Below are 55527 nucleotides of genomic sequence, written 5' to 3'. Positions count from 1 at the left end.
CTTCCTCAGGGATATAAATGAGCGCCCGGCCCTCCAGTGGGCAGGCCGTGGTCCATGCCCAAACTACCCGCCAGCTGAAGCCGCACACGGGAATAATGGAGCACCGGGCCTTCGCGCTTGCGTTCTGCGGAAGCCGCTCTTTCTCTTGACCCCCCTCCGAATCCCTAGGTTCCAGCCGCTTCGTGATGGCGAAGCACGCTTGCGCGGACTGTGTAACCCTACCCACGGGCGTTGATTGGCTGCCGCGCGGCTGAGGTACGGCAGTATTCGCGTCGCTGTCGCGCGTCCCCGACCGTAAAGCGCGGGCGGGAAAACAAGGAAGGGAAGGGAGAAGGTCGCGCTCAAGTGGGGAAGCGGTGCAGGTGAGACGGCCTCTGAGCTGTTCCCGGGCTCGCCTCCCTCCTTTTGCCCTCTGCCGCTGGAGGCGGGCCGATGCATGCAAATGAGCCCCGGGTGGGTGGGGCGAGGCATGCAGATGAGGGTCCTGGAGGCGGGGCCTTTGTGTGCAAATTTGGACCCTGGGCGGGGTTAAGGCATATGTGCCCCAACGTGAGCAAAGTTCCTGCCCCCTTGCACGAGGATTCCTCTCGCGCTCCCACACAACCTGGAATAATCCAGGCCTACCTTGCAGGATTGTTGTTCCTGGACATAACTGGAGAGCTTGTAGTGCTCATAAATCCCTCTTTGAAGGTAAAGTTGGGATTTTGTTTTTAACTGTTAGATGTTTCAGTGTCCTGGTGGTGGACTAAGACTGGGGAAAGACCCTGGTTCAAATCTCCCCTGCTGTGAAGCCCACTTTGGGCCACTCATGATCCCTCAGCCACAGGGACCACAGGGAAGTTGTGAGAATAAAAGGGGAGGAGGTCCATGTATTGTTGTTGTCTTGTGAGTAACAGTCTTGAACTCTTTTGAGGAAAGGTGGGACATTGAGCTTGTCTTCCAGTTACTGTATAGAATTGTAGAGTAGGAACCAACCTCAAAGATCATCTAGTCCAACCTGCATGCTGATGCAGGAAATCTGTTGCTATAAGCATCACTGATAGGCAGGCACCCATCCAGACTTTGCTTAAAATATCTCTTATCTTCCCAGGCAGTTTGTTCAACTGTTAAACATCTTGTGCTGCCAGAAAGTTCTTCCTAGTAATTAGCTGAAATCCCCTATCTTGTAATTCAAACTTGTTGGTTGGTCTGGAAATACAGCAGATATAATTTTGCTTCATCACATATGTCACAGTCCGTCAAACATTTGAAGATGCCTGGCCTATTACCTCATTATCATCCCTTCTCCAGGCTAAACATACCCAGCTCCTCCAGCCTTTCCTCATACGATCTTGAACATCTTTGTTCCCCTTCCTCTGAAGATGTTCTTTATATTCATTTATTGTTTTTGGTTGCTCTACTCTGAATCTTTTCCAGCTGATCAGCAGTCCGCTTTGTGCTCTGGATGTGGTCACAGCAGTAGTGGAAAGAGGGGGTAAGTTTATTTCTTGGACCCAAGTGAATGACACTCCCAGTGGCATAACCTGACGTGAAATTGTGTCAGAGCACAATGGCTTGCTGTGATGTGACGTGTGTGGTCTGTGGTGTAATTTCTTACGTGGAGCAGAAAGAGTCAGTTTGTGTAAGATGATACTGGGCTGGCTGGCTGTTGCTTGTCAAGCTGCCTTCTGCTCCTTTGATGGGCTGCAGTCTCCTGCTGTCTTTTATGTTCCTCATTTTGGTAGAGTTGCAGTTTTGCTCTAACTCAGTGGATCTCAATCTTTTTCCCCCAGGGACCACTTGAAAATATAAGTCATATAGTAAGTGGTCTTCACAGACATGCCACAGACCACCTGAATGAAGTTTGCAGACCACAGTTTGAGAATCCATGCTGTAGCTAGTTCTCCCCATTCCCTTTTTTAACAATACATACAGTGCTTTTGCCTTTCAGATATTGTAGAATATGTTGCTTATTTCAGTTTATGACTTCCTGATAGCCTAGTTAAGTTTTAAGTAAGCACAAGTAGTTTTTTATTCACTTGTGCAATGAAAAATAATTTTCATATTAAAGACTTATATTGTTATTTGTCAGAATTTTCTTATTATCCTTTACTGTTCAAGTGCTGGGTAATAATGGTTTGGTATTTTCAGTATTATTTATTTATTTATATCCCACTTTTCCTCCCAGTAGGAGTCCAGGGTAGCAGGAGCCCTTGTGCTATTAAAAAGCACAAGTACTATACTGTGATGTAGCCAGTTAATTCATGGACCATAGCAACACATAATTTCCCCCGTCTCCCAGCACCACCAAAAAACCTGACATTTTGTTTGCGTGCTATTGGTGTAAAATTCATATTCAGTTTTTGATGTTGGACAATTCTGCATTTGAGCAGAGTTGGGACTCACTGCTAGTTATTCTGTTAATTAGGGAATTGCAAAAAACAGTAATAATATTCCATCCACCACTGGTTTTTTTCTCTCTGTTTTTCAGTGATTTTTAATATTTGAGAGAATGTCCTTTGCAATTTAATTCAATCTTTTGTAGCAGGCAGGACCTGAAAACATATCTGTCTAAGGCTAGAGTAGGGACGGGATCTGTTGGCTGGTGCCAGTTTGAAAGCATTTTATTGACCCAACTGGCTGGCATCAATTCAAGTTTGTTCTTTATCGGCTAGCCGCTGCTTTTCCCAATCTTTGGGTTTTTTTGTTTGGAAAAATAGTGATATTAATATCAATATTTTTAAAGGAAATATCAATATTTGTAAAGAAAATCTCAATAAATTATCATTCTGAAAATCAATGTTTTAGAGGTGTTTTTTTTAAAGTAAGGTTTCAAAAATATCCATAGAAATTCACTACATTAAAATCTGATCCTCAACAATTGAAAATAAATTACTTAATAGAAAATTTGGTACCAAATCCAAGTTGGGCAGAATTCTTACACATCCCAAGGTTAGGGACAGCTTTTGTCTGTCAAGGTTCACAGAACCTGGCTAGAGGAACTTTTGGTCAATGTAAGTTATCTCCTTATAGGTCAATGCTGGCTGATGTAATTTTAGTCCACTATGTGTTTTCCAAGACTGATTGTGGATAATAATGTTTTTTTCCAGAAGCAGCAGCTGTGAGGATTCATCTGTGGGGCCTGGGGGAGAGCTGAAGGACTCTCATCAAGATGTTCCTCCGGCTGCTGTCAGATGTCCGGTGGCAAAGAGCCAGGCCAAGATGGAGGAGCATGACCAGCTCCCGGCACAGTAGTACAGGTGGAGCAGAACCTCACCTGACCCCTCTGCCAGCACACGCCCAGGTGGTTATCTGTGGGGGTGGAATCATGGGTACATCAGTGGCATATCACCTCTCCAAACTAGGGTGGAAGGACATCGTCTTACTGGAGCAGGGCAGGTAAATACATTTTTTTAGTTGCAACAGAAAATGGTAAAGTGTTTGACATAGCAAATAACACTGTGTTGGTCTTCGGGAACTGGACAAAAACCTCTTGTTCCAGAAAGTCTTGTAACAAATGTAAAGTGTCCGCACACCTGCCAGCTGACTAACTGTGGGACCCAAGCTGAGAACTGAGCTACACGTTCAGAAAGAAGCATTTGTGTTTTCTAGAACTGTACCACTTCAGGTTCGGATCAATATTCAGATCTTTCCTCTACTTAAGAAAAGAACAAAAAATCCCTCCTGCAGGTAGGAACCTGGCATGGGGAGGAGACCTTTGGGCTTAGCTAGAACCTTTTTCTGACGTGCTCATTTTCCACAGTGGTTCTTGCACCATTATTTCTGCTGTATACCTGACAGTTTTCTGGTGTGACATCTTATTGTTGGTATTTGCTTCAGACTGCCTCATCTCTCCCTTTCAGGGGAAAGGGAAATTTGTGGCCATCCCGTTGTTGTTGGACTCCATTTCCCATCAGCCCCAGGCAGCACGGCCAACGGTTGGGATGATGTGAGGGGCACTCCCAATAACATCGGGAGGGCCACAGGTTTCATTTAAAACTTTATTTTTCTCTTTTCCTTGTTCCCCTTTGCCTTGACATCTTATCTCTTGTTTTCAGTTTCCTTTACCTTTTGCTTCTCTCTGTAATGAGGCTATCTTAGAAAACTGCTTGGAAACTGCAGTTAATTGAAAATGCAGCCGCTAGGCTATTAATGGGGACCAAATGTTGGGAACGCGTTAGGCTGGCCATTAAGGAGTAGCATTGGCTTCTGTTCTGTTTTTGAGCACAATTCAACATGGTGCTGGTGCTTTCCTTTAAAGCCCTTCATGGCTTGGGACCTGTGTACCTGAAGGAGCACCAGTTCTTGCATAAACCGGCCCCTGTGTTGGTGGCATGTGGGGAGGCTGCTCCTCTGGGTGCCCCACCTTGAGGTGGGGCAGGTGGTGACCCTGGGAGAGAGCCTTCTTGGCAGTTGCATTCTACTTATAGAATCTCCCCACTCTCCAGGGAGGCTCACTTGGTGCCCACTTTGCTGTCTTTAGGGGGCAAAGTGAAGACCTTTTCATACTCTTGGGCTTTTCCGGTTCTGTTTGAACTTGGTTTAATGGCTGTTTCTTAATTGTGATAAAGTTATTCTACTTTATTCTACTGATTTATATACTGATTTACAGTTTTTATGCTTTGCTTGCAAACTGACTTGGGAACCACATGCCAACAGCAATGGGTGATATAGAAATGCTCCAAATAAATACGAATAAATTGGAGGTTGAGCCAAATAAATGCCTTACAGAAAAGGTGGGTTTTGAGGAGGGATTTGAAGGGAGCATTGTGGAGGGATTCTGGGAAGAGGTCATAGGCATAAGGTGTAGAAAAAGAAAAAAAAGGAGTCACTTGAGGGAGCAGATGGCTGAAGGTAGTGAAGCTTATTCCAGCCCTAGCCAAACCTTCAACATACCCTTCTCGCTCAGAAGCTGGAGTGCTGACATTCCTGAGTTTTGTTCCTGAGCAGTTGGAATGTTTATAAAATTCCATACCATTACACCAGCTTATACTCATATAAGAGGTTTCACCGCCACAAGCACAGTACAATATTGATTGTGAGTCAGGATTTCTATAGAATTTCCCCATATTTAGTCATAACATCATAGAATGTGGACTCATTAACCTCTATATTTTTGCATTTGTAATCAGGGTAGTTAAACATACTTATGAATGCAGTGGAAGCTATAATCTCTGTTGGTTTCATACATGGATTCCTGGGGTGGCAGTTATTCCAGATTGATTAACTTTGAGTACATTGGTGTGATCTAGCCTCTGTGACAACAGAATACCCAAGGGTGATCTAAACCAAGTACTAGAGCTATGTCTTAAAAGTACCCCCAATAGTTGCCTGCTCAGTGTTTCTTTTAAAGCCCCTGAGGAAGGGCAATTGACAGCCATGGCTATTTTTATTTCTGTTTTGGAGCAGGAGGTGCTTGATTCTATTATTATTATTATTATTATTATTATTATTATTATTTGATTTATATCCCGCCCTTCCTCCCAGCAGGAACCCAGGGCGGCAAACAAAAGCACCAAAAACATTAAAACATTATAAAAACAAACTTTAAAACACATTAAAACAAAACATCTTCAAAAATGTTACTTTAAAAAAGCTTTCGAAACATCTAAGATTAAAAACATTTTAAAAAGGTATTAAAAAGCAATTCTAACACAGACGCAGACTGGGATAGGCCTCAACTTAAAAGGCTTGTTGAAAGAGGAAGGTCTTCAATAGGTGCCGAAAAGATAGCAGAAATGGCGCCTGCCTAGTATTCAAGGGGAGGGAATTCCACAGGGTAGGTGCCGCCATAGTAGAGGAAAAAGCACGAGCATTTCTTGTTTGGTAAATAACTCCTGGCAGAGCATGATGGGCATTAGAGGACAGCATTGTGTCTGAGTTTAGTATTTGGAGCTATCAGGAATGAGAAAAGCCCTGCCAGAAACCAGCTGCTTGCTTTAGGTTTCCATTGCAAAGTCATGCTGTACGGAACCTGGGTGTTGGCACTGCCTGTCAGTGGCATGCAAGGGCAAGTGCTTGCCCTTCGCTTGGCTCTCGCTGCTCTGGTGTTCCTTGGTGGCGGAATGGCCTCCTTGTGACATATGGAAAGGAAGGGAACGTGTGCCTCTCGTCAGCGTACAGCTAAAAATATTCCCTGCAGCAGGACAGCTTGGTGGCACACTCGGCTGTGTTGGCTCACCATTCAAATTCTTTTTCTCAGACCCCACCCTCTGTGAAAGTAACACAGGTGTGCACACATTTGCTGCGTCTGGGTTACTCCTTCTGAGGTGCAAATTTTGATTTTGCCGTGTGCTGGGAATAGCATGGTGGAAGGCAAGCATGGGGCTGGGACCAGAGGGAATGGGGGTCCACTGAATGACATGCTGCTGCACTTGAAATAAATTTAGCACTTCACATGGAATTAGAAAAGAAGCCCCCCCTTTAAGACTCCCAACCTAAATAAGCATGCAATGTTCCTGGCCGTCTCCAAATTATTAGCTGTGAGAGTAGATGATTGTTTTCCATGTTTTGATATGTTTCTAGTTAACGCTTCTATTTTATTTTTTTTACTGTATTGTTCTATCACTGATGTATTTGCCACCTGGACTCTTTTGAGGGAGGAAAGTGGGTTATAAATTTAATAAAGAGGTCGGGTTGGGAGGACTTGAGAGGACGATTATCCCACATATCCAAATGCAGAGTTATAAAGGTTGGTGCCTTCCTAAAAGGGAATAACGGTGGCAAGTTTCCCAACAGAAGCCAACCTGAAGAAGCAAAGCCTTTCCATTGTCTCTTCTGACCCTGGCAGTTGATGTATTCAGGTCCAGGCTCCTCCCTCTAGGAGAAGGGCTAGAAATGTTGGGATCACATACACTGGTGTGGTCATGTGATCCAGGCAGGTAGCATGCCTTGGCTTGTCCAGGCCTTGCTGGTCCATGACCCCTTCCAAAAGCCCAGTATGCAGGCCGTGCCTTCTGCATAATACTTCCTGGGGTGAAGTGAGGGTGGGGTTCTCCTAGAGGAAAAGGACTTGGCTTTCTCCAGGATGCCTCTCTTAATCCCCACTGAGTGCTGCAAGTGTCCTAACCAGGGGGACAAGAAAACGCCCTTCCGGGTGCGCTTATGGAGACTTAGAGAGGACAGGACGCTGCAAGTTACAAAATGGCACACTCTTGACCAGTAGAAAGCCCTGCCTGGCTCTTCTCTTTTCTGCCTCCCATCCCTACCCAGCTCCCTAGCACTTTTTCTAACCAGAGACGTGAGGAATTGGATCTGGGGCCACCTGCACATAAAGGTCCCAAGTTCACTCTCTGGCTTCTTTGGAAAGAGTTGGGAGAAAAGCCCGTCTGAGACCCTGGAGCACCACTGCTGGTCAGTGTTGACAAGAGAGATGGGCCAATTGGTCTGTCCTCTGACCCGTGACCCCTCCCCTGGTGTCAGCTGTGCTAGGGTGTTTCCAGAGTTTTCACAGCCTTCCTGGGTTTTCGTCTTTCAGGCTAGCAGCTGGCTCCACAAGATTTTGCGCAGGCGTTGTCAGCACAGTGCGGCACCTGTCCATCGAGCTGAAGATGGCCGACTACTCAAACAAGCTGTATCAGCAACTCGAGCAAGAGACTGGGATAAAGACTGGTAAGGAGGGGAGGATCCGACGCCTGCCGGGACTTGGGCTGCTTGGAGTAAAGGTGATCCGATGCAGAAAGCGTCTTGGTCTGAGTGCAGCTGATTTTCTTGACTATTTACACTCTCGTGAAGGGTCCCTGCATGTTTTGCATACGTTTAAGCTTTAATTGTAGTGACGGTGTGAAGATGATTGTGTTATTACCATTTACCTTTGTTGTGAAGGGTCTTTTTTGCATTTAAGCTCTAATTGAATTGCCACAGATTATACTTTTTGCATTCCATCGCCATTTAACTCCAACCTTTACATTTCCCCCCTTTATATATGTATATACCTGAAAATTGAGGAATGCATCCATGCGTCTGCTGAAAAGTGCTCTAGTCAACAAAAGCTTGTGTCATCATAAATTTGATAGTCTTTAAGTTGCCACAAGACTCTCTGTAGCTTTTGCTGCAACAGTCTAACATGGCTACCCCTCTGGAAACTGTGACTCGTAGTGACAGGCCTCCAGGATTTGGGGAGTCCATCAGCAAGGCACCCACAGCTGAACAGTTCATGTTCTCAGGGATGCCTCTTCTTGGTAATGCCTAAACAGCTTCCTCTCCCACATGGAGAATCAAGGTCTGCAAGTACTGAAGCCGGCTTTCTCTTAGAATTGCCAGTATTTGTTACTACAGTCGAATCCTACCCTCCTCCAGGGAGTACAGGGCATTTTCCAGTACCGTTTCCCCCCCAGTTTATCTCTGCCATATCGTTGTGAGGCTGAGGACTGATTGGCTGAAGGTCACTCCTCCGACCTTCACAGCCAGGATGGGAAGCCAGACCTTCCAGAGTAGGTTGAACACACTGTCCCATGACTAAGCACTCTGCCATTCTGGCCTTCCCCAGAAGGGTTGCAGATACTAACTGTAGCTTTTAGTTATCTGAAATGAGCCCTTTCTGGCTTCTGGACTGAATGCTTGTTCTTCTTCTAGGATATGTGAGGACTGGCTCTATCTCATTAGCTCAGACTCAGGACCGGCTGATTTCCCTGAAGCGCATAGCCTCGCGGCTCAAGTAAGTGTACGAGGGAGGAGGGGTGTTTTGATGTTTATTATTATTATTATTATTAATTCAATTTCTATCCTTCCCTTCCAAAAGGAGCCCAGAGCAGGAAACACATCATTAAAAACCATTTGGAAAACAGTGCATGGGCCAGGCTTTCTGGAGCAACTTATGACTGGCCTCTGCTGTGTACTCTCTGACAGGGTCATGGGGATCCCATGTGAGCTCATCTCGCCAAAGAGAGTGGCAGAGCTCCACCCGCTTATCAACATCCATGACTTGGTGGGGGCCATGTACGTCCCAGAGGATGCTGTCGTGTCATCTGCTGACGTGAGCCTCGCTTTGGCCAGTGCTGCATCTTTGAATGGTACGGCCCTGCCACTTCTTTTTACCAAATGCACCGCTTGGGAAAAGCTAGTCGGAGAGGCACTAGCAGGCAGGGAGAGATGCTGTCTTGTGTTCTGCTCTTGTTGCACTTTTAATTTATAAAGTACTGCATGGCCTTTAGTGTGTGCAGCCTTCCCAAACCTGGTGCCCTCCAGATATTTTAGACTACAGCCATGCTGGATGCAGCTGATAGGAGTTCTAGTCAAAAACATCTGGAGGGCACCAGGTTGGGGGAAATTGCTGTGTGAAGTAGGTCTCTGTTCCCATTTTTCAGATGGGGGAACTGAGAATGAGGGCAGAGCTACATGTTGTTGGGAATGCAGGCTGCTGCAAAAAGCGGCCGCTCCATGTCAAGATCTTCCCTGTAACCTCTTAAGTGGAGGGGCCATACATGAGAGGCAGAGCGCATATTTTGCACGCAGAAGGTCCCAGGTCCAGTTCCTGGCACCTCCAGTTAAACGGATCAGATCGTTGGTGTTGGGGAAAGTGCTTTCTTTGCCCAGCATCTTTAGAGCAACTGCCAGCCAGAGTAGACAGTGCTGCAACTGGATGGGCAAAGATCCTGGTATAAGGCAGCCCCCTACATCCCTGTGTCCAGTCCAAGTGTCCCCTGTGTCCTGATGTCCTTCCCTACCCCTCCTCTATATCAGTGGCTGCTGTTGGTGAGGGGAAGCGATTTAGCTCAGCGCCAGAGCACCTGCTTTGCATGCAGAAGGTCCCAGGTTCAGTTCCTGCCAGCATCTCCGAGTAGGGCTGGGAGACGCCCTTGCCTGAACCCTGGAGAGCCACTGCTAGGACTGAGCTAGATGGAACAAAACCTTCCCTCGGTGTAAGGCAGCTTCCTGTGTTCCTGGAAAATGCCCATCATAATGGCCTCAGGTCAGGCTGAGCTAGGCACCAAAGAGGGTGAGGGGAGAGCTCAACCTGGCACTCCTCTTTTGGGTAGTATCACTCTGCTCTTTGTAACATGTGAGTCTGCTTTAAAGCCACAGCGCTACGCAACCCTTACTTGGCGTGTCAGTCTCACTGAATTCAGCAAGGCTGCTGAGTAGATTCATAGAAACCATTTGCAAGAAAGAATGATTGACCCCAAACCATGCAGTGAATCCATGGCAGAGTTCTCCAAGTGTACTTTTAAATCCACTGCGCAACACTCAGTCTCAGTTTACTAGAATGATCTTGCACGGTCTAGTTCTTTTTACTTACTTGTTTGTGTGTTAGCTAGATTTATATCCCACCCTTCCTCCCAGTAGGATTTTTACCAGAACCCTTGTGGTCCATTGATGGGTCTTAAATGTACAAAGCAACGCTGTATACTTTGGACCTCTTAACTGTTAAGATGGTGCTGACCTGTGCTCCGTTAGCCTTGGAACACGCGCCTGAAGCTGCCTTAATCCCAAGTTGGGCCACTGCTCCGTGAAGCCCGGTGTTGCCCCTTTCCATGGGAAGGGGCAACCTGGTGCCCCCTAGATGGGTTGGAACGCAACAGCTCTCAGCTTCCTTGACAATGATCATAGTCAATTCATTTATACACCACAGTTTCCACAAATACTTCCGTGCTCAAAGTGGTTCACATAAAAAAAAGACAATACATTATAACAAGTACAATAACACTGCAAACAGCACATACCAAAACCCCCCCAACAATTACAGTTCATTTAACATACATCAACATTTAAATGAGCATGAAGCTCACCAGTAGGTCAAGTAAAAATGCCCAGTAACTCCATATCCAGAAGTATCCCCAAAGCTGATGACGTTAGTACCTAGTTTACCCCCCCCCCCAATTTTTAAATCTCCATCCAAAAGGCCAGAAGCTCCCCTTGGAGTTAACCTGGAAGCAATTGGCCTTGCTGGGTGGGGCAGGTGGGAGTGGAACTTCTGACATGCCTGCAGTGCAGTGGGCTGCCTGTCCTTGGCCTGTTCTGACAAGTAGCTGCTCTCTAGGGCAGCTGGATATTTTTGAACTGGAAGATGCCAGAGCTTGAACCCATGCACAAAATGTGTGCTTGCACACCGAGCCACGGCTGCTTCCCAAGTGAAAACGCTTGAGGACGTAAGTAGTTGGTTTTTCTGAGTCAGAGAAAGGTAGACTTAGTCCAGCATTCTTTACAAGCACCCCATCAGAAACGGGGCAGTGTCCCACTGTCAGCATCCCACTCTGCCTTCTGTCCACCCCTGCTTTAAGGCCATTTGTCTTACATTGGTTTCTTCTGGGGTGCAGCTCTTAGCTTGGTCATTGAGCATGTTGGCACAGTCGTGACTCTAATTTGTGCTCCTTGTGGTGAGTCGTAGAACAGAGTTGGAGGGGGCCTAAAGGTTCCACTTTGGCCAGGGCCAGGCAGGGTCCAGGAGAGGTACCAGATCCAATGGATCTACTCTGCAAGCAGGTTTTCTTTGGAGGGGGCAGCTTCTGACTCCCTTTTCCACCTTCTCTGCCCAGGTGTCCAGATCCACGAGCGAACAAGCGTTATCCATGTCTTAGGCCAGAAGGGCTGTGTGGCTGGAGTGGAGACCGACAGAGGACTGATTGAGTGCCAGTATTTTGTGAACTGTGCTGGGCAGGTCAGGCGCCAATGGTTTTGCGTGGGTGCTGTTGCCAGGGGGTGCTGTGGGTCAGCGAAGGCTGTGAATGAACTCAGATGATGTTTCTCCTTGACGAGGTTCTGGGGAAGACCTTCCAAATTAGCCAACAGTTGTTCTCTTGAGCAGCCATGTCTCCGTGTTGTGTTGGAGAAGGGCAGGAAGCTATAAGGCCCTCATGCAGCCTTTGCCAACCTGGTGCCCTTCAGATGGATTGCGTTTGGAGGGCACGCAGTTGGCAAAGGCTGCATTAGGGCCCCTTGACCCTTCTCAGCTGGCCATCTTGCTTGCCTATCCCCTTTCCTGCAGCTTATCCGGCGCACGATCCTGTTGAGCAAGGCTGTGGTGCAACCTGCCCTCTGCTCAAGTGCTAACTTCCTTGCCTTGGTTTCAGTGGGCTTACGAGCTGGGTCTTTCCAACGAGCAGCCGGTCAGCATCCCGCTGCATGCGTGTGAGCACTTCTACCTCCTGACCCGTCCCTTGAAGACGCCGCTGGAGAGCAGCACACCAAGTGAGGACCCTCCTTCTGCACACGCAGGCTCCTTCCTCGAGTCTGCGTGGGACCTTTTGGCTTCTGTGCCGGTGCTTGGAGCCACAGCTCAGTCGCAGAGCAGGCGCTCTGGGCGCAGAAGTCTCCCGCTGAATGGCAGGGGAGGCCTTTGGCTGTGAGGGAGAGAGCTGGTGCCAGTCGGTCAGGCGACAGTATTAGGCCAGACTGGCCCATGGATGTCAGGCTCATTGTCAGGAAGACGGGGAGGGAGAGAACGAATGAATGAAGAAGTGCCAGGTGGAAAAGTTGTGCTCTGTAGTTCTCTCTCAGCACCTGTGGAGTGGCTTGCTGGGTGATTCTGAAGTAGTCTCTGTAAGCCAGGGGTGGGGAAACCCTTTTATTTTCAGCGTGAGGGCCGCATTCTCTTCTGGGAGCCGCATACTGATGGTGAGAGTGGCCAAAGTGGCCATGGCCAGACACATACCATCCAGGTAAGTGAGAGGTATCCATATAGTTCAAGGATACATTCCAGCTAAGGAATACAACTAGAGGGGGGCACATCAGTGAGGGGTGTGACCTGGGCAGGCCGTGACCTGGGCAGGCCTGAGGGCCAGATGCAGAGGGCTGGAGGGCTGTGTTTCGCCCCCAGGCCTGAGGTTCCCCGCCCTTGTTGTAAGCAGAGGATGGTGAATGCCTTTGGGAGCAGCAGCAGACAGCGGAGGAAGTATCAGGGCTGGCCAATGTCCTGCTCAGATGCCGCATTCTCTCAGCGTTCAAAATGAAGCATTTTGCCAGTCGCTTGCAAACAGCCCCCCTTCCCTCGTCTTACCCTCTCCCCCATGGCAAGCTATGCCTCCCCAAAACAGCCAGGAGCTGGGCTGGCCCCTCCCCTCCCCCAGAGTTTTCAGGCATTGTTCCCTGACTTTGAGCTTGCAGGGAGCCTTCCGCATGTATCCAAATGATAGTTTCTTCCCCTTCCTCTCCCCCCCCCCGCCATAGCCATCGTGGACCCCGATGGGAGGATCTACATTCGCAGCTGGCAGGGGGGCATACTTTCAGGTGGCTTTGAGAAGAATCCCAAGCCGATCTTCACGGAGGGCCGGAACCAGCTGGAGATCCAGAACTTGCAGGAGGACTGGGATCACTTTGGTACGCTGGTTGGTGGTGGGCCTCTCGGGACTGTCCAGGAAAGGAGGATCCCCAACGTCTCCAGATGCTCCTTTCTTACAGGAGATGTCTGTATGTTGGCGTGAGCAAAGCATTTGTGAGAACAGGTGGGTGGGTGGGTGAGGCCTGTGCTTCCTTGTTGCTTTTGCATTTAGTTCAGGCACGGGGACCCTTTTGCCCTCCAGATGCTGCGGCACTAACACTTCCATCTGCCCCAGCCAGGATGGCTAATGGCCAGGGACGATGGGAATTGTAGTTCAGCAACATCTAGTGGACGAAAGGTTCCCCACATCTCAGTTAGCATACAAAATTCTGCTCCCTTTCTTTGGCTTGCTTCTCCCACTCTGCTTAATAACTGTGGCACATTATTGGTTGGAGCTATGAGCAGAAAGCACAATGGGCTCTGAACAAGCCCTTTCAAGCCACAGGGTAAAAGCTGCTCGCTGCTCTTTTTAGAAGCTTGGGGCTTTCTTGAAAAGGTGGGGAAGGGGCAATGACGGTTTGGAAGTCAGGAACTCCGCATGCTGCCCATCCCTGCAAATTGTTGTTTGCTCTCTCTTCTCTTGGGGAGCAGAGCCACTTCTCAGTGCCCTTCTGCGGAGGATGCCAAACCTGGAGGCCCTGGAGATCGTGCAGCTGGTGAATTGCCCAGAGTCCTTCACTCCAGACTTGCGGTGTATCATGGGAGAGTCCCCGACTATACAGGGCTACTTTGTCTTGGTGGGAATGAACTCGGCTGGCACGTCTTTTGGTGGGGGAGCAGGCAAGTAAGTGGCTCTCACACACCCCTTTCTCTCTGCATGGGAGAGGGAAGGGCAGGGGTAGGGGCATCACAGGTCCCTCTCTCTGCTCTTCATAGTTGTGTGTGTGTGTGTGAGAGAGAGAGAAATTCTGCTTTTAAGTAGACGCTTTGCTGAAGCTAAGGAGGTCTGGGTCTGGGCAGTGTCTCGAGGGGAGACCATCCTTGAACCCCTGCGTATTTTGTCTTGAGTTTCATCATGGAAGAAAGGCAGGATTTAGATGTAATAAAAGAAGCATATGGTAAGTAGGTAAAGGGGCACTAAATGTCCTCTGTAGCTAATTGTAGAAGAATGTGTTGGCCTCCTCCAGGTGTCTTCCTTTAAAGTCTGGCTGGTGTTTCTCTCAGGCGAGGGAGGGGGAGAGGGGGGGAGGGAGAGGGGGAGGGGGAGGGGGAGGGAGAGGGGGGGAGCCTACTGGAATAGGCCAAGAACCCATCTAATCCAGCATCCTGTTCTCACGGTAGCCAACCACATGCCCATGGGAAGGCTGCAAGGAGGACCTAAGTGCAAGAGCACTCTCCCCTCCTGCGTCTTTGAGCAACTGGTATCCAGAAACATACTCCCTTCAACACTGGAAGTGGAACAGAGCCATTGTGACTGGTGTTGATAGCCTGTCATTATATCGACAGAGAATTTGGATTGCCTGGGAGCAGAACTTAACTTTACTTTTTGTTTAGCACAAGATGCACACAGTCATGCCTACCGCTTTGACCAAATACCTTTAAAACCCCTTTTATTTTATTGCTGTTATTTATTTAAGTTATTTCTAGCCCACTATTCAGTGATGAGGCCTTTCTCTGGTGGTGGCGGCAGTCATCTCACGGGGTCACTTCTCTGAGGGAGGGGGGGAAGGTAGTGTGCCAGGAGCAGCGTAGAGAGCCCATGTGCTTGAGGTTCACGCTCCATCTCTCTGACCTCAGCCTCTGTTTTTCCTTGCGGTGCTCCAGCTGTGTGTCTGTGTGTGTGTGCCCAACAGCATAAGGAAGCAGCGGTGTGGGTAGCATCCATAAGCAGCAGATGCAGGGGGCCAAGGGGGTAGCCCATGGGGCAGCAGGGCAGAGGACACGCTGTCCACTCCACAGCATAACGGAGCAACAACTTGTATTCCCCTATTTGTCTTTTTTTTTTTTTAACTTTCTGGTCCTCCCTTGATTTGGGACACTGAATGAGCAAAGAGCTCATTTTCCACACTTTCATGCTGCAGGGGTAACCAATGACTCCAGCTCCCATCAACCCCAGCCAGCATGGCCAAAGGTCTGGGACGATAGGCGTTGGAGTCAGGCCCCTGCAGCAGGGGTGAGACTGTGCTGGGACCATCAAGGGGCAAGTTTTTCCACCTGCTTTGCCCCCTCACCCTTCTTAGTGACATTTTTCTGGGGACTTTCCTTTACCAGGAAGATGAATACTTTTGGTTTTTAGCTGTTGTTGCTTTTGAGAAATGCTAGGATTTTGTTGGCTTGCATTTTTGCACATTGTATTGTTTTTTGTGTCTGTGTTTTTCTATTTGTGTGTAAGCCTCCTTGGCGCCCTAGAAATAAAACATAATATAACATCTGGAGGGCCACACATTTTCTTTCCTGGCCCTGTTTAATAGGTAACTTCCTGCAACTGGCAAAGCTGCAGTAGAAGACCTTTACAACGGCAAAACCTTTCTTCAGCGCGTGAAACAAATACCTTTTCTCCAGCTGATGCAGGGCTGGGGAACCCAGGGGTGGGCAGGGCCAGAGGCAAACGCAGGCAGAGCAATGACTGTCAACATTGCCTTTGTCAAGTAGGCTACTTTCTACACACACTCGCTTGTCTGTCTTTGGTGTTCCATCTGGGCAAGCAGGAGCCATTGTCGGAGTTCAAGGACCCATCCCAGCCAGGCAAAAACATCCGGTGGGGGAGGGGTCCTAAGCAGTCCAGTGAGGGGTGTGCTCAGGGCAGAGTCTTGGGGGCTAAGTGGGTGGAGTTGGTAGGCCTGAGGGTCCCTCCCCATCCCTGGGCTTTTTGAGAGTACCCAAGCTGCCTTCCCTTTCTCCCTGGTTTCTGTAACTAAGGCTTGCGTTTTGCCCCCGTTGGCGCAAGGAGGCATTGCTGGCAACAGTTATCGACTGTCAAAAGGGTTGTGTACAAAGTGTGCCCCACTGTAATGTCGTGTTGTCTCTAGATGTGATTTTTAAAAGAAGTCCCCATTGGCGCAGTCTGTTACACAGTTACCGGTGCCATTCCTCAGGGTTCCTCCTGGATCTGACTCTCCTGCACCATTTAATTTTCTGGCCTTGCTTGTCTCCCTCTTTGGACAGGTACCTGGCGGAGTGGATGGTGAATGGCTACCCCTCTGATAACGTCTGGCCCCTGGACCTGAAGCGCTTTGGAGCTCTACAGAGCAGCCGCACGTTCCTCCGTCATCGCGTCATGGAAGTGATGCGTAGGTAGCCTGCTGCTGAACTTGTACACACACACACACACAGAGTCAAGGTGCACAGTACCTTAGGCAAGGCAAAATTTTTTGGCACCTGAGGCAGAAAAATCACACAAGTCCCTCTCCTATGCTGTAAGAAGAATAAATTATTTCAGGACACCCCAAATCTGCTGCCCGAGGCAACCACCTCACTTTGGTCTAATGGGAGGGCCGGCTGTCTGTCCCCTTCATGCTCAGTTGGGGTTCCGTGGATGACGAGGGCGGGAGAGGGTGTTGGCAAGCCATCTTGGGTTGGGTTCATTGGATTTCATGGCCCTTCCCCTGGCAAAAAAATGAACACAGAAAAGTTAATGGCTGACGGTAATTCTATGCTATGCTTGCTTGGGTTCTACTGAGGAGAGCATTTGGGTGGGACAGACACCACTAAAGGATATAGGCTATTGGGAAGGAGTGGTTCCCTCTTTCTAAGCGGGTTGGTGGTCTTAGCTGACTAGTGGAAAGGACTGAAGTATACTCAATACAAGAGTATTGAAGGAACTGGCTGAAGAACTCTCAGAACCGCTCTCTATTATCTTTGTGAAATCATGGAGGACTGGTGAAATGCCGGATGACTGGAGGAGATAGTGTCACTATCTTCAAAAAAGGCAAAAAGGAGGAACCGGGGAACTACAGACCACTCAGCCTAACATCAATCCCTGGAAAAACTCTGGAGCAGATTATAAAGCAGGCAATCTGTAAGCACCTTGAAAACAATGCAGTGATTACTAGGAGCCAACATGGATTTATGAAGAACAAATCCTGCCAAACTAATCTTATCTCATTTTGTGATCGGGTAACCTCCCTTGTAGACTGTGGGAATGCTGTGGACATAATATATCTTGACTTCAGCAAAGCTTTTAAGTGCCCCATGATACTGTATTCTGATTAGCAAGCTAGCTAAATGTGGACTGGATGGAACAGCTATCAGGTGGATCCACAGTTGGCTCCAGAATCGTACTCAGAGAGTGCTTACCAATGGTTCCTTCTCAAACTAGGCAGAAGTAACAAGTGGGGTACCACAGGTCTCGGTCCTGGGCCCAGTGCTCTTCAACATTTTTATTAATGACTTGGACGAGAAGGTACAGAGCATGCTTATCAAATATGCAGATGATACAAAATTGGGGGATACCTAATACCATGGAAGACAGAAATAAAATTCAAAGGGACCTTGATAGGCTGGAGCATTGGGCTGAAAACAACAGAATGAAATTCAACAGGGATAAATGCAAAGTTCTACACTTAGGAAAAAGAAACCAAATGCACAGTTATAAGATAGGAGATACTTGGCTCAGCAATACGACATGTGAGAAGGATCTTGGAATTGTTGATCACAAGCTGAATATGAGTCAACAGTGTGATGTGGCTGCAAAAAAGGCAAATGCTATATTAGGCTGCATTAACAGAAGTATAGTTTCCAAATCGCGTGAAGTATTAGTTCCCCTCTATTCAGCACTGGTTAGGCCTTATCTTGAGTCCAATTCTGGTCTTCGCACTTCAAGAAGGATGCAGACAAACTGGAATTGGTTCAGAGGAAGGTAACAAGGATGATCAGGGGACTGGAAACAAAGTCCTATGATGAGAGATTGAAAGAACTGGGCATGTTTCACCTGGAGAAGAGAAGACTGAGGGGAGATATGATAGCACTCTTCAAGTACATGAAAGGTGGTCACACAGAGGAAGGCTGGGATCTCTTCTCGATCGTCCCAGAGTGCAGGACACGGAATAATGGGCTCAAGTTGTAGGAAGCCAGATTTTGACTGGACATCAGAAAAACTTCCTGTTAGAGCCATACGACAATGGCACCAATTACCTAAAGAGGTAGTGGGCTCTCCGACACCAGAGGCGTTCAAGAGGCAGCTGGACAGCCATCTGTCGGGAATGCTTTGATTTGGATTCCTGCATCGAGCAGGGGGTTGGGCTTGATGGCCTTATAGGCCCGTTCCAACTCTACTGTTCTATGATTCTATGATGCAAAAAGATGATTACTTTGGAAACTCAGCTTGTGAGGACAGGGAGTCAAACTAGACCAATCACTTTTTAAATGTGGGTGTGCCCCAAGTCAAGTTTCAAGCAGGGAGAAGAGTCCAATATAAATGGCAAAAAGAATGTTTCGATGGGCTCGCTGTGGCCTGCTTCCCTGGAGGACCCTCCCTGTCAGCTGTATATATGCAATTGGATAGTCTCTCACCTAAAGGGGTCTGCTACCATCATATCCGGTTTGGCCAAGAGGTGAAGGAAGAGGGTTGATTTCCAGTCCTTAGGAAAAAAGGAGTTACCGGTGTAGCTCAGGCATTAGAGAAGGTCCTTGGTTCAATATCTGGCATCTTCAGGTAAAAGAACCCTGGACCACTGAGGTGGGGAAATGCTTGGTGAGCTGCTGCCAACGAGAGCAGGCAGAGCTGGGACAGAGGGATAAATGAGATTTGGGTAGGATTTGGGCTCAGGTGTCCCATGTGGGGAACAGGTTTTTGTTTTATTTCCTAAGAAATGACAAGGTGCAGATGCCAGAGTAACTTTTCCGCATCTCATAACCGTAGTTAAGGAGTTGAGATTACTCTGTGTGGGGGTCATACCCTCCCTTCCCTTCTTCAGTGACAACCATGGTGTAGGAGGCTTGTTGCTGTTAATGTTTTTGTTCCGCTTTTCAGACAACCAGCGTCTCCCAAAGCAGCTCACATCAATAGAAAAAAGGGAGGGAGAGGTCTTGCTGTTAGGGTTACAAATGGGGGGGATAAACACCCTGAGGCACAACAGAAGGGGAGGGGAGGGGAGGGAGATCCGTGAGTTGAAAACAGGCCAGGCTGACCTTCCCTTGCTGGTGCCTTGCTTGGATAGAGGTGGGGCAGCAGCAGAAGCAAGAGTGTGTATCCCTTCACTTCTGCAGTCCGGTGGCAAGTTGCTTCTGTCTGCGGTAAGAACACTAGCAATGGCTAGCTTTCAGCCAGAGTTAAAACCTGCTTCCGTACTGCTTAAAGCTAACCGTGGCTAGTGTTGGCATAGAGGTAGTGGCATATGCTGTGTCAAATGCTGCAGTGGGGAAGGAAGCAGATGAAACTGCTGGGTGCTTCCAGTCCTTGTAAGATCAGGAAAAGTTGTGTCTGAACCAGGCTAGGGTGGCAGATTTGGATTAAACGTAAGGAACAACTCCAAATCCCAAAAGTAATTACGGAGTTTCCTTCCATCCGTGGAGATTTTTCTGTTAAAGGTTAAGGCAGGGCTGTACAGGATGTCCTGCTTGGACTAGATAGAAAGATGATGGATTTGTGTCCCTTCCAGCGCTTTGATTCTGTGATTCTGTGGCCCCTCCAGCCCTGATCTATGACCTGAAAGTTCCCCGCTGGGATTTCCAGACCGGCAGGCAACTACGCACATCACCCCTCTATGACCGGCTCGACGCACAAGGAGCTAGGTGGATGGAGAAGCATGGTTTTGAGAGGGCGAAGTACTTTGTGCCGCCTGGGAAAGGTGAGAGCGCTTTCCTGCTGTATGCAGCCCTGGGAGCTGAGTGGCAGCATCTAGTTGCTCTGTTCTAAGTCTTGTACTTCCTCTCCTTTAGACTTGCTGGACCTAGATCAGAGCAAGACCTTCTACAAGCCAGACTGGTTTGACATTGTGGGGGCAGAGGTCAAGTGCTGCAAGGAGGCGGTGTGTGTCATCGACATGTCTTCGTTCACCAAGTTTGAAATAAGTGTAAGTGCGGCGTGGGACAGAAGGAGGACTGGCACCGCCTGCCTGATCTCTGCTTCTGTAGCTTGCTGGGTGTCCAAGGCGGTTCAGTCGATAGAGAGCCAGGCGGGATGTAAATGTAAGAAATAAATAACTTCAGCACTCTTGGACAATAGTAGACCAAGGCCTTAAAGCAGGGATGGGGCAACTGCGCCACTCCATTTGTTGTTGGGCTACAACTCCCATCATCGCCATCCCTGCCTGTTGGCTATACTGATGGGCGCTGGAGTCCAGCAATATCTGGAGGGTCATGGGAATCAATAGAAGCCTTGGTGAAAGGCACCAAGAGAGACCCTGGAGGGACCATTCCAAAGGGTGATGCTGATGTGGGAAAGGGCTTGCTCCATGAACTAGCCAAAAGCTGCAAGACAGACATTTTGTGAACTTCAAGACATTGGGCTCTTTCTCTTTGCTTCTGAGCCTTTATGATTCAAGCGTTGTCGCTCCAGGCAGCTGAGCTTCTTCAGTAAGTGCTAGAATGAATCTTACAGAGAGAAGAAATGCACCTTGGTATGGAGAAGGTTCAAGTTGTCAGCAAGCAAAGGATAACCCACATATAATGTTCACAGCCATAAGGGCTAGAAACTTGCTTTTTATTTTGTGCATTTTTAAATGAAACCTGAGGTTTTCAGGAAGCTGAATTTTGTGGCAATACTGTTCTTGGCTTAAACATAACAAAACGGTTAAGAATGTGTATTTTAAGATGAAATACAGTTAGAAGCATGGGCATCTCGAGTTGTTTGCCATGTCAGGAGCTGAAAGCTATTTCAAGGGATGGAGGAGTCTGGTGCTGGGTCTGATTTCTCTCTCTGCCCCCCCCTTCCCAATGCTGCAGTCCACGGGGGATCAGGCGCTGGAAGTCCTGCAGTATCTGTTCTCCAATGACCTGGACGTTCCAGTGGGGCACATTGTGCACACAGGGATGCTCAATCACAACGGAGGCTACGAGAACGACTGCAGCATAGTCCGCTTAAACAAACGCAGGTAAGGTTGTGCAGATGCGTCCCTTGCCTGCTTGCTTCTGCCTCCCTGCTCTGGGCCCTTTGATGACTCGCCTTCCACATTGCGCACGGCCTAAGGTAGCTCTGTGTCTGGAAGAAGATATGGGGACAACAGGTACAGTCAGATGTAACGGGCCAAGGAACACCCTCCTCCATTCCATGGTACATGAAGGAGGACTTTTTTCTGTCCTGAATCTGCAGCTAATCAGGTTCACAATGGACCCAAGAAATTGCTGCTTTATATGACACGTGATTAATTTGTATAACTGGCCATTCCACAAGATGGAGTGATGTCTGGTGCCTTGGATGGCTCTGGAAGGGGATTACACAAACAGGGAGAGGGAAAGGGTGGCTACTGTCTCCAGTCTCAGATGTTGGGAGACAAGCCATGGGGGGGGGGCTGCAACTTTCACGCCCTGCTGCCTGTGGGCTCCCCATTGGGGGCATCTGGCTGGCTGCTGTGGGCTGAGCTAGACAGCCTCTTGGTCTGATCCAGCAGGGTGGCCCTTTTTGTTCTGCAGTGCAGCCTGAGGCCAAGCTTCCCCCTCTGCTTTGGGGCTCTGGGGGTTCTACTTCCCTCCAGGATGGAGATCTAACCAGCTTGATTTAAGAAAACATTGCTGATCCCTGGGGGTTGTTGCTAGGCAGTTGGCTCCAGCTGGTCGTTGTCACGTGCTCTGGGAATCCCCAGCTAAGGCTAGGAACTGCTTGCCATGTGCGTCACCCAACTCCATATGCCTGATGCACTGACTCGGTGAAGTGAAAGGAGTGGCAAGGGAAAAGCTCATGATCCTCTAGAGCAGGGCTGGCTGGGGGAGGAACCTGTGGCCTTCCTTCCTGCTACAAGCAATCGGGTGTTTGTGCTTTGTTTCAAATGCCTGCTTAAGACCCTTCTGTCCACACAGCCTTTTCTGATATACAGCAGGTTCTGTTCTGTTCAGATGGCAGGTTCTGTTCCGGACCGCTGCCGCAAAGCGAAATCCGCCGTAAAGCGGAACGCATTGACTAACATTGTCTAAAATGGTGCCCGATGCCCAAAAAACGCTGTAAAAGTGGAACAAATGCCGTAGGAGCGGGGCCTTTCTGCAATTGACAACTGCCGTATCGGTGGAACGCTGCAAGGCGGAGCGCCGCAAAGCGGGGCCCTACCGTATAGCTCAATCCATCGGTTATTGTGTATCACTGTCCAGATGTTAAGTACTTTCATGGTGTTTTATGAATGTGTTATGTTCACCACCTAGATATTTTGTTTATTTGGGGATATTGAACTCTATAAAATGTTGGACTCCCAATGCCCATCAGCCCTAACCATCCTGGCCAGTGGCTAGGAATGCTGCAAACTGTACTCCAGCAACATCTGGTAGGCCACAGGTTCCCTATCCTGTCCTCCTTACTTTTCCCCCCAATGAATTCCTTTATTATTACCTTTATAGTCCACCTTTCCTTCAAGAAGCTCCAAGTGGTGTATGGTGTATGCAATTGTAGTTTTTCGTTTTCTTCCTTGAATTAAGGGCTGAGGTGAGCAAAAAACTGTCTCAGATATTTGGCATGCATTTGAGGAGGCTTCAGGTTCCAAATTTCGTTGCCTGTTGGTTTTCTTTCAAGAATGTGTGTGCAAGAGAGTGCCCTAGAAGTTGTAGGGAAACCATTTGCATTGTGGGTTGTGGGATGCTTCCTCTGTGTTAGTTATGGGAATACTTTGTGCTCAGAGGCTTTTGCTTCCATGATTCCGGTTACTTGGACACAGCTTTGTGTGCTTCAAGGGGCATGTTTCAGGGTATAAGGATAAAGTGTTCTCCACATCAAGTATAGTTGCACAAACCTGATAAGCCTGGAGTCAGTTATTACCCATCCCAGGTGAGTTGCGAATTCCAAACAGGCTTTCGTTCAAATCCTCTGTTGGTCTGGAAAATGTTCACCATATCCCAGTACGTTCACAGTGGTTCCTGCATTGGACTTAATTGCGTCAATATAATTTGTATTGCAGCTTCTTCATGATTTCCCCCACAGACCAGCAAGTCCACTGCTGGGCCTGGTTGAAGAAGCACATGCCTGATGACAGCAACCTGCTCTTGGAAGATGTAACCTGGAAGTACACAGGTGAGGCAGGATGGAACAGGTTGGATACCATATTCTGACACAGGTGGAGTGGCTTGTAGGTGCTTCTGGTAGAAGGTTTTGGTTTTAGTTGCCTTGGAGCCCTATGATGGCTGAGGCCAATGGAAATTGTATTTATTATTTCATTTATATCATGTATAACTTTGGTTTATATACTGTAGTCTAAAACATCTGGAGGGCGCCAGGTTGGGGAAAGCTAGTGTGAATGTGGCAAATGGGTATTTGAAAGCACATCTTTTATCCAGATGCACCCATCAGAGATGAGGATTTGGCTGTGGCTTCCTGTCCATATATGCTCAGTGTTGAATCCAGGCTTGGTGCTATTAATGTTGGGAAACAGCCCTGGGCTTACGTGTAAAGAGCGGTGCTCATTTTGAAATACAAACTCCCATTTCGTGCCTTCTCAAAGAATCCTCTACTACTTTCAGTAGTAGAGTGCTTTCAGTACTGAGGGTGAAACTGGGCTTCATCTGGTGCTCTCAAGAATAACATACAATATCTCTGAAACAAAGTTAGTTTTTGTGGTCACCAGATGTGTGCTTTAAGTACTAGTGTGACCAGGCTGCCTGCTTTGAATGGGCCAAAGGCAAATCCATGGATGTTACTGGCAGCCCCATCTGAAACATTTCTCCCCCACACGCTCTAGGGCAGAGATAAGATCCAGATGTTGTGGACTACACTGGCCATGCTGGCGTATGGAGCTGATGGGAGTTGTAGGGCCACACATGTCACTCAACCCTGCTCTGGGGCTTCAGGATGCATCTTTGCATTCCTTCCCTCTTTAGTGGGCTCTGTCCCCAGGGTACCTTGATTTCGTGCCTGCCATCCTTTCCTAGCCATCTGCCTCTGTCAGGGATGGCTCTGGGTTGTGCTGAGGAACTAAGCAAAAGTGGAGAGGTGAAATCGACTTGTGTGGAACCTTCCCTTATAGTCTGCAGATTGCTCAGAGGTAGAAACTCTTGTGCTCTTCTCTACCCAGCTTTGAATCTGATTGGGCCACGTGCTGTGGATGTCCTGTCAGAGCTGTCCTATGCGCCAATGACCCCAGAGCACTTTCCCTCCCTCTTTTGCAAGGTATGTCCCTATTTTTCAGTTTCTTTTCGAAACCTTTGCATGAGTAAGCAGATGACAGACAATGACCTGCTTTGCATATCATACTGTTAACCATAAGTAGCCCCACAATCAAACAAACCACAGTTTGTTTCTCCAAAGCTTGTGTATTTGTACCTTGGCAAATGTCCAGAACAAACCATGGTGGAGGGAGGGTGCTGGGTTTGAATGTAACACCAAACTGTAGTTAAAACCAGCCAGTTCGTAAGCCTGCAACAAACTATGGCTTCAGCTGCTTGGCAGGATTCATACACTAAGTCATGGTTCCATAAGCATAATTAATCTCAGGAGTGCCTCATTGTGCATCCCTCTGCCCCTGCCTCCAGGTTTAAAATCTAAGACTATGCATAAATCAGAGGGGTATTAGCAGAATGGCTGGGGTTGTGCTCTTGCTTTGTCTTGGAGTTGGGTTTGTGTAGCGCACTGGTTTTCAAGCCTGAGTTTCCACAACCTTGTCAGTGGTTTGCTCTGTGCTGCCCAGATTGCTTCTGGGCACTCCCTCTTAGTTAGCATGGCATGGGGTGAGTCCAAACCAGCCTGGGACTTGCCTTGAGCAACCTGAGAATGTGTCCCAGAATTTGGCCTGCAATCCGGGGTGTGAACACAGAGGTGGGGGTGGTTTTTTTTACTCAGAAGTGCCAGAAGGCTGCCTGAGGATTTTGGAGACTGCTGGGTTAGGCCAAGTCTCTCGCTGGCTACACATCAATGCTCATCGGCAGCCATGGATCCTGGGCTTTCCAGACAAAGGGTTCTACCATCTCTTCCCCTTGCTGAATGTTGCAGTGATCACGTTGCCAGGCGTTTCTTTCTTGTTATGTAGCAGTTCTTGGAGTAAAGAACGTCAGTGGGTCCAAGACACGGTGGGATGTGTTTATGAAGGATTCCTTAATTGTTTTCTGTACTGGTGTCACAGTTGTGGGCCATCAGAATCCAAGCCTTCAGACTTCATTCTCTAGAGGGGATGCCTTGATATTAACAAAATCCCTTTCAAATGCTTAGAAGGATTTTGCTCTTTCTCTGGGCCTGCTAATCACTGTAGAGAGGTGTCTGCTAAATTGCACAGTGGGTGTGAGGTTTGAGCATATGGAGCTGCCTTGTCCCTAGTCAGGCCATTTTAGCCCTCCTAGGCCAGGGCGTAGAAGGCCTGACCCCCAGGGTCTGTGTCAGGCCTGCCACCCAAGATCCTTCTTAATTGGAGATGCCAGTTACTGAACTTGGGCTCTTCTACACAAAAAGCGTGTATTGTGCCAATGTATAAACCAGGCCCAGGGACTGAACGCAGCCCCCCCCCCGGCCATATTCCTCACTGGTCGTGCTTTGCACCCTCGTCCAGCGTTCCCCCTGGCTGGAATGTGTCCTGGAATTCTGACCGTGCCTCTTGCCTGCGTGGAGGACACAGAAGGTTGTGTGAGTGTGTGTGTAGAAACTAGCTTACTGCACAAAGATAAAATTCACATTTGTTGCTGTGCCCACTCTTGCCTCTGACTCTGCCCCCCCCCCGGCATATGGCCCTCAGAAACTTGCCCTTGGACTACAAAAGGTTTCCTTACCCCTGCCTTGTAATAAGATTAATAACAATATTCTGCATTTTGTGTTGTGCTTTAGAGTAGAGTTAGCCAACACGGTGCCCTCCAGCTGTTGCTGGGCTACAACTCCCATCACTCTGACCATGAGCCCTGCTGGCTGAATCCAGTAACATCTGGAGGGCACCATGTTGGCTGCCCAGGCTTTAGAGAATTCAAAGTGGTTGATATACTTGGTAATTCAACAGACCTGTAACAAGCTCTTTTTGTGTTGCATATTGAGGGGTGGGCAGGAGCTGAGGTTTGAGAGAGAGCAGCGGTTTTAATAGCAGTGGTGAGGTTTGGTCCAGGCCTTTTGCGAGTGGTAGCTCTTTTTCATAGCCACTCACTCCGCTTCCTGTCTACTACAGTGGCTTGTTTCATGCTTCCAAACTTGAAGCTTCTCCTAGCCTGAGAAGGAAAGTACATTCTGTAAGGCTGGTTGGAAAGCCTACACTGGGACTCTGAGACTCGATGTCAATGAGCCAGTTAGAGTTTCCCTCCGAGTAATTACAGCAGGATGGTGGGGTTGATCATGAACTGTCTGGCCACAACCAAATTGTAAGAGGTGCTTGTGTGCATTGCAGAAATATGAGTGGTCTGGAATTCCTTAAGTCATTCTGTATGGCACGTAAAACTTGATTTTTAAAAAATTATATGGGTTTATCTTATTTTAGTATTCCTCTCTTCTCTCCAAATACACAGTCATTCTGTATACAGACAGAGAATCTTGTGTCTGATCTGTATGAATGGAGAATGCTCTTGGGCAAATGGGGCTGACCTGTGGAAACCCACTCCCCATCTCCTAAAGCAGGGGAGTGGCTCATCCTTTTGGGCTCCCTCTGGGGGCTGTATGCTGTCAATCACAAGTGGGATGAGAGTGCTGTTGTGCTCAAGTCCTGCTTGTGGGCTTCCCATTGGGGCATCTGGCTGGCCACTCTGAGAACAGGATGTTGGACTAGATGGGCCCCTGTGGCCTGATCCAGCAGCAGAGCGCTTCTTCTGTTCTGATGCCTCCTCCTGCTCATACCCCCAGATACCTCTTGAGCAGCCTGACCTGCTGAATCTTTGCCTGATAAAAATGTAGGAGTTGCTTCACGCCTGATGAAATACTCAGACATGGTTCCAGGGTCTGATGAAGGCGGAGGGGGAGACTTGCATCCCCACCTAGGCACTGGGCTCTGCCCACTCCAGTAGCATCCCTACTGAAAAAAACAAAAACCTTTTGTTGCCACCATCAAAATGGGTGGAGTCTTGGTGGGTCAGAAAAAAATTATTGGGGAGCTGGATCCAGTCCTTCAATAGGGGGTAGCCCCCCATTTCCTAAAGGAGTTGCTGCTATTTTGTTTTTAACCACACAAGTGAGAAAGCCTCTCTTGCCCCATTTGTAGTAACGTTTGGGCTCCCAACTCACCAGGCAACAGGAACATTATACTTGCTTCCAAGTGGGATGCAGCTTCTGCATGTGGTATTCCATGCTCTTTCCACTGACATAAGCACCAAGAGCATGTGGGGAAATGTTCCTAGTTACAAATTCCAGAGAAGCAGCTGAGTATGTCTGTTTGGAGTAAAACCGACAAAGAGTCTTGCGGCACCAGGAAGACTGAGACATTTAATGAGCTGATTCACACATAATGCTCAGGCAAACTATGGGTTAGCACAAGCCTGCAGGTTCCTGCTGAGGAGATTGTGGCCGCTACAGTCGCCCCCGGTTCTCCTGCTGCCATGAGCCGTGCCATGGTTTTGCTTTAAATGCCATTCAAACCTGGGCTTATGGTTTGTCTTGCTCCAGCTAAGCCAAGGTTTGTTCTTGGCGTTACAGCTCATGGCCTTGGGTTCGGACAACGTGCTCAGCCAGACCCTGGCGTGCTCACAGCAGGACTGGAGGAGGGGGAGCAAAGAGACATGGTGCCTCCTCCGGGAGCTCACGTGGTCACACTGAGCCATGGTTTAGCTGAGCATTACGCACAAACCTGCTCAAAGTGGCTTCAGGTTTCATGGACTTTGCCACATGCGTTTCGTCAAGTGGGCTCTAGCCCACAAAAGCATACGCCACAATTAAATGTCTCAGTATTTAAAGTGCCACAGTTTGCTCTGTTGTTTTTCATTAGGAACCAATAGCCAATGAACTGGAATTTGAACTCGTGGCTAGTTGGAACTGGATATGGAAGAAAAAGGGTGGGGGAGGGATAGAATCAGTTGAAACAGACCAACTGGATTATCTGGGTCAGTGGCTTTCAGGGAGTGTTGGAGTATCTTGGAAGTCTGTGTGTGTGGGGGTGGTGTGTGAGTGTGTGTGTGTGTGGCTACCACAACGAAACCAGTAATGGCAGACATAAGATGAGCCTGTTAGATCAGTCCAAGGGGGCCCATCTAGTCCAGCATCCTGTTCTCACAGAGGCCAACCAGATGCCCATGGGAAGCCCGCAAGCAGGACCCGAGTGCAAGAGCACTCTCCCCTCCTGCGGCTTCTGGCAACTGGTCGAGCTAAGTTTCCCTAGAAGACATCTTGTTCACCAGTATCTATCTTACCCTACAACGTATTGCTCTGAGGAAGGGTTGGATGTGTTCTAGGGCACAGGAACTTCTGTTCATGTGGACTGGTAGCAAAATCCTGCAGGCCTATGTGAGCATCTTGACCATGGCTGTGCCTAGGACGGGGTGGGGAGCCTCGAGGCCTCTCTGGCCCTTGAAACTCACCTTGGCGGTGTTATCCCCTCTTGCCAGCCATACCCCGTGCTGGCACTGATTCATACCCCCCCCCTTGAGTGTTTTTGCCAGGCTCGAATGTGTACTGAATTCTGATAATGCGTTGTGGTTGGCTGGATGGAGGATGTAGAGTAGTGCATGTAGAAGCTAGCCTACTGTAGAAAGGGGAAAATCTGCATTCATTGCTTTGACCCTTTTTGCTTCTGGCTCCAGATAACACTGACGTGACTGCCTGGAAGGTTGTCCAGAAGGGAACATGGCCCTTGAGCTGGAGAAGGTTCCCCTGTCCTAGAACATGCCCCAGAATCCTCTTCAGCAAGCAAGAATTCTGTAGCAGATGAACTAAGAACATTTCCTGAAGGCAGACAGTTTTTAAACTCTGATTCCTGCACTGAGCAGGGGGTTGGACTCAATGGCCTTATAGGCCTCTTCCAACTTGGTACTATGGAAACCACTGCTTCAGTCCATCCCACAGTCTGAAGACAAGACACCCTGTCCCTGAAGCCAGGGAAGGCCAGCTTCTCCTTTTCCTTGCAGAAGTGATTTTAACTGATTAAAGTTCCTTCAGTGTGTTTCCCTGCAGTTTACGCCTGTTGGTTGTCACCTTGCTCTCAGTGGAGAGAGTGAGTGGCTGCTGCCTCTTGTCTGTATTGTCTTCTGGGCTGGGCTGTGCCAGCGACAATCTTCTGCGTTTGCTTCCTGTTTTCTACAGGAGATGAGCGTGGGCTATGCCAACGGCATCCGCGTCATGAGCATGACACACACTGGAGAACCGGGATTTATGCTCTACATCCCCATTGAGGTGAGAGGTGCTTTGTCGTCTCAGGCCAAAAGCTCTGGTTTGTGGGACATTATGGCAGCTACCACTGAGGAGACTCAGTTCTCCACTTTCTCCAGAGGAATGGTATATTAAGATCCAAAGTAAGGGATTTTGCCAGTGTGTGGCTTGACAAGAGTATCCACCTGGTGGAACTTCACCTTACTTGCTCTTGGACCACACTGTGAGCAAGAAATGATCCAGTCAAAATAGGCCCATATAAATTGCACCCTACTGGATCAGACCAAGGATCCATCTAGGCAAGGCTAGCTAAATATACTCAGAAAACTCACAGGTAGGGCATGTTGCTTGCCTATAGCATCCAGCAGTACGAGATACACTGCCTTTAATTATGAAGGTTCAGTTTGTCAAATTATTGGTTTTCCATTGATAGCTATTAGCTCTTCTCTGTTCATTTGTCTAATCCTCTAAGAAAATTGTCTTGCAAGATCAGATCAAGGTGCCACTGTGCTGTCTGGGGCTGCTGGGAGTTATAAATCACAACATCTGGAGCTTGGGGAAGGCTGCCTTAACACTTTACTTTGTTGTCTGTTGTTCCATGTTGTCTGCCATTCCAAATACACATCCTGTGCAGAAAATAACCTAGACAGGGCATATAATTATTCCCACTTCTTGTAACAACCTCCCCTCCGCCCAGGGCTGCATGGGTGAATGAACATTCAGCAAAAGGGAAGAAAATAAATACCCTGAGAAGACATCTCTGTAAATGATAGCACAATTGGGCCTGTCCAAAACCAGAAATCAATGTGTATGTGTGGGAGGGGAAGATCAAATTGAAAATTCACTCTTAGTGGAGACTGATGAAAAGTTATAGCCAGTTGTAAACGAAGGAGGGGAGTGGGAATGAATTAGAACTGGGAAAACTGGAGTTTTGAAGGGAAGAATTGGTGGCCAGGACTGAAGGAGGTGCAGTGTGTTTGTCCAAACAACCATCATTGCATGAAGTAGGAGAGTTGCAAGACTGGCGCTTACTTTGTAAGGAGGAAACACTTTTGAAAACATGGATCCCCAAAGGGGATGTGACATGACATTAAATTCAACCTAGGCTTCCACAGGCACATACTGGAACCAGTTAACAGGAAATGCAATCAGATCCTTACACTAAACCACTGCCTAGAATATGCTGAGCAATCTCATTCTCTTCCCCCATCCTCCAAAAAAAAAAAGAGAGCGGAGAATGGGAGTGGATTTAAAATGTTTGGTTAACTCAGCCTTTGCCAATCTGGTGCCCTACAGATGGTTTGAACTATAAGTCCCATCAGCCCTAGCCAGCTGTGAGCTCTTGTACGTGATTTTACCATGTAAACTAAAAGTGGACTCCTGTTCTCCAAACAAGGCTATAAGATGTTTCAAAAACATGGGAAATGTATGTGTTGCCCTTCTCTGCAATGAATTGTTTTGATTCAAGATAGCCAACTTTCTCTGAACCACTGATTGTCTAGCCATATGTTTGAAAACGAACTCTGGGTCTGTGAGTTGGGCACGCTCAGCATCTTAGATTTGAGGTCATTTGCCATATTTTCTAACATAATATGTTTTTGTTACAACTTGGACCTGGTTTGCACATAACACTAACCCATGGTTCATTTAACAAACCATGAATTAGTTACATTGCCCCACAGATGATCAAATAAACTATCGCCTCTTTCTCCAAGTTGAGTTTCATTTGCAGCTGCTCTTGCATTGTCATTTTTGTAACTTAGTGAGCATCTGGGTGGGGTGGCCAAACCTACTATGGTTAAGATAACCCATATGGTTATGGGTTCACATGTAACACTAAGCCATAGTTTAAACAAACCAATTTTTGTAATCAAACAACAAACCATTGCGTCAGATCATGTCTTGTTCACAGTAAAAAACAGCCATAAGCTGTTGGGCAGAGTTTGGATAATCAAACAAACCATGGTTTAATAAACCATAGTTTAAAAAACCATGGCTAAGCATTATATGCAAACCAAGCCTTTAAGTGCTATTTGATGGTTTGGGGTTATGGGGCTTTGTTGCATGCAGTGTTGCGCAACTTTCCAAGGACTGCTGCTGGTGATTTTCACTTCCTAGAATTGCAAAGGACTGGTGTTGCAAGGGTTGCCTCAGACTGTGACATATTTAAATGCTACTGTTCTGTGTTTTCTTTCTCCCCTTGCAGTATGCTCTGCATGTGTACAACGAGGTGATGAGTGTGGGGCAGAAATACGGGATCCGGAATTCTGGCTATTACGCCCTCCGCAGCTTGCGCATCGAGAAGTTCTTTGCCTTCTGGGGCCAAGATCTGGATGCTTTCACCACCCCACTGGAATGTGGGCGCGAGTTTCGGGTTAAACTAGAGAAGGTGCGAGAGAGAGAGCAACCCTAGTGGTTGGGGTGGGGAGACAGAAAAGTCTGGTTGCCAGAGCGGGGGCTATCTGTTGCATGGCTCCGGCAGAACGGTTGCCATTTTGTTGGCTTTCTTGCAGGGGTGGGCATTGTCTTCGACTTGGGGCTGGGAGAAGTGGGTTTTGGTTTCCTGGGTGGCATTGGGCCACTGGCCTGTGGGCTTCAGTTTGGCTTCTGTGAAACTAGAATAAGTTTATTTCACAATCATGATAAGAAATTGTAAAGTGATACAAACAGCCACTGAAAGAAACCCTTGGTTGTCACGGTGGCTGCCAAGAGCTGGCAGAACCTTCCAATGCAGCGTCGTCTTAGTGGTCTGTAGATAAGCTCCCCATAGAATAAGAAACAGAGTTGGCCCCTGCTGACTCCTCTCTGGCTCTCTCTGCAGGGCACTGACTTCGTTGGGCGGGAGACGCTGATGCATCAGAAGCAGGAAGGGGTCTACAAGCGCTTCACCATGTTCATTCTTGAAGACCACGACACAGACCTGGACCTGTGGCCCTGGTGGGGGGAGCCCATCTACCGGAACGGCCACTTCGCTGGCAAGACCACCAGCAGCGCCTACAGCTACACCTTGGAGCGGCACGTCTGCCTGGGCTTTGTCCAGAACCTGGACCCAGAAACCGGCGAGGAGCATCTGGTGACGCCTGACTTTGTCAACCGGGGCGAATATGAGGTTGATATTGCAGGGCAGCGCTTCCAGGCCAAGGCCAAGCTGTACCCCTTCAGCTCCCTTTTCACGCCACGCCGGCGCAAGGAGGAGATGGAGTTCAGTGGTTTCCACGGGAAGTAGTGCCACACGGAGGCACTGCAGCACCAGACTTTTCCACTGCTGCTCATTGGACTTTGTATAGTCTCTCTGTCTGTCACATTTTGTACATCTTAAAAAAAAATATTCTTTTCTGCCCTTACATACAGACATATGCTCCAGGCCAAAAGGGCTCTGTGGGATGGTGAGCCAGCCTCTGCTTGTTGGATAAGTGAGACTCACATACCCTGGGAACACCCTCTGGCTGGTGAGCGGCCTTGGCCTTGGAATCTCTCCTCTTGGATGGCATTTAATATCACCCCAGGGCCAGTGAGGTTTCTGTGCACAAATATCCAGGCTCTTTGCACCTGCAACATTGTAAGGAAATCACCAGCTTTTCTCCATGTTAGGAGAGCAATCTGCGAGCCCAGTGCAGGGTCAGTGTCCTCCTGCAGAAAATCTGAAGTCCCTGGAATGGACTGATGGGAGGCTGGGATGCCTAGGCAGGCTCTGCGACTCCTCTGTGTCGGTCGGTTGCGCTATTGAGGTAATGGCTTTGGGGTTTGCGATGTTGCAGAATCCCCTTCTTCTGTTTCCCCCCCCCTTTTGTTTGTGTTCACTCTGGGGTTGGTTGTGCAATATGTGGCTTTTGAAGACTCACTGCAGCGCTTTGGGGCTGAGCAGCCTTTAGTCAGTGCACCTCTACGTGCTTGGAAGGTGGGGCTGAGGGCCTGCTGCTGGGGCGGTAGCTGTAGTCTGTGTCGCCTTAGCAAGGCGGAGCCACAGGTCATGCCTTGCCTTCCTTTCGGCGTTCCCACCCCCAGTCCAGATCCAGGGGGGCGGGGTAGGTGGTTACCTTTGCCCAGCCCCAGAATGTCTGCTTGTTCCCAGCATGAACCTCTGCTGCAGCCGCTGAGAAGCGGATTCAGATGCTTTCTTTTGTGAGGAGGACTGTTCCATCTCAGGATCCAGGGAGTGCTTGTTTGGGGTCAGGTGGAGGGAAGACCTCCAGCCTCGTCACTGTCATCTAAATGATTTGAGGCTGAGGTTCCTTTTAAGCCAAGTGATTCTGCCTCAAAGGTGATTCCATCCCAAAGAGCATGCTGTCTGGCCACACACAGCTAAGCACGTGTTAGTCATTACCAACAATAAAAATGAAACTAGGTTGAGGAGAAAGGCAACACATCCGTGCCTTGCAAATTCTCCTAGTGAGCCAGATCGGTGGAATTTAATCCCTTTCTTCTATTTGAAAAACCATTTAAACTAGCTCCCAGAGGCTGCTTTGTGCCCTTCCATCTCTCTGGGTTACTCAATGTACATGATGTTACTGAGCGTTATCCATATAATATTTTTGGTGCTGCTGTCTTTCCGTAGAGGGAAGCGCCCAAGGCCTCTGCTCTCTTACACTCCAGTGTAGTCAATCAGCGAAAAGACTGGCAAGAGGCTCCTCTGCAAAGCTGCCTCTGGAAGGCGAGGTGGGGGGAGTGGGTGCGTAGCATGTATGCACAGGCCTTGGGGCCGCTGGAAACCGCTTGCCTCAGAGGCAGAGTTAAGCATTGCCCGCTCCAGGGCTCAGTTGCTGGGAGAGGAAACTAAGAGGCTGGATTTCCAGGCCTCTCGTGCAGGACCCCCAAAAGCTGGAGCATGGACTGTGAAGCCCCCAGCATCTGCCCCAGGAACTGTCGTAGGTGCAACTGAGGCCAGTTGGACCAAAGACCTGGTCCCTTCTTGGTCTTCTGTTGTGCTTCTAATGCTTCCCATCCCATCAGAAGTTGGGCAAGCAGTTTTCACAGCGAGGTTAAAAGTGATGTGAAAGAGAGGTTGCTACTCGTGGTGTGTATTCTGCTCCCATTTTGCCTTTTGATTAAAGCGGTTTTCAGGGCATTTTTTTAACCATTTCCTAAACCTGCAAAAGTCATGAAGCCTCTGCTTACATCACTTTCAACTCTTGTAGACGAAAAGGGTAGTTGTTAAATCTGCAGTCTGATGCACATAAATCATACAGGGGCCTTCTTACATCCAGCAATCTTTGCACAAAAGACGCAAGCTTTGCAGGGTTAGGGTTTAAGGCAGGTACACAGAGCAGAGCGCCTTGAGTGCTTGCTCCTGCATGTGAAGGCCGCCTTTGCAATACCTCCGGGGTGGGGTGGTTGTTTTGTTGCCAAGTCTCCATCCAGAGCTGCTGCCACAATCCTGCAGAGTTTGGGACTCAAGTGCACATGCTGTGCACCTCCTGCCTTTTCCAAAATAATCTTTTAGGGGATTAATTAACTATTATCCCCTGCCTCTGGTTTCCTCCTCCTCCCAGAATCACTCCTGCAAGAGACACTCATTTTTTATTCTCAGATGCACTTTAAATATGTGTGTAGATTTTCCCAGCCCTCCATGATCATCCATTCCTTCAGGGAATCAACTCCAAAACTAGTGAAGGTTTTTATTTTTTTAGCATTATGTTTAAATTAAGAGCTCTTGCCAGTATCTCTTCTGTGGAGTAGACACTAGAGATCTGAAGGTGAGCAAACCTCCCCTTCACTTTGGAGTGCCTTATGCTCATGTTACCTAATGGAGGAAGCTGAGTTGGTCCTCAGCTCCATCCTGTCTCCAAGACTCACCTTTGCTGCTTGGCCATGGCAGGGCGCTGGCAGGATCCTGGGATGCTTTGAACACTTGTTGACTATCGAGTGTTGCTAGTGCTGATAGCTGTTGCTGTGTCTGCACCTTTGCAGAGAGTGTATCTATTTGGACTGCAGAAACAGGACTTTGTTAGGACTCCTCTTTCAGCAGAAGTTCCCAAGAACTCCTGGTTCAAAGCGCACAATGGGGAAAACCAGCTTCCCATCCTGTCCATGCCATTATCCAGCTGGGAAGCTGTGTCTTCATCATGCAGCATATCAGCAGGTACTTCCTGTTCCACTTTGGTTTTCAATGCTACCTGGTTTGTATATCAATAAAGAGTTCTTTTAACTACTGTTGCTGCAGAGTCTGTGTGGTATGTTACCCAGATCCGTCCAGGAGGCTGGCTAAGTTCTAAACTGGGCTGCCCTGCCCTCCTGCCCAGGCTTGGCAGTTTACCACATGTGGGTATGCAAGAGAGATTTCTGGGTAGAGCCCTCCACAACTAGGTGCCCTCCAGATCTTTTGGACTACAATTCCCATCAGCCCTAGCAGGGGAAGGCTGCTCTAATGCGTAAGAATGTAAGAGCCTGCTGGATCAGGCCAAGGGCCCATCTAGTCCAGCATTCAGTTCTCCCAGTGGTCAACCAGATGCCCCTCTGGGAAGCCCACAAGCAGGACCTGACTCTGGAAGAGCACTCTTTCCTCCTGTGTTTCACAGCAACTGGTATTCAGAAGCCTGCTCCATCCGACCACGGAGGCAGAGCACAGCCATCATGGCTAGCAGCTATTAGCAGCCTTATCCTCCATGAATTTGTCTTCTCTCTTTTCAAGCCATCCAAGTTGGTGGCCGTCGCTGCCGCCTCTGGGAGCAAATTTAAACTATGAGCTACATGAAGAAGTACTTTCTGTTGTTCTGAATTTTCCAGCATTTGAATGTCCATGAGTTCTAGTGTTATGAGGAGGAATAACTTTTCTGTATCCACTTTCTCCATGCCATGTATATTACAAACTTCTGTCACGTCACCTCTTACTCACCTTTTCTCTCAGCTAAAAAGTCCCAAATGTTGCAACCTTTCCTTGTAGGCCTCCAACTCCAGCTCAGTGGCTTTTGGGCTGTGGGCGGTATATAAATTAAACAAAATAAATAAATAAATAAATTGGGGGATGTTGGCTAGCTGGGTGTGAAGATAGAGTTTAGAGGGCCTTTGCAGAGAGCTGGTGTCTTATAGTGGCTAAGAGTGAGCTGGCAAGTCTCTGCTTTGGCTCCTGCCTCCACCATGAAGTCACTAGGTCTTCAGCAAGCCACTCTCTCTGGACAGCCCCCCCCCCCTAAAATGCTTGCATGAATGCTAAATATCCATTTAGGAAGGCTGATGCCCATCCTGGCACTCCCCATTCCCTGTAGAAAAGATAGCCTTTCAACTCTCGTTTTGGTCAGCCTGGTCTCTCTGCAGCGTAACTTTTCTGTTCCCTTTTGTTGCAGCCACATATGACCTAGCAAGCTGCCATCAAGCCACCAGGCAAATCTGTACCTCCCAGCAGCCTTGCAGGAGAGTACCTCAGTTTGTGTCAATGTAGCATTCAGGAACTAATGTTCAAGGGAGCAGAAGGTGGTCTTTCAAACAATTCTGTCAGGATTCTGTTCTGTTCATGGAGCATCTTTGGGTCGGACCCATTTGTGGGGGGGGCACAAAGGGGGGAAAGAACTTTAGAGGGCTTGACACTGGGAGAGCCTTACACACCTGTGTGATCCTGATACACCAGCAGTGCACAACTCACACCTTCTGGGGGGCCATTTAACACTTTTCTTGCTATTTTAGTGAGGGCAGCGCCCTTTCATTCTGTGAACCCATTTTGGAAATGTGGTCTTCACTTGGAAATGAGATGATAGGAGCTCCAGGCATCCTTTCTCTCCCCCTCCCCCACCTGCCCTACGGTTAAGGACGTGGTTTTTATTTCCCACTTGATTTTTTAAAAAACCAGGGGACTGGTTGCAAATTTTATACAGTTTACTTGTAAAAAAACAACCCCAAACTTCCAAGGAACATATACAAATCCGGGGTGGGAAGCCTCAGACCTAGAGGCTGAATGTGGCCCTCCAGGCCCTTGGGTCTCTCTCCAGCCCCCCCCCCCCCCGGCTTTGCTTTGCACTCTGTTCAAGTGCTTTTGCCTGGCTGGAACGTACCCTTGAACTCTGATCATGCCTCTTGGTTGCCTGGATGGAGAGGGGTGTGTGCGTCTGTAAAATCTAGCCTACTGTACAAAGGTACTTCTGCTGCTCTGCCCACTTTTACCTCTGGCCCTGACCACCACTGGGATGTGGCCCCTGGAAGGTTGCCTGGAGGGAATGTGGCCCTTGGCTGCAAAAGGTTCCCCACTCTGCCTAGAAGATGCCCAGGATCCTCTGCAGACAACATGGATCCCCTAGCAGATGAACTGTAATATTTCCTGAAGGCAGTTTTGAAAACCACTGCTGTAGTCCACCCCACAGTCTGAAGACATGACACTCTGTCCTTAAGCCCGGGTGCTTGTCCAATCTCGTCTTGCAACCTGACAGCTTCCCAGGGCTGATTTTAAGAGGTGCTTAAAGCTCCTAGGGTGTCATCTCAGTTTGCTCCCCTGCAGTTTAAGCCTGTTGATTGTCACCTTAATCTCGGTGGAGAGAGAGAATGGCTGCTGCCTCTCGCCTGCCTTGCCTTGCTCTGGGCTGGCCACACGCTACTGTGCCAGCTCTGTGATCCTTTCCATTTGGTTCCTTGCTCTGCCCCCTACTGGCATGTGACTCCCAGAAGGTTGCCTAGGAGAGAATGGAGCCCTCAGGCTTAAAAAAAGCATCCACATGAACACAGCAAAGCCAATTAATTTTAATATGTATGTTTTTCCATTTTCTACCATTTGTATCAACTTAAGAGCATGCAGTGCTGTTTTATAGCTGTCGAGCTTTGCCTTTTGCAAACACAATTGGCAAGAAAATTGGAGGCCCGGGGGTATTTTTCTGCTGGGGCCAAAAGCAAGGGTCAGTGACTCTCTTCTTTTGAAGAGTCAAAAGAATCCAACTTTTGAAAGCTTATAACAACCGCAGGGAGGGGTGTGGGACAGAGCTCTCTTCCAAATGTGGAGTAAATTCCACCTGCGTGCAACCCAGCTGTACTGTGTGTGAATACTTCAGGGCTGTGAATTATGCTATCCCCCCCACCTCCCTGAGCTGAATTTTCAGCCTCTCCTGGGCTCTGACTGACTTTGCTTCCCTATTTGTGTTTTTAAAAATGTATAAAAAACGAAGGAACTAGAGGGGATTGTCTCTGTAACACTGGAAGGCTCAGGCAAAGAACTACATCTTGCGAAGGACCGAGATCCCTCTCTGGAGTCCAAGCATCTCTTGCCTACAATTCTTGCCTAACATTGTGAAGATTTATGTGCTGGTGCCATTCTTCAAACTTTGGTATTTGCCTTTTGCTTGTGGGCCCAGTCCCTTTCCTGACTCTTTTTGGTAAAACTGGAGGACCCCTTCATTTTAATGCTTTTCTTAACCAGCTCAAGCTTACCAATCTGATAACAAGCTCCTCCCCCAGGGCCAGGCCTATGCACATCCCAACAGGGGTGGGGCAATTGCTGGAAACGGTGGGGCACTGTAGTCAAATCATTAGTATGACTGTGTGCTGGGGCTGATGATCAGATAAGGGGCTGGGTACTTCCTTGCCAGTCATTGGAAGAACACTAAGGGCTGGGGGAGGACGGCTCGGCTAAAGCCTTGCAAATATTGCAGGGGGGGGTCAGTGTAGTCAAAGGATCTCTCCATTGACTAACATGACACTACTCTGCAGGGTTGGGGCACTGTAGTCAAATCATTAGTATGACTCTGTGCTGGGGCTGATGATCAGATAAGGACTTCCTTGCCAGTCATCTTAACCAGAACAAGGGGCAGGCACCCACCTTGCAGCTGTGGGGAAGCCCTGTTAATGTTAGCGGGTGGAATCCTGCTGCCGCCCTTCTGTCAGCTGCATCAGGGAACTGTATTGTGTTGCCCTTGCTTTGTGCTCCTAGATGAGGGCCCTGCCCTGCCCATATATTGGCAGAGATGGAAGAGGGGATCAGTCCTGCATGGAGTGGTGGATGCAGCCAGCAGAGTGACCATTTCAGCCCCTCTCGCAGCCCCCTAGTGCATAATCAGAGCTCTAGACTTGTTGTCCTTGTGGGTTGGGCCATTCTCTGCTGTTGACATTCCTCCAGGCCTTGCAGGATTCTGCAGGGCTAGCAGGGAACAGGGCTCAGAATTCATACTGGGAAACAAAGACCGTGATCTTGAAGATGTGCTTCCCCAGAAGGATCTTCTGAGCAAATTCACTCATTTCCACCTCCACCGCCAGCGTTGTCGGGCCCACTGCTGGCCGGGTAAGCACCAGCTCCCCCGTGTGCTGGTCGGAGCGCTGCACAACAAGCTTCCCTTGGCGGTTGCCCCCTAAGATGCCAAAGCTCAGGCTGTCTCCCACAGAGCGGCTGGTGGACATCTTGAAGAGGACCCTGGGCACGGTGCGGTTGGATGGGAGAGGCAAGTAGTGGAAGGAGATGGAGTTGGCGGCTCTCTGGCAGGCTTTGCTGTCCATGGGGCAAGGGCTCCGCTCACATTGCCTAGGAGAGGGGAAAGAAAGAAGCACTGGCCAGTCTGAGACATTTTGCCCCTCCAAAGCAGGCGGAGAGAGGTGGGCCTCGGCATTCTTTGTGCCCAGTGGAGACTGATGGCTCCGATGGTCAGTGAGGCAGCGAATCCGCTCTGGGTTTCAGTCCAAACTTTCAAGGAGCTGCCCAAGATTCACCGTCCCGCTAACATCGGAGCCACCAGTCCCCAGTGCCTGTGCCGCTCCTTGCACGTGGCTCATAGAAGAAATGGCTTCACTGCACAGAGCCAGACAACAGAGTTCATCTAGCCCAGGACTGTCTCCTTCTTTACCTGGCCTGCTACAGGACACGCTGGGGGATGAACCTGGGCCCTTCTGCATGCACAACACGTGCTAAGGCGATGCATGGGGCTATTTTTAATGGAGCCCAGCCTGAATAGCGACTTGGGGTTCTTGCACAGAGCTGTCTGGCTCTGTGGGGCCTCTGATTTAAAACAGCTTAGCAGGCATTTTTTAAGAGAGAAATTGGGAGTGGGTACCTTTAGGCTCTAGCCCCTCCCCATGACCTGTGCCCAAATGCAACAATTAGGCTTAGAAAGAAAAGCTTTGCTTGCTGCCAATGGAATTCCCCCCCCCAACAACCTACTTTCTAGGCAGGGGCTGATTTCCATTGGGGCAGAACAGTGAGAGAAGGGAAGACAGATGGGGGCTGTATGGAAGGGCAGGGCAGAGCTGGGCAGGGCCTTGAATGGCTCCCTATGCTCACATCAGCTGAAAACAGACCACGGCCAGTCAGTTCCCACATCTTGCTCCGTATGGCGCAAAGTGGGATGGCCACAGTCTCCCCTCCAGCTGATCCTGGGGCTTGAGGGGCAGAGGGGGCCAAGGGCAGCTGGGGGCAGGCGCATGGCCCCAGCCACCAGGAGCATGCAAAGGCCAAGGATCTTTGGGAGCCAATCAGGTGCTTCTGCCCAGTGCTTCAGGCAGCAGAGGGCTTGCTGGCTAAGGCCGCGGTGGACTCCAGAGCTTGTACTTACAAGGCTGAAGTCCTCACATAGCTGATGTTGAGCTGGGCCTTGGGGCATGCCGGTCGCACGCAGCGGAAGCCCCCAAAGTTGTTGACGCAGGTCTGTCCCCGGCTGCAGTTGTGTTGGTTCCCAACACACTCATCCACATCTTGCAAAGGCAACAGGGAGAGTCGGTTGGCTGTGTTAATCTCCAGTCGCAGCTGGGGTGGTCTTGGGACCTCTCCCCTCTCCTTCAGGCAAGACCCTCACCCACTCCCCCACCCCAGGACTATGTAAGCCAACTTTCCACAGCCAGGTGCCCTCCAGCTGCAGGGGTGTAATCGTCCATGGTTGAGGAGGATCATAGACCCTTTACTTTTTGGAAGCAGGGTCTCAGGCAGGTCCCTATGCATGAGTTAATCAGTATGAAAGGCGAGCGTGTCAACTACTGAGAAGGGGCTGTCCTTTTGTGCTGATCGGAGCCAGTTGGAGTGAAAGAAGGTGTATCAACCACTGAGAAGACTCTTCTCAGTAGCTAACACAGTCTCCCCTTTCATGCTGATTGGCTCCTAGGGACATCTATTGAAATGGAGAGTGGACTTGGAGATAACATGGAGAGCAAGGGAGTCAACAGAAAGTGTAAAGGGGAGTATTGCTGTGACGGGGCATGGTGTGACTCTCATGAAGGGACCCTGCACTTCTGGATTTGCCACTGCACTACTGTCCAGATGTTTTGAGCTACGCTTCCCATTATCTCTGCCCATTGGCTATGGTGCTTGGGGATGTTGAGAGTTGGAGTCCAAAAGGTCTGAAGGGGACCAGGTTGGGGAAGGCTGCTATAAATTTATGGGGTGCTAACATCGATACTGTATTTTCACCAGCTGGAAGGAAATGAATACTGAATTAGCAGTAATATGAAAAACAAATCCTTGCAATTTGGGGTACATCACCTGTATGGGACACATGCATTGATGCTCTTTGTCTACACTGATGTTCCCTTCCCCACCCCACCCCCTTTATGATCACGGTTAATACATCTCTCTTGTCTCTGAAATCTTAAGTTGTTCTAGTGGCCCCTTCTGCCGTTACATGTAGCAGCTTAGGGCAGCTGCAGTCCATGGTCCACGCTCGGACCTCTCTTAGCACAAACCGTGCTCTTCCTGGGTCGTGGAGCATCCATCACATGGGAATAATAGTACAGTAGAGTTGGAAGGAGCCTGCAAGGCCATCGAGTGCTCGATGCAGGAATCCAGCTTAAAGCAGACCCGACAGGTGCCTGTCCAGCTGCCTTTTGAATGCCTCCAGCGCTGGAGAGCCCGCCACCTCCCTAGAGAATTGGTTCCATTGCCGTACTGCTCTACCAGTTAGGAAGTCTTTCTTGATGTTCAGCTGAAATCCACCTGCCTTTAACTTAAGCCCATTATTCCGTGGCCTGCACTTAGGTGAGGCGAGCTCTGCTTCTCCTCCTCGTCCTCTTCCACATTCACTGTGCTGGCTGGGGCTGAAGGGAGTGGTTCTCCAAAACATCTAGAGCACACCAAGTTGTTCAAGGTATATTGGAAGGGCCTGTCACCAGCATTGTCCATTTTCAACCTAGCCAGGGTTTTTTTTTTTTTTGGAACCCTACTTGAAAGCTATTTGCTCAAAAATCTTGACTCCAAATTAAAGAGTTCCTGCTTGTGACTTCTCCTTTTTCTATGACTCCCTAAGACACACAGTTCTGGACGGATGTGACATCCCCTCCCCTGCCAGCTGACTCCAGTTTTTCTACCCACCCCTGCAAAGGCACTCACCGTTACAAGTATTTGTGTCATCCTGCAGCTGGTAGCCATCAGGACAGGTGCACTGGTAGGATCCGGGCAGGTTCACACATTCGTGGAGACAGATGCGGGTGTGGCTGCCAGACTGGAAGAGGCGGCACTCATCCACATCTGGATTGGAACAAGAAGCCTGCTGAGTGGTCCCCCACCCAGAGAGAAAAGACTTCAGCCCCTGCTTAGCAATCTCAGTGTGCATGTGAAGGCAAATTCACCCATTTGCATGTGAAGGCAAATTCAGGGGAACAACCTGCAGTTACTTGCATGTGTGAAACAGGCCCTGCAGATCAGACACTGCTGAGAGACCTCTCTGAGCACCATTTGAGGCTGCTGTTCCTCAAGGAGACAGTTCGGCTGAGAGGCAGCAAGTGATGCGGGGTGGGTGGGGGTGGAGAGTCAGTTCCTGTTATCATGTCACACGCCGCTCGCTGCCTTTTCTACCTGGTTTGCTCCGTGCTTACGCCAAAAGTGTCCTTTTGGCCATGTTTGCACAAATTGCCCTGTCGCCCACCATCACAAGCCACAATGTGGGATATGCCCAGGTGGAACTGGAGAAGAGACACTCTTGGCTCTCATGGGTCATCGCTAAAGGGAGGTGCAGCCAGCCGCAGCAGCCGCTTCCTGGGGATCTCGTGTGGGGCTAAGAACAGCAGCGGCGCTTGGCTGCTGGATCAGAGCAAAGGCCTGCTGAGTTCAGCATTTTGTTTCCACTGCAGCCGACTAGATGCTTCTGGAAGCCCCAAAACAGAGCTTGGAGCCCTTTCTTTGCTCTCCGGGTATTGACATGCAGCCACAGGAGACTGATAAGAGGCCACACCAGACATTTATTCCACTATTATTCCACTTTAAATACTCCTGGGAAGTGTGGTTTGTGAAGAGGGCCGAGAGTTGTTAGGAGGCTCCTATTTTCCTCCGAGAGCTACAATTCCCTGAGTGGTTTAACAGCCAATCCCTCTTCCCAGGGGACTCTGGGAATTGTAGCTCTGTGAGGAGATTGGGAGTCTCCTAGCAACTCTCAGCACCCTTCACAAACTACACTTCCCAGGATTCTTTGGGGGAAGTCAAGACTGTTTAAAGTGGAATAATAGCGGAATAAATGTACAGTGTGAATGCAGCCAGAGTCTGGTTCGGTCATGAAGATTACTCTGTATGTGTGTGTGTACATATAAGCGCTCCCTGTCACATATGCTTTCAGCTTTTATTAAATTTTTAAGTTTCTGGCCCATGAATTGTGGATATTATAAGGAAAAGCATCCAAGCACTAAGAAGCAATGAAATAACTGGGCCATAGCTGTCCCTGCACCACATGCACACCGCTAGTCCGAACAATCTGACTAGTGTAAAATAATCGGGGCCTGGGGTTTGAATAATGAGGCTCGTGCAATCCAGGCGGAAGGCACTGCCAAGGTGGGCCTATGAAACATACAAAGGAGCTCTACTGGACTTGCGTGTGTGAGGGTCTATCCTGCTCCACCTTCCCCAACCTCCTGCCTTCTACCTGATCTCGGCCAACTCCCATAAGCCCCATCCAGCAAACATCAGGAGGGTGCCAGGTTGGGGAAGGGTGCTCTAGTCCAAACTGAGAGCCATCTAGTCCAGCATCCTGTTTTCCACAAGATGTCTCAAGGGAGGCTACGAGAAGCCACAGTTCTCTCCTGTGGTTTGGCCCCCAGCACCATCCGGGTATTCAGAGGTGTTGATACCCTGCTGCTACACATGCAGCGGACCTCTGCTGGGCATTTCTTTGTCTTCCTAAATTTGACCTATAGCCTACAACAGTCTGCAGCCTAGGACATGCCCCAGAAACTTTTGTGGTCCATGAGACACACAAAGTTGCATAAAGATTCCCTGAAGGCAGACAGTTTGAAGATCACTGGCTTGCGGGTAGGAAGAGACCACTCTCTTTCAGGGAGGCATGAGACAACCAGCAGTCAAACGCTGGGAGCATCAGCTGACCTGCCAAGCACCCTTTCCCCTTACCTTGGCATATGCCTCCTGCCTGCATCTGGAAGCCAGGGTCACAGCTGCATTGGCGGGAGCCCAAGAGGTTGTCAGCACAGCGGGGCTGTCTCTTGAAGGAGGAGTTGCTGAGAGTTGCCCAATCTGTGGTTAAGAGGTAGCTACAAGTTATCTAATTAATGCCAAATTGGTTTACGGGGCAGGAGACAGAGACCCCTAGCTGATTCTTGTAGAGCAGGTCTCTTATAACCCCACATGTTCAGCCTCATCAAGCCGACGCCTGTAGAAAACAAATGTGATGTCTACAGACAGCAGAGCTGGCACAATATAGGGGTTAGAATTTTGGTTTAGGGCTATGGAGACCTTGCTTCAAATCACATTTCAGTAATGTAACTTAACTGGATGACCCTGGCCCAATTGTGATCTCTCAGCCTAATCTACCCCGCAAGGTTGTTGGGAGGATAAAATGGGGCTTGCAGAGCCCTGCAGACCACCCTCAGCTTCTTGGAGTGAGGGTGAAATATAAATGAAATAAATAAGCGCCCCATGAGCAGAACAAAGTCAGGAGGTGGGCTAATTGGACTTGGGAGCATTTAACAGGCAACAGATCCAACGAGGTGGCAGCCAGCCCAGCCCAGCCCAGCCTCGCCTCAGCCTTCCTAGAGCTGCCCGTTTTTGCTAGCCTTGAAGACAGCGTTGGCTGTTACGAAGGACTGTGCTGCCAATTCCCTGTGAATTAGATGCAGGGAAAGACACAAAGAATCCTGGGAACTGTAGTTTGTGAAGGGTGCTGGGAATTTGCAGCTCTGTGAGGGGAGAGCCACAGCTCCCAGGATTCTTTGGGGAAAGCCACGTGCCTTAAATGCATGGTGCGGATCTGCCCAGCGGATCCAGCTACACATTACGTTACGCATGCGAGGACAACCCTGGTCAGCATTCTGAACGCAGCTCAGCCGATGGACAGTGAAAGCGGGCGAGAAGGACGGCACACACTCCAGGGAGGAGGAAACACGGCCTGCCTTTCTTTGCCCCCCATCCCTCTCCCTTTCAGCCTCTCTCATATCTCTGTGGTTAATTTTCCCTAGGAATTGGGAGGGGCAGGAACAGGTAAAATTAGCCACTAAGCAGGAGTAGCCAACATGGTGCCCTCCAGAAGTTGTTGGACTCCAACTCCCATTGTTCTTGACCACTGGCCATGCTGCCTGGGGCTGATGCGAGTTGGGAGTCCAACAACACCTGGAGGGCACCACGTTGGCTACCCCTGCACTAAGGAGCACTAAGCAGAGACAACTGACAAAGGAGGGTGGTCCGCAGCTTGCTCTTTGCTGCATATTTGGCTGTGATCCCCTCTAGTTATCCCTGCCTGGTGGAGAAGCTCTCTGAATTCTCAATATAATGTGTCAACCCTTAGATCAGCCATGTACTCTGGAACGCTGAGTTATTCCTGGGAGCAGACCCAGAAAGTGAGTGAGTGAGTGAGTGAGTGAGTGAGAGAGAGAGAGAGAGAGAGAGAGAGAGTGAGAGAGAGAGAGAGAGATGGCCTTGTCCAGCTCTATCAGCACCCACCCCTCTCCTTCCCAGTAATTGCAGCCTTTCTTCCCCTTCTCCAGCCTCATGGATAGAGGCACGGGAGCTCCCTGCTACTTACAGGAATAAAGGGGGGCTTGACAGGTGCTGCCTGACCAGGCCCTGGGACACAAGCAGCTGTAGCGGTGGATGCCGTCCAGGCAGGTCCCGCCATTAGCACAGGGGTTGCTGGCGCACTCATTGATGCCTGTGTTAGGGAAGAAAGAGAAGGGGGGAATTGCATTATGCACAAAAAGCAAGCATTTTGGATCAGCAATGGGAAACCTCTCGAAACTTTTCTTAGGGAAGGGCGGAAGAATGCACTAGAAAGAATAATGCCTTCACCTGTGTGTGGTCTGGATTAAGAGGAATGCCACGCTTACTGCAGAGTGTCAAGTGTTGCTGTGACCTGCAATTTTCAGAATTTATTCAAGGACTGTGCAAAACTGGCCTGAGATTTGGAAAACTGGAACTGAGACCACCTAGCAGTACCAGGACACCCAGACCTTCATTCTGAATAAGCAGGGGTGTGTATATATACCACATGTCCTCAAAAGGTGGGGCTGGGTAACCTGGAGGTCTCATCTTTCTTTTCTTAAAATGTACGTTTTGAGCCCTTAAGGCTGAAACAACAAGGCTGAAAATGCACAAGCACAAACTCAGACACTGGAGGAAGGGGTGCAGCAGGGTGTTCCATGGCCCGGGGGCTGAAAGAGCACGCTCTGTGCAGGTTGCTCGCTCTCTTGTGTGGACTACACAGCCCCTCGTTTGTGTTTTTATCATTCTTTTGATTATTGTTCAGCTATTCTGAGAGCCCAAGAGCTAAACATATTATTTAAAGCTTTCTAAAATAAATATACTGACAAGACAAATAAATACATTATCTGGCCATGTCCAAGAGTTTTGGAGCACACTGTACCCCATGTGACATGAGGGTTGGTCTTCTCAAACAGTGGCTCCCCAGCACTGGAACTCCCTGCCCCTCTGAAATTTGGCTGGCACCCACTTTGATGGAATGTATTTATCTCGTACATTTATACCCCGCTTTTCAGCTAGAGTCCTCAAAGTAGCTAACGACATTTATAAAACGTCACAGAGACACCCAGAACCACACACTCAAAAAACAAGGCAAGACAACTTGGATGGCATGCAGGAGCCAGCTCAAAACACACCTTCTTACCTAGGTTTTTGGGGATGGTCAGCAATGCTGAGAAATTGCTGTGATTTTGTTGCTATCGTGTGCTTTGTTTTCACGTTTTGTTTTCAGAGTGTTTTATTGAATTCTGCTGTTACTTGCCCCAAGATCATCAGATGAAGGGGAAGATACAAATCAGGGCTGGGCAGACTTCAGGATCTACTTTATATTTTAGTTAAACATCACGATCTACCATCCAGATCCAGGTACAAAAGACAGACAGTTGGAATTAGAGAATGGAATTCTGAGCCTGGGAATTTGTGTTCAGTACAAGAACCCAACTGAGTTCACAGTCTTTTCACATAAATGTCAATTCCTAGTTGGTTTCCTTCATTAGAGCAGCCCATCTTACATGGGTTGTTGGTATTGTTAAATGATTGGGAGTCAGAAATCCTTGCCAGCCCAATGGCCAGAGAGAGATCCACCACCAACAGTAGAGCCTGGTCTACCTTCTGCCCACCCGTGGTCTGCCTAAATAAATCATTAAAGAGCTCCTTCTCCGCACCCCAGCTGAGATGGAGACTCTTAGGAGAGAACTCCCAGCACTAGGACACCCTACAACTTCAGAACCCTTCTTCCAACAGCCACCTGGAGCAGGCCTGCACAGGCACATACTTTTGCAGAAAGGCTGCTGTCCGCTCCACGTGCGATCCTCCAGGCACATCCGTGTCTCGGAGCCCACCAGCAGGAAGCCAAGATCGCAGACGAAATGCACCTCATGGCCCGCAGACATCCTCTTGCCCAGCCTCCTGCCGTTCAAGGGTGCTGGCAGGAGAGTGCAGCTCTCTGTTGGGGGTCGGGTGGGGAACAGTGGCAGAAAAGTTGGGTGAGCAAGACGGCAAGGTGTCTCTAGGCTTCCCCTGGACTCCTTGCCTATTCAGCAGAGGATCCTCCCAGCACATTTGCTTTGGTGCCCCCACATACCAGCTCTAGTGTGAGGTGGCCAGTGTTTGAGTGTACAAATGAAGAAGCTTAAAGGGGCCAACTGCCTGGGGAAGATTAGGTGAGGAAAGAAGGAAGGAAGACATTTCTCAGGTCTCACAGACAAACTGAAAATGCCCTACAACCACGGGGCAAAAAACCAGCCAACTTGTTCAGAAGAGTCCAGAGTGGTAACCACGTCAATCTGTTGCAGCAAAACACACACACACACACACACACCCAAAATGTTTTGTAGTTCCTTAAACTGGTTCATTATTTTTAAACCAATTAATCAATGAATAATAAATGTCTTTAAGGCAGCCTTTGCCAACCTAGTGCCCTCCAGCTGTTGTGGCTGGGGCTGATGGGAGTTGTAGGCCAAAACATCTGGTGTGCACCAAGCTGACAAAAGCTACTTGAATGAATTGTTTTTGATCTAAAATATTTAGCCTTTTTAGGGCCCCACTCTGTCTGGCATAGGCTTTAGTAAAGGGTCCATGACATTCTATATGTAAATGTTCTGCGGAAGTCAAACTTGGTGGTTCTACTTTTGTGGTGTGGGCAAAATTCAGCCACCCATAGGGGGTGAAGGAAGGACAATATCCAAAATGGCATTTGATGAGGGCTGTTATCCCACCAGATTTTTTGGGTGGGGGGATCCCAGGTAGCAGTTTGTAGGGGTGATGGGAGGGTTGTAGGGAGAGGTCATCCTCACAGCAGTGAAACTGTGGTAGTACTTCCATGCAGCAGTAGAATGTTCACCAACATTTCATGGAAGTCAACAGGAGGAGTGGGTGTTTGCTCCCACAGCAATTGTCACACAACATGCTGCCAGAACAGTGGCTGATTCCAGATGGGTGGCTCTTAGTGCTGCCCAATCAGAATTGCAATGGACTTTCCACATTATCAGGAGTATTGCATTTTTCTATATGGTATATTCCACTATATTCCACCCACACCATGGCCCAACTCATCTGAACAGCTATTTGAAATTAAGCACTCCTTCAGTATAGCCCTTGGAGTGGGATCCTCACCCTCTTTTTCTAGATTTTTATCCCACCCTTCTTCCCAAAGGTGAACAGGGAGGCCATACACCACCTCAGCTGAAAGCAATACAGAGTTAAGAACAATTCAAAATACATTTCAAAACAACCTCATAAATAACACGTTCAAAGCTTCTAAAACCAAGTCTCTTTCAAGCTTCAAAGGAGTCCTGTTTATTATTACTTTTTAACCGATATTTCAATTAGGCACCTAATTAATGGCTACTCCAGATACATATATCTAAAAAAATTTAAACAGTAAAATGCCACTTAAACTGTGTTACAGCACTACAACATTATAATGCTAATTAATTTATTTTAAAAAATGTTCATCATTTTTAAGTGGAGGTTAAAGGCAGTGACTAGAAAGTGAAGGACTGCACCTCAGTGGCAGAACATCTGCTTTGCATGTCCCGGGTTCAATCCCCAGCATCACCGGGTAGGGCTGGGGATATCCCCTGCCTGAAACCCTGAAGAGCTGCTGCCAGTCAGTGTAGACAACGCTGAGCTAGATGGACCAATGGTTTGATGCAGTATAACGCAGCTTCCTAAGGGCCTCCCTCCCTCATATTTTAAAAGCAGCGTTGTGCTTGCTCTGCGACACACCCACACACCCCGCCCGAGCAGTCTTTGCTCCTCCAGCCTTTTACCGTTGCGCTTGGCTGCCTGCTGGTGGATCTGGCCTTGGAGAATGGCCAGCTGCTTCTTGAAGTTGCGCAGGCTCCGCAGCTGGGCAGCCTCATGTGAAGACAGCCACTTCTGCATCTGCCTGATAGAATTTGCTATTTGTTGGTTGCTCAGGCAGCCCTGGATGGAAGGAACAACGCGTTGGTAGGCAGGTAAGGAATTGCCCTTCAGGTATCACCAAGAAAGGCTTGTTACAAATGATAGTGCCTGTCATACACACATACACAAAGCCAAACATGAACAAAGAGGGACAAGAATCTTGGAGTCTTGAATTGTGTTTTAAAATTTGTATATCTGTTTTTAGTGTTTTAATTGCTGTAAACTGCCCAGAGAGCTTCGGCTATGGGGCGGTATATAACTGTAATAAATACATAAATGAATAAACTGGGGCAGGGGGCTAGTCACTCCACACCCTGTGCCACCCTGGCCCGATCTCTGCTGAGCTTACAGCACCACCCTTGCAGGTGGCCGGACAATGGTAGGGCAGCTTCCAGCCCAGCAGCAATGAGGTGACACCAGTTGTCAGTAAGGTCCCACTGGGCCCTATAGCGCTACTGACTCTGGGTTGGTTAGTCCATTCTTACCACGGATATGAGAACCTGTCGGGCTGGCATATGAGTGCAAGACCTTGTACACAACTGTGCAAGAATTTATTGGACTTGCTCGGTGCAGTATTAATTTTGATACTCTCTTTTGGGAAGAGCAGCACCGTAGCTATTGGGGTCATTGCAACCATGTCCTCTATGAGGTAACTGATGAAAACACGTGGCTGGCTTGGACAGAACATCATAACACCCTCCAATATGTGACTTGGTGGCCCCAAGCCAAAAAGGGGTCTCTGAGAGAAAAAAGAGAAAGGTATCCGAGGAGGCACAAAGTTTGCAGAGTCTAAAAACGGAGGCTTCCCCCTCCTGCCACAATGGTCCAGTGTGGGCTGAATATACTCAGCGGGGCCCCAGGACCCACAGCATGTGGAATGCCAGTTAGAAAACTCTTGCAAGGAATGGAATGCTTCGGGGATCCTGGAGAAGGGCTGGGTTGGGCTGTCAGGCATAAGAAGGTAAGAAGAGCCCAGCTGCCGGACCAGGCCAAAGGGGGGCTATCTCCCCCGTTCTCACAGTGGCCAACCATGTGCCCCAATGGGAAGGCTGAAGGCAGGACATGAGTGCAAGAGCAATTCCCAGCAACTGGTACCCAGAGGCATGCAGCCTTCCACAGTGGCAGTAGCACAAAACCATCATGGCTGGTAGCCATTGCTAGCCATGTCTGGCAGTTTAGAGGTGTGGGTGTACTGCAATGGTTTGTTGCAGATCCCATTCGCCTCTCCGGATCTGGTCCACCATGCGGAGGCGAGTGAGGGCCCACAGCGTCACCCTGCCTGTCCAGGGCACAAGCCTGCCTCCACCCACAGGTGCACAGGCTATATACCTTCTCCTGTAATGGAGCAGGACGGACCTTTGGCCGGATGCTAATCCAGGAGGGATGCCTTCCCCACCTCTGCCCTGGGGTTGCCCGGTCTCAGGATTTGGCCAAATGTTTCAAGTGCTTGGCCTTCTCAGGGTTTTCAAGGGAAGGACTAAAGTCAGAGTGTGAGTGTGTAGCAGGGGAATTGCTTGGCTTGACAAGAGCTTATTCTCATTCTTTCCACCCCATGTCCATCCGGGGCCACTCTGTGGAGGCACCAGGCACAGCCAGGCCCTACACCCAAACTGCCAGGTGCCATCCCTTGGGCTATGAGGGACACCACCCCATCCTGCCAGGCTCAGGCCTTGGCATCGCTTCTCTACCCTCTTACCTGGCTGCTGCTATGGGGCACGTGCAGGATGCCCAGGAGGACCACCAAAGCCACTGTCTGGGGTTGCATTTTCTGCTCTCTGGCTTGGGAACAGCTCCGCTGGGTAGAAAAGAGACAATGGATTCTTCCACTATCCTCGGTCAGGAGAAAAGAAGGGAGCGGTTCTGTGAGAAGGCAGCCAGAGCTCCTGCCTCACCCCCCTCACCTCAATAGGGCAGGCCTTCTGCGTGCCTCTCCAAAGGAGGAGGGGGCAGGCTTTCTCAGATCACTGGAAACCCCGGCATCCCCCTTGTCAAATTCTGACCCCTCGCGCTCCACAAAACAGCTCTGGCAGGAGTGCCAACAGAGACGGCCAACTGAGCAGGCTTTAAACAAGCCTGGCCCTTTCCTGCATCTTAATTAGCACTGCGTAATCTCCAGGTCACCTAGGAACAGCCATTCCATCAGGCTGCAGCAGAGGGAGAGATGGGAAGCCACTCCACTCCATTGGCTCTGCCAGACCAGCTCCTTTGGGCTCCGCTTCTGCTTGAACTGTTTCCACCTACAGATCCTCTAATGGTACGAATGTGTGCTTGAGTTGACTTCCCACCCATCCCCACCTCACCTCACCTCCTTTCTGTGTGTGTCGTGTCGATGGCAAGCCCGAAGACAGGGGCTCTCTTGTTTTCTATTGATCTTATGTCAGCTGACCTAGGAGCCTTTTTCCCCTCAGTGGCAGAGTATCTGCTTGGCATCCAGAAGGTCCCCTCCCCCCCAAATCAAAAGCAGAGTAAAAAAACCCCCCACTTTCAGTAACTCAATAAAGGCCAAGCTGCTGTTACAGCGGTGCCCCTACAGGGGGCGTTCTTAAAGGTGACAACGCCACAGATGGCAGCAGCAGCTGTTGGCCTCCTCCTGGCCAGTCCCAGGAATTGCAGATTGGTGGTGCTGAAAAAATGTTCTGCTTACAGCAGGGGTGGGAGACCTTTGGCCCTCCTGATGCTGTTGAACTACAGCACCCATCAGCCCCTGCCAGCATGGTTAATGGTGAGGGATGGTGGGAGTTGTAGCTCAGCCGCATTTGGAGCCCAAAGGTTCCCCACACCTGACTGACAGCCTTCCCCAACCTGGTGGTCTCCAGAGGTTTTGGACTACAGCTCCCTTTGGCCCCAGCATCACAGGGCTGCCTGGCTGAGGCTGATGGGAGCTGTGGCTCAAAACCTCTGGAGAGCACCAGGTTGGGGAAGGCCGCTCTGCCAGAACTCCCGAGATCCCTCCACTCCCCAGGATTATCGCTCCCAAACTTCCTGGGGGGGAAGGCACAACTACTGAATCCAGTTTCAAGACTGTGAGCACACACTGGCTGGCAGCCACTCTCCAGGACTTCCAAGTCCTACCTAGAGATGCCAGGAAGTGAACCGGGTCCTCTGCACACAAAGCAGTGCTCTGAGCTACAACCCAAGACCAAAGGTGCATCTAGTCCTGCACAGTAGCGTAGTGCCAAATTCAGAAGTGCAGGGGCCCTTCATGTTAGTGCCTCCTTTTTTGCTGGTGGGTTAAGAACAAGATCCTTTTTAAACCTTCACCCACAACCACAGACATCCCTAGGAGCCAATAAGCATGAAAGGGGAGAGTGTTTGCTGCTGAGAAGAGTCTTCTCAGTGGCTGACTCACCTCCTTTCACTCTGATTGGCTCCAATCAGCAGGAAAGGCCAGGGAAGCATGTTAGAAGACTTTTCTCAGTGGCTAACACACTTTCATTTCATGCTGATTTACTTTTAAGATGCGAGAGACAACTGGGACCCTGTTCCGGAAAAAGTAAGGGGTCTAAGACCCCTAAGACCCTGGACGACTACACCACTGCCCTGCATTCTAAGAACATCGGATGCTCTCTTACACCGAGTTAGACCATTAGTTCCATCCATCCAGCTCAGTCCTGCCTACACTGGCTGGCAGCGGCTCTCCAGAGTTTCAGACAGGAGTCTCTCCCAGCCCTACCTGCAGATGCCGCCACCTGGGGCCGCCTCCACGCAAAGGAGGAGCCCCGGCGGCGCTTCCCCCGCGCAAGGAAGCTCCGGGAGCTCGGCGCCCCTCGCCCGGCCCGCCGGGCGCTCGGAACCCCACGTCTGGGGCCAGGGATGCTGATGCCGCCGCCGCCGCCTTTGCGGGCAGCGCGTGGGATGAGGCAGACTTCTCCTCCTCCCTCCGGGCCAAAGCAGCCCGCCGGCGCGCGTCTCTCCGGGCACAGGCACGGCGAGGCGTGCAAGATAGGAAAAGTGACACCGACCTGGGGCGAGGAGGGGCTTCCCCGGGGGCGCCGCCGGCTCACAAGCAGCAGCTGCTGCAGCAGATGAAGGCAGGCTGGCTCGCTCGCTGCAATGCAAAGAGCAGCCCCTTCCTCCCCCCCCCCCCGACGACGATTGGGAGCGTTTCTTGTTCTTCCCCTCCCCTTCCCAGGGCCCGAGGTGGAGCAAAGTTTGGCGTCGCTGGCACCAGCGCGACGGACACGCTGGAGGCCTCTCGCTGGCCTGGATCCGGCGGCGGCAGGCGTGGAAGAATCGCTCCCGCACGTGCCCAGCAGATGCCACCAGCCCCCCCCCACAAAGCCGAAGAGGGGCTTGGGCGGGTTCCCCTCCCTCCTGGCGCCCTCAGGTGGGCGCTAACCACCAGCTCAGCCCCATCCAGGTGGGGTGGGAGGGAGGCTCTCCTGCAAAAACGGGGATGCGCCGCCGGGGCGTCCTGTTTTACCTGCAGGGGGTTTGCTTCCAAGAAAGTCTGGATGCATTCCATTATCCTGGGAACTGCAGCTGGTCAAGGCTCTCTGACACCAACTGGGTGAAAAGGCCTTACAGGAGAACATGCTGGAAGGAAGCCACAGCAAGGGCTCGAGATCTGCTGAGACTTTGGGCAGGGATCAGGCATGAAACCTCAAGCAGTGGCGGTGTTATGTGCACGTGGAGGCTTCCTGACAATTAGGCTTTGCAGGGAAGCCTTTGAATGAGAAATTTTGAAACAAAGTCCAGATTCACAAATTGAAAGAAATGTGTCACTTGAAAGTCAAAGGGTTGTATGCAGTGCTAGTCCTACTCAGAGTAGACCCGCTAAAAACAATGGGCATAATTAACTTAGGCCCATTACTTTAAGTAGAACTTAGTTGGATGCAACTCAAATGCTTGAGATCTGTTGGCATCTGTTTGGCAGGGATCAGATATTAAACCTCAGCAGTCAATAGTCAAATACTAATCACTGCTGTTTGTCAGCTACCTAATAACTAAATTCTGTTGCACGCCAACCACCAGGTACTGTCAAATATTATATACCAGTGGGTTTTAGCCTGTCTCATAGGAAGCCCTGAGCTTTGGAAATTAGGGTTAGGATATAAAATGGTGTGCATCTGGGAGCATGTTCCAGAAACCAGCCTCTGCAATGCGCAGGGTTGCCATGGGAGATGCGCAAGGGTTCCTTGGTAGTTGTTGTGAAAAGTATTCACTTGACAACTTTGTAAACAGCTGTTACACAGCACCTACCAATAGTGTCAAATACTACCTAACGTTGCATGTTAACTATCACTGGGTGCCAAATAAAGATGTCAAATATTTGAGGGATTTACGAAATAATTTGGAAAAAGGAGAAGGTGAGAAGAG

The 55527-nt window shown here is 49.3% G+C and overlaps 2 protein-coding genes across 4 annotated transcripts; one reads left to right on the top strand and one right to left on the bottom strand.

The window, feature by feature from the left end:
• Window positions 1-281: 281 nt before the first annotated feature.
• PDPR (pyruvate dehydrogenase phosphatase regulatory subunit) lies at window positions 282-35637 on the top strand. 3 transcript variants are annotated; one of them, XM_061593997.1, is made up of 19 exons: window positions 282-362; window positions 1417-1474; window positions 3090-3378; window positions 7457-7590; window positions 8554-8635; window positions 8827-8990; window positions 11454-11575; window positions 11988-12105; window positions 13084-13233; window positions 13826-14018; window positions 16340-16464; window positions 19807-19962; window positions 20054-20187; window positions 21059-21207; window positions 23212-23324; window positions 24322-24416; window positions 29436-29525; window positions 31708-31890; window positions 32323-35637. In XM_061593997.1, the coding sequence occupies exons 3-19, from the start codon at window positions 3152-3154 to the stop codon at window positions 32725-32727; spliced, it is 2640 nt and encodes an 879-aa protein (XP_061449981.1). In that variant the 5' UTR covers window positions 282-362; window positions 1417-1474; window positions 3090-3151; the 3' UTR covers window positions 32728-35637. The 3 variants fall into 3 exon arrangements, with proteins under 3 accessions (XP_061449981.1, XP_061449980.1, XP_061449982.1); XM_061593996.1 differs by lacking the exon at window positions 282-362 and adding an exon at window positions 442-690; XM_061593998.1 differs by lacking the exons at window positions 282-362; window positions 1417-1474; window positions 3090-3378; ... (4 more) ...; window positions 11988-12105; window positions 13084-13233 and having other exon boundaries at window positions 13936-14014.
• Window positions 35638-39566: 3929 nt separating this feature from the next.
• On the bottom strand, window positions 39567-51973 carry LOC133369379 (fibulin-7-like). Its single transcript, XM_061594653.1, has 9 exons — window positions 51905-51973; window positions 50073-50229; window positions 48074-48244; window positions 46346-46471; window positions 45608-45778; window positions 44719-44841; window positions 42715-42852; window positions 40952-41090; window positions 39567-39927 (listed from the first exon to the last, which is right to left on the bottom strand). Exons 1-9 carry the CDS (start codon window positions 51971-51973, stop codon window positions 39567-39569), a joined length of 1455 nt encoding a protein of 484 aa, XP_061450637.1.
• Between the last annotated feature and the right edge of the window lie 3554 nt (window positions 51974-55527).

Source organism: Rhineura floridana, chromosome 13 (assembly GCF_030035675.1).
Source record: "Rhineura floridana isolate rRhiFlo1 chromosome 13, rRhiFlo1.hap2, whole genome shotgun sequence".
Lineage (NCBI taxonomy): Eukaryota > Metazoa > Chordata > Lepidosauria > Squamata > Rhineuridae > Rhineura > Rhineura floridana.
The sequence above is the reverse complement of the archived record's forward strand: the minus strand, read 5'-3'. Positions and strand labels throughout refer to the sequence as shown.

Excerpts from the sequence above, each read along its gene's own strand:
- PDPR (XM_061593997.1), top strand. The coding sequence starts at position 3,152 with ATGTTCCTCCGGCTGCTGTCAGATGTCCGGTGGCAAAGAGCCAGGCCA. Across the intron at positions 16,465-19,806 it reads TCGCGTCATGGAAGTGATGC|CCCTGATCTATGACCTGAAA; the intron begins GTAGGTAGCCTG and ends TGGCCCCTCCAG. Across the intron at positions 31,891-32,322 it reads TTCGGGTTAAACTAGAGAAG|GGCACTGACTTCGTTGGGCG; the intron begins GTGCGAGAGAGA and ends CTCTCTCTGCAG.
- LOC133369379 (XM_061594653.1), bottom strand. The coding sequence starts at position 51,973 with ATGCAACCCCAGACAGTGGCTTTGGTGGTCCTCCTGGGCATCCTGCAC. Across the intron at positions 45,779-46,345 it reads TCAAGCCCCCCTTTATTCCT|GGAAAATTAACCACAGAGAT; the intron begins GTAAGTAGCAGG and ends CCCAATTCCTAG. Across the intron at positions 41,091-42,714 it reads TGACACAAATACTTGTAACG|ATGTGGATGAGTGTGTTGGG; the intron begins GTGAGTGCCTTT and ends TGCCTTTGCAAG.